Consider the following 72089-nt stretch of genomic DNA (forward strand, 5'->3'; position numbering starts at 1 on the left):
CAGAATATCAAACGGAGTCCAAACGGAATGAAACCTTCGGGAACGTGATTTTCTCACCGAACGTGATCCAGGAGACTTGGACCCTACGCCAAGCATCAGAGAGGCGGTCACGAGGGTGGCGGCGCCCCCCTGCCTCGTGGGCCCCTCAAAGCTCCACCGACGTACTTCTTCCTCCTATATATACATACGTACCCCCAAACGAACAGATACGGAGCCAAAAACCTAATTCCACCGCCGCAACTTTCTGTATCCACGAGATCCCATCTTGGGGCCTGTTCCGGAGCTCCGCCGGAGGGGGCCGTCATCATGGAGGGCTTCTACATCATCATAGCCTCTCCGATGAAGTGTGAGTAGTTTACCTCAGACCTTCGGGTCCATAGTTAGTAGCTAGATGGCTTCTTCTCTCTTTTTGGATCTCAACACAAAGTTCTCCCCCTCTCTCGTGGAGATCTATTCGATGTAATCTTGTTTTTGCGGTGTGTTTGTTGAGACCGATGAATTGTGGGTTTATGATCAAGTCTATCTATGAATAATATTTGAATCTTCTCTGAATTCTTTTATGTATGATTGGTTATCTTTGCAAGTCTCTTTGAATTATCAGTTTGGTTTGGCCTACTAGATTGGTTTTTCTTGCCATGGGAGAAGTGCTTAGCTTTGGGTTCGATCTTGCGGTGTCCTTTCCCAGTGACAGAAGAGGCAGCAAGGCACGTATTGCATCGTTGCCATCAAGGATAACAAGATGGGGATTATTTCATATTGCATGAATTATCTCTCTACATCATGTCATCTTGCTTAAGGCGTTACTCTGTTTTTAACTTAATACTCTAGATGCATGCTGGATAGCGGTCGATGAGTGGATTAATACTAGTAGATGCAGAATCGTTTTGGTCTACTTGTCACGGACGTGATGCCTATATACATGATGATGCCTAGATATTCTCATAACTATGCTCAATTCTGCCAATTTCTCAACAGTAATTTGTTCACCCACCGTAGAATACTTATGCTCTTGAGAGAAGCCACTAGTGAAACCTATGGCCCCCGGGTCTATTCTCATCATATCAATCTCCATCACTTTAATCTTGCTTTGCTTTTTTACTTTGCCTTTTACTTTTCACTTTGCATCTCTATACCAAAAATACCAAAAATACTATCTATCAGATCTCACTCTCGTAACTGACCGTGAAGGGATTGACAACCCCTAATCGCGTTGGTTGCGAGTAGCTATCGTGTTGTGCAGATACGAGGGACTTGAGCATGGCCTCCTACTGGATTGATACCTTGGTTCTCAAAAACTGAGGGAAATACTTACGCTACTCCGCTGCATCATCCTCTCCTCTTCGGGGAAAACCAACGCAAGCTCAAGAGGTAGCAAGAAGAATTTCTGGCGCCGTTGCCGGGGAGTCTACGCAAAAGTCAACATACCAAGTACCCATCACAATCCCTATCTCTCGCATTACATTAGTTGCCATTTGCCTCTCGTTTTCCTCTCCCCCACTTCACCCTTGCCGTTTTATTCGCCCTCTCCTTCTCCTTCTCCTTCTCCTTCTCTTTTTCCGTTTACCTTTTTCTCGCTTGCCTTTTGTTTGCTCGTGTGTTGGATTGCTTGTTTGTCGCGATGGCTCAAGATACTACCAAATTGTGTGACTTCACCAATACCAATAATAATGATTTCCTTAGCACTCCGATTGCTCCTCTTGCCAATACTAAATCTTGTGAAATCAATACTGCTTTGTTGAATCTTGTTATGAAAGATCAATTCGCCGACCTTCCTAGTGAAGATGCCGCTACTCATCTGAATAGCTTCATTGATTTATGTGATATGCAAAAGAAAAAAGATGTCGATAATGATGTTGTTAAATTGAAGCTATTTCCTTTTTCGCTTAGAGATCGTGCTAAAGCTTGGTTTTCGTCTTTGCCTAAAAATAGTATTGATTCTTGGAACAAGTGCAAAGATGCTTTTATCTCTAAGTATTTTCCTCCCGCTAAGATCATCTCTCTTAGAAACGACATTATGAATTTTAAGCAACTTGATCATGAACATGTTGCACAAGCTTGGGAGAGAATGAAATTAATGATACGTAATTGCCCTACTCATGGTTTGAATTTGTGGATGATTATACAAAATTTTTATGCCGAATTGAATTTTGCTTCTAGAAATCTTTTAGATTCGGCTGCGGGAGGCACTTTTATGGAAATCACTTTAGGATATGCTACTAAACTCCTAGATAATATTATGGTTAATTATTCTCAATGGCATACTGAAAGATCTTCTAATAAAAAAGTGCATGCGATAGAAGAAATCAATGTTTTGAGTGGAAAGATGGATGAACTTATGAAATTATTTGCTACTAAGAGTGTTTCTTCTGATCCTAATGATATGCCTTTGTCTACGTTGATTGAGAATAACAATGAATCTATGGATGTGAATTTTGTTGGTAGGAATAATTTTGGTAACAACGCGTATAGAGGGAATTTTAATCCTAGGCCATATCCTAGTAATCCTTCTAATAATTATGGAAATTCCTACAACAACTCTTATGGAAATTATAATAAGATGCCCTCTGAATTTGAGAATAGTGTTAAAGAGTTTATGAATTCACAAAAGAATTTTAATGCTTTGCTTGAAGAGAAATTGCTTAAAGTTGATGATTTGGCTAGGAACGTTGATAGAATTTCTCTTGAGGTTGATTCTTTAAAGCTTAGATCTATTCCTCCTAAGAATGATATCAATGAGTCTCTCAAAGCCATGAGAATTTCCATTGATGAGTGCAAGGAAAGAACCGCTAGGATGCGTGCTTCCAAAGATGCCTTTATTAAAGCGTGCTCTTCCAATTCCTATGAAAATCAAGATGAAGATCTAGAAGTTATTGTTGTAACCCCTATCAAATATTTCCTTTCCAATATGAATCTTGATGAAACTGAATATGATCTTCCTTTACCTAGAAGGTGTTCCAAAAATTCGGAGTATTTAGATCTTTATGATGAAATTGATGAAAGTGGGATTGAAAGAAATAAAAATCTAGATGTTGCTAAACCCACTATATTGGATTTCAAGGAATTTAATTATGAAAGTTGCTCTTTAATTGATTGTATTTCCTTGTTGCAATCCGTGCTAAATTCTCCACATACTTATAGTCAAAAGAAAGCCTTTACCGAACATATTGTTGATGCCTTGATGCAATCTTATGAAGAAAAACTTGAGTTGAAAGTTTCTATCCCTAGAAAAATATATGATGAGTGGGAACCAACTATTAAAATTAAAATTAAAGATCATGAGTTTTATGCTTTGTGTGATTTGGGTGCTAGTGTTTCCACTATCCCAAAAACTTTGTGTGATTTGCTAGATTTCCGTGATTTTGATGATTGCTCTCTAAACTTGCATCTTGCGGATTCCACTATTAAGAAACCTATGGGAAGAATTAATGATGTTCTTATTGTTGCAAATAGGAATTATGCGCCCGTAGATTTCATTGTTCTTGATATAGATTGCAATCCTTCTTTCCCTATTATTCTTGGTAGACCTTTCCTTAGAACGGTGGGTTCGATTATTGATATGAAGGAAGGGAATATTAGATTTCAATTTCCATTAAAAAAGGGCATGGAACACTTTCCTAGAAAGAAAATAAAATTTCCCTATGAAACTATCATGAGAGCCACTTATGGATTGCCTACCAAAGATGGCAATACCTAGATCTAACCTCGCTTTTATGCCTAGCTAGGGGCGTTAAACGATAGCGCTTGTTGGGAGGCAACCCAATTTTATTTTTAGTTTTTTGTGTTTTTCTTCTGTTAGGGAATAAATAACCCATCTACCTTCTGTTTAGATGTGGTTTTGTGTTTTAATTAGTGTTTGTGCCAAGTTAGACCTATTGGATCTTCTTGGATGATAGTTATTTGATCTTGCTGTAATTTCCAGAAACTTTGCGTTCAGTGCCCGAATTATTAAAACTCATCAGAACGTGATAAAATACTGATTCCAATTGCTGCTGATCAATAAACAAATTGTCTAGGTCTTCCAATTTTGGTAGATTTTTTTGAGTTCCAGAAGTTTGCGTTAGTTACAGATTACTACAGACTATTCTGTTTTTGACAGATTCTGTTTTTCGTGTGTTGTTTGCTTATTTTGATGAATCTATGGCTAGTAAAATAGTTTATAATCCATAGAGAAGTTGGAATACAGTAGGTTTAACACCAATATAAAAAAAGAATGAGTTCATTACAGTACCTTGAAGTGGTCTTTTGTTTTCTTTCTCTAATGGAGCTCACAAGATTTCTATTGAGTTTTGTGTTGTGAAGTTTTCAAGTTTTGGGTGAATTCTTTTGATGGATTATGGAACAAGGAGTGGCAAAGAGCCTAAGCTTGGGGATGCCCATGGCACCCCCAAGATAATCCAAGGACACCAAAAAGTCTAAGCTTGGGGATGCCCCGGAAGGCATCCCCTCTTTCGTCTACTTCCATCGGTAATTTACTTTGAGTTATATTTTTATTCACCAACATGATATGTGTTCTGCTTGGAGAGTCTTGTATTATTTGTGTATTTGTTTGTTAGTGTGCCACAATCATCCTTGCTGTACACACCTTTTGAGAGAGCCATACATGAATTAAAATTTGATAGAATACTCTATGTGCTTCACTTATATCTTTTGAGCTATGTAGTTTTACTCTATGTGCTTCACTTATATATTTTGAGCTATGTAGTTTTGCTCTATGTGCTTCACTTATATCTTTTGAGTGTTATAATTTTTCTTTATGTGGTTCACTTAGATCTTTTAGAGCACGGTGGTGGATTCGTTTTATAGAAACTATTGATCTCTCACGCTTCACTTCAATTATTTTGAGAGTCTCTAAATAGCATGGTCCGGATGGGTTCAATCGGCATGCCATCGCGCGCGATTTCTATGATCTCAAACCTTTCATCCGAGCACAACTTTTTCTTCGGGCCTCGTCTCTTCACCGAAGTTGTGCTCGATCCGGAGGGCTAGAAAAAAGAAGACGAGAGTTCATTAATATATGTGTACATACCAAAAACAATTAATGCATCAATTAGCTAGCTATAGTCAGCACATGCTTAATTAATATATATACCTGGCCGGACTCCGTTCGGTTACCAGAGCCGTCATCACAGTGTCCTTCTTGCACCAGCATTGGGTCACCAGAGCTATCATGATTATGTCCTTCCTCCTCCATTGTTCGATCACCGTAGTCGGCTTCTTCACCCTCTCCTTCTAGACCATCGGTGTCGTTGAGAAACGACAAGACGGCCACACTTCCGTGTGCGATTATGTCCCCCAACATCACTTCTGTTGCTTCGTCTCGGGGGTCCATAGTTTCTGCAAAGTTTTACAACATGGCAATTATTATTCAAACATGACAGATGGATATATTAGTGGCAAACGTAGAACTAGCTAGCTAATCATATTAATTAGTGGCCTCTACGCTGCTTCTCTAGGGTTTGGGGTGCCCTCGATCGGCACCGCTTCAAGTGTTTGGGGTGGCCTTGACAACGCTTCAAGGGTATGTGGTGGCCTCGACGACAACGCTCTTTTAACTTGGTAAATTTGGGTGGCCTCGAGAGAGTTTGTCGGGTAGGGGCGCGGCGGGAGGGGGTAGGAGACCGACATCGTTTTTTCTATGGTTTGGGTGTCCTCGACAGTTTTGGTCGAGCGAGAGGGCCGGGGGGTGCTCCCGTGGTATAAGTTATGACAGTCGAGAGGGGGTATATATATCGACCACCCATCATGTCAAAGTTATTTTGGAACGGAGTTACCGATAAAAATTAAGAAGAGGAAGTAGAAAATAAAAAAAGAGGAGAAGAAGAAAAAAAGGAGAAGAAGAAGGAATAGAGGAGAAGAAGAAAAAATACACTCTATTTTTCTTCTTCTCCTCTATTCCTTCTTCTTCTCCTCTTTTTTTTTCTTCTTCTTCCTCTTCTTAGTTCATTCCTTCTTCCTTTCTTCCTAGGTAGATATATAAAACTTTTCTAAAAAAATGTTATCGGGGAGGGGGTATATCGACCTCCCCTCATGTTGAAATTATCAGGGAGGGGGTATATCGACCCCCACCCCCTCATCATGCATATATAGCTACCACATACATATATACATTGAAAAAATTACATATATGCAACAAAAACATTAATACGAATATGAACAAAAAAAATACATATATGAACAAAAACATGCTGTGAACAAAAAAATTAATGTAATAAATCTAATAAGAAATTAATCTAATAAAAACATACTCTGAACTTACATATAGCCACATACATACAAATATAAATTTTATATATATGAACAAAAAATTAATCTAATACAAAATAAAAACAGACCCGAACCGACGCGGCGGCTCACAGCGGGGGCGTCTGGCGATGGCGACGGCGGGGGAGGCGAGGGCGCCAGCGCACGGGGGCGGGCCGTAGGAAGGGGCTCAGGCGCGGGGCAGGGGCCGGCGCGGCCACGGCGTGGTCGGGGGCAGAGGCGGCGCGGCGACGACGTCGGAGGCAGGGGCGGCGCGGCGACGATGACGGCGACGGCGTCAGGCACGAACTGATGGTGAAATTGTGAAATTTTCACAAGTCCATTTTATATACCCAGAGCATTGGTACCGGTTCGTGGCACCAACCGGGACCAATGCCACCTTTAGTCCCGGTTGGTGCCACCAACCGTGACCAAAGGTCAGTTTTTGGCAGCCCAAAGGGCGGGAAGCGGCGGCCTTTGGTCCCGGTTGGTGTCATCAACTGAGACTAAAGGGGGGGCATTGGTACCGGTTGGTGTCACGAACCAGTACCAATGCACCCCTTTAGTCCCGGTTGGTGGCACCAACCGGGACCAAAGGCCTTGTGCTACTGCGCCCACGTCGAAAGTTTAGTCCCACCTCGCTAGTTGAGAGGGGCACGCAATGGTTTATAAGCCCCAGTGCCGCACCCCTCTCGAGCTCCTCTCCATTGCAGGCTTACGGGCCTAATTGTCACTGCTATGCCTGATGGGCCTACTGGGCCTTCTGCGGGCCTGAATCCTGGCCCATCGATGGGTTTCTAGTCGTATTCAGGCCGTGGTGGCCCAGTAAGTGGCATATTTTTTATTTTTTGGCTGTTTTTTGTTTTCTTTTTTGTTTTATTTATTTTGTTTTGTTTCTACTTACAACAAAAAACTTATTTATTTTATTTTGTTTCTAATTACTTATTTATTTTACTTTATGATAATTCTTTTTGCTATTAAAGTTTCTAACAAAAAAAGTTCTTTATGAAAGTTCTTTTTTCTTTTAATGATTTTGAACAGAAAATACTTTGATAATTTTAGTTGGATCTATTTTATATAATTTTAGTTTCGATAATACTAGAGGTTGCTTATAATGTTTTGAACAGAAAATACTTTGATAATTTTAGTTTCATAAATGCTATTTATGTTATTAAAGTTTATTTTATTTTGTTTCTACTTATATATTTTATTCAAGTTAATATTATTTTGTTTCTAATTACTTATTTATTTAATTTGTTATTTTTCATGCATTTACTGATTATTTTGAGCTATAAGACTCTAAAATTGAAAAGCATTTCAAATGAACTCTGAAAAGATTGACAGTTGGCATGGTATCATCATTTCATCCACATAGTATGTGCAAGAAAGTTGAGAGGGTTACGGCAAAAATTGGATGCACTTCGTGTACAAAACGGACAATCTCTTTCGAAGTATCAAGATTTCATACGGAACTCGTCTGTTACAATGGGATTTCATTTTTTTAAACTTATTTGAACTCCTGACTTTTTGTGTGTTCAAAATGCACCATTCAAAGCCACATCATCAATTTTCAACCCTTTCTGACTTCATTTGTTATTTTTCATGCATTTACTAATTATTTTGAGCTATAAGACCCTAAAATTGAAAAGCATTTCAAATTGACTTTGAAAAGGTTAAAAGTTGGCATGGTATCATCATTTCATCCACATAGCATGTGCAAGAATGTTGAGAGGGTTATGGCAAAAACTGGATGCACTTCATGTACAAAATGGACAATCTCTTTTGAAGTATCGGGATTTCATACGGAAACTCGTCTGTTACAAAGGGATTTCATTTTTAAAACTTATTTGAACTCCTGACATTTTGTGTGTTCAAAATGCACCATTCAAAGCCACATCATCAATTTTCAACCCTTTCTGACGTCATTTGTTATTGTTCATGCATTTACTGACTATTTTGAACTATAAGACGCCAAAATTGAAAAGCATTTCAAATTAACTCTGAAAAGGTTGAAAGTTAGCATGCTATCATCATTTCATCCACATAGCATGCGCAAGAAAGTTGAGAGGGTTACGGCAAAAAGTGGATGCACTTCGTGTACAAAACGGACAATCTGTTTTGAAGTATCAAGATTTCATACGGAAACTCGTCTGTTACAAAGGGATTTCATTTTTTAAAACTTATTTGAACTCCAGAGTTTTTCTGTGTTCAAAATGCACCATTCAAAGCCACAAAGCCACATCATCAATTTTCAACCCTTTCTGACTTCATTTGTTATTTTTCATGCATTTACTGATTATTTTGAGCTATAAGACCCTGAAATTGAAAAGCATTTCAAATGAACTCTTAAAAAGTTGAAAGTTGGCATGGTATCATCATTTGACACACATAGCATGTGCAAGAAAGTAGAGAGGTTTACGGCAAAAAATGGATGCACTTCGTGTACAAAACGGACAATCTCTTTCGAAGTATCAGGGTTTCATACGAAAACTCGTCTGTTACAAAGGGATTTCATTTTTTTGAACTTATTTGAACTCCAGAGTTTTTCTGTGTTCAAAATGCACCATTCAAAGCCACATCATCAATTTTGAACCCTTTCCGACTTTATTTGTTATTTTTCATGCATTTACTGATTATTTTGAGCTATAAGACCCTGAAATTGAATAGTATTTCAAATGAATTCTGAAAAGGTTGAAAGTTTGCATGGTATCATCATTTGACCCACATAGCATGTGCAAGAAAGTAGAGAGGGTTACGGCAAAAACTAGATGCACTTCGTATACAAAACGGACAATCTCTTTCGAAGTATCATGCTTCATACGGAAACTCGTCTGTTACAAAGGGATTTCATTTTCTTTGAACTTATTTGAACTCCAGAGTTTTTCTATGTTCAAAATGCACCATTCAAAGCCACATCATCAATTTTCAACCCTTTTGGATTTCATTTGTTATTTTTCATGCATTTACTGATTATTTTGAGCTATAAGACCCTGAAATTGAAAAGCATTTCAAATGTACTCTGAAAAGGTTGAAAGTTGGCATGGTATCATCATTTGACCCACATAGCATGTGCAAGAAAGTAGAGGGGGTTACGGCAAAAACTGGATGTACTTCGTGTACAAAACGGACAATCTCTTTCGAAGTAGATAAGTGACCAAATTAATAGAAGTTCATCATCTCATTCAAACCAAAGTACATACATAGTTCTCATTGAACAACATATAGCTCTCCAGAGCATCTAATTAAACCATACATTGAAATTATGTAAAACATTTCAATGCAACAACAAATGCGGTCATAATCGCAACCAATATAACAATTGATCCAACTGCATAATGATACCAAGCCTCGGTATGAATGGCATATTTTCTAATCTCTCTAATCTTCAACCGCATTGCATCCATCTTGATCTTTTGATCATCGACGACATCCACAACATGCAACTCCAATATCATCTTCTCCTCATTTTTTATTTTTTCCTTCAAGTAATTGTTTTCTTCTTCAACTAAATTTAACCTCTTGACAATAGGGTTGGTTGGAATTTCCGGTTCAACCACCTCCTAGATAAATAAAATCTATGTCACGTTGGTCGGCATAATTGTCATAAACAATAAATGAACCAAATAGTTATAAAAAGATAATATATACCACATCCGAATCATAGACAGGACAAGGGCCGACGGGGGCGGATACCAAAAGCATCGCACTATATAATAACAAGGAATAATAAAAGTAAGAAAATTAGACAAGTATCTATCTGAAGTAAGAACTTTTTTTCTTTCAGAAAGAAGATAAGAACAAGAGGCTCACCATGGTGGTGCCGGCGATGAGATACGCGCAGGCGATTGATGGCGGTGAAGACGGGGACGAGACGTGACGGACCGCTAAATCTAGACAAATCTCGGGGAAAATGGAGCTCGGAGGTCGAGTTTCAAGAGGAGAAAGATTAACTAGTGTGGCTCAGACATTTCATCGAACACCTCATGCGCATAGGAGGTGAGCTAGAGCACCCAAATGCCCTCCCCTCGCCGGCCAGAAAAAACAGAGCACGGTGGAGTGCTCTGCTGCGGCGATGGGGTATATATAGGCAACTCATTTGTCCCAGTTCGTGGCTGGAACCGGGACTAAAGCTCCACCTTCTGTCCCGGTTCAAGCCACGAACCGGGACCAATGGCTGTGGGCCAGGAGCGAGGCCCATTGGTCCCGGTTCGTGCCTAGAACCAGGACAAATGGGTCGAAACGAACCGGGACCAATGCCCACAAGGCCCCGGCCGGCCCCCTGGGCTCACAAACCGGGACTAATGCACCCCATGGGTCCCGGTTCGTGCAGAACCGGGACTAATGGGCTGGCCAGGCCCGAACGAAAGCCCTGTTTTCTACTAGTGCATTGATGCAGCCATGTGATCGGAGGGAGGGAGGGGGCGCTAACTGACATGACCTCTCGACAACCGCCGCTTCAATGTGGACGTAGGTTCATGAGGAACCAACTCCGGCCGCTACGCCGCATTGACGCGATTATGCCCAAGGTGCGCGGTCACTTTCTTCACTACCTCGGCAGCGGCAGGGCCGACGTCATGACGACACAGGAGTACGTCGACCAGGAGCTGGGCCGGCATCATAGCCGCAACGCCACGCGCCGGTCCAAGTTTGCAATTCCGATGCCGCGTCGGGCCACGATGACTGAGGAGGAGCCGCTGGCCAGCCTGGCATGGCCTACGAGGTTACTGTCAAGTATAAGATACATTAATGTTTTATTTGTAGGTTTTTAGTATTCCGGACGACATATCGTCTGGTTTTATATACAAATTATCCTAATTTCAATGAAATTCGCCATGTTTATATCAAAAATCATCCGGTTTGATCAAAATTCGGCCGGTTGGTTCGAGCTGTTGTGAAAATTTATGCGGCTACGGTTGGATGGCTGCCTCCCAATCCGTGTCCATTTTTTTGCAACATAGATGACGTTGCGGAAGGACTTTTGCAACATAAATGTTGTTGCACAAATTATAGAAAGAACGAGAGCTTGGGTGGAATGCGGGAGGCAACTGCGCTCGAGGGATCCAGATCCAGATCTTGCAACATAAGAGTTGTTGCGGTAGGAAAACTACAACAAGGGTGATAATGGTGCAAGATGATATACATCGCAAAAAAAATAAGTACTACTGATTTTGAATGGTGCCCGTATGTGCCATTGTGACTCGAATAATATGCTTGCCGATGTGATTCAGGCGTCGGAGTACCAAAGTACCAATTTTGGTACTATATGAGTAGTGAACCTTGGGGATAAGCAAAATAACAGAAACAAGTACCCACAAAGTAATATAGTTTGTAAACATTCAGATAATCTCCCAATATACTTGTAGAACATCACCTCCCAAACATACTATATTCTTTTCATAATTTTCAGAAACTTTAAAGGGTGAATTGCATGGTAGATCCTTGAACTATTTCGGAGGTGTCATATTCAGCCTCGGACTATGAAAAGTGTCATATATGTCCTGATACTGCAATATGTGTGTCATCCAGGTCCTAAAATTATTTTAGCAGTACCACGTAGGTCTATTTCAGAGGTGCCACGTATGTACATATTTATTGCATTTTGAGAACCTTTGAGGACCTGGCTAACACTTTTCATAGTTTGAGGACCTATGTGACATCTCTGGAATATTTTGTGGACCTGCTATGCATGTCAGTCAACTTTAAAGCATAGTTTTTGTTTGGTTTCTCCGGATCTGCCGAATATTAATTTCCTCGTGCCTCACCTAACAAGATGGTGTAATCTCTATATAAAATATAAATTGTATCTATTATGATTTATGAATTTCTATAAACAGTAGGAGATGCCGCAATGATGATGGGAAATCAAACGGTGCCTATAGTTTTTCGCTTTCGTGGACAAACATGATGCTTTGTTAGTGCTTTTAATAATAATAGATGGAATACATGGAAGAAGGCCTTAATAGTTCGGAACCCAATCGATCTTCAAATTTTTGGTCAAACAAAGAAAAGGTTGGAAAACAATATGATACAAGTGCAAGTATAATCAAAGAATTCATACTATCATTAAAGGGTGTAGGCAAAAGTAAAGAACATTGAAACAGGAGAAACATGGGTAGCATAAGGGGAATCACGAGCTTATTCTCAATTCTAAAGGGTCGACAAATTTGGAATCACTGGTCTGCTTAGCTGCCCTAGTGAACTAGCACACAAGCTCCTTGTGATCTTGCTTGAACATCTCCTTCTGTCAATTCCTCACCTAAGCGTTGGAACTCACCGCTGTACTTGTGTCTGATGGCATCCCAAATGCAACATATGTCTTAACGATCAGATGGGCTAGGTGTCAGCGTTGGAGGGCCATGTGCCAGTGGTGGAGGCCTTGGTGTTGGCGGTGGTAATGGAGGACTAAGAGTCTTAGAGATAGGTGGTGGAGGACTTGGTAGCTTCATCATTGGGGGTGGAGGACTTGCTAGTAACGGGGTGGGCGACATGGTAATTGGTGAGGATGATGGTGACAGTGGATGATTAATAGTTATCAGGCTTGATACTATCTATGTGGACGACGGGGGTTGCTAGCTATTATGGCGGTGGGGGCTTTGATATTATCTGGGTAGGAAGCGAGGGCCATGATAGTATTTGGGTGGGTGGAGGGCTTGATATTATCTAGATGGGCGGTGGAGGCTTTGATAGTATATGGGTGAGTGGCGGGCTTGATACTATCTGAGTGGGTGGCGGAGGCTTAGATAGTATCTCCGTGGGTGGGGGGTTTGAAATTATCTGGAAGGGTGGAGGAGGCTTTGATAGTATCTGAGTGGGTGGTGGGCTAGATATTATCTGGGTGGGCGGCGGAGGCTTTGATAGTATCTCAGTTGGCTGGGGGTTTGAAATTATCTGGATGGGCGGAGGAGGCTTTGATAGTATCTGGCTAGGCGGTGGGTTTGATATTATCTGGGTGGACGGTGGAGGGTTTGATAGTATCTCAATGGGTGGCGGGTTAGAAATTATCTGGATGGGTGGAGGAGGTTTTGATAGTATTTGGGTGGGCGGTGGGCTTGATACTATCTTGGTGGACGGGGGGGTTGAAATTATCAGGATGGATGGCAGAGGCTTTGATAGTATTTGGGACGGGGTGGGCGGAGGGGGGCTTGATAGTGTCGGGGTAGGCGTCGGCGGGAACAGAGGAGGAGGTGTCGGGTTCGGATACCCAGACCCTACTTCACACATAGGCACCACGAAGCCGAGCAGCGCAAGCACTACGGCGAGGTTGGCCATCATCGCCATGGCTTGTGCCTTGTGGGTCTGTGTAAGACGCTAGGTACTCACGATGGACATATATAGCCTCTGCCTGCCTACTGTTAGCTCCAAGACGAGAGATACAAATGCCAGCGGATCCACCGAAACGCTGGTTGCACTACAGCTCAAGCAGTTGACATCCCTTGGCAGTCCAAAGTGAGACAAAGTCTCTGTTTGACACCACGTTCAGCATTAATTGTCACACTGACCACCGATCATTGGCTAACGGCGACGACGCCCGGAACAAAGAATTACCCACTAGTACCTACTTCTTTCGTCCGGAAAAACTTGTCCCAAGTTTGTGCCTCAAATAAATGTATTTAGCACTAACTTGATGCCAGATACATTTATTTAAAAGACAAGCTTTTTCGTACAGAGGGAGTACTAGTAACGACGCGAGAGATGTTCTAGTCGAATGATTTTCTTGCATATGAATGCACTAACTATATGTGTTGACATTTGGCACTATGAATGATTTTTCTTTCTGCAGGGAAGTCTAGAGTATTTTAGACCTTCCCTAGTATCATGTCAGTGGAATCATCTTTGGGCCCCATTTATTAGCAGATCAAAATAATGCCCATCGCACCATTGGCTAACATAGAAGTTGATCAACAGTTCAACACACGAATTATTTTGTTTACACACAAAGCGTGTGTACAGAAAAACGAGAGCAAACGACTACCAGCCTGCCAAAAGAGCCATGGTTCTCTTCATCAGGCTACAGACCGCAACGCATACTGAATCGGCGACCCTGAAGCGACCTTCCCAGATTAATTTCTCCTCTGCAAGGCAGACCAAGAACTCAGCACATGTGAACATCACAGAAATAACAGCAGTAGGTTTAGCACGGTACATATATTACTCAAGCAAGTAACGCTGCAACTCCAACAAAAACCCTGGCCCCCCCTAAAATGAAAATTTAACACCCAGGCCTCATCATCTTACAGGGTAATTCATCCAACATCTAGAGCAACAGCAACAATCTTCCAAACATATCTAGGCACAACAAATTATATAAAAACAATATAACCAATGGCTTCTTTCCACCAGTAAAAGAGGCACTTCTCATCAACCTTCCAACTTCTCTTGTCCAAATACAAAGAGTAAAGTTCCGAGGCGGCGATGACTTAGCTAAACAATGGGTATCTACATTGGACTCACGAGCTTCACAAATAGAATCCGTCTCGTAGAAATCCTTACTAATATCACACACTTTTGTTATAGGCATAATGTGAACTCCATAGTTTGGCCCTCTGAATGGGTTTGGCAACCTCGATGCAGTGTAAGACTCCCTCTGTGCATGCCATTGTTTTCTGCGGCGTCATATCCCTGATGTGCTCAAGATAAATAGATAGAGACAATAACACTGTAAGGGGAAGGGCTGTCCATATTGGTTATTAGTATGTATCCACCTTTTCTTCCCTCCGCACCACCGAATTGTTGAGGGAAATTCCAGCTCCCGCTCATTGCAGGAGTGAAGGAAGCGCCACACACTACCCAAGCCTTTCTACGCAATCCCAATCAGAAAATTAATTAGATTGCAATCTGCCTCAGCAGTTTGTATGGGGTTCTATTAATAAGGGAGGTGATGGACTCCATTCTTTCCCTAAATATCCTTTTCATTAGATGTTGCTGTCATCAATTACAGAATAAGCAAACCATACCCAAGACTAATTTGATAAACATTACTGTCAACTATTTGAAAAAGACTGTAAGCGGGATATCCATTCATACACAACTTCAAATACATTTGTTGCTAAAAAGCCCCTTGAGTATTTTGATTAACAAATATAAAATAGCAGAACTAATCCATTAACAAGAGTCACAGGGGAGCAAATGTACCTTGAGAACTTCCAGGCAGTTCTTATAGACATTGTACTGCATCAACAAATGCTTGGAAGGACCCAAGCCAGTGGCACAAAATCCTTCCGTACTGCTTGCCCTGGGTAGTCAGCAATAATTTCATGCAAAGATCTATCAACCAAAGAATACTCGCTCCAGTTCCCAAGGCTTCCAGTAAAGTACAAGCAGTCTCTTCGAACTCCCGGATGATCTGGAGCAAGGCAACCAGCGAACTCATGCATACTAAAGAACAAGCTGCAACCACCAAGGCTATGTGTCCTCGCCCATGTTAGAATAAATCCAAGGCGTTCCGTCGATCTATCGAGGACCAAGCAATCACACGAGCACGATATCGAGATTTGTTAATGAGGTTCACCATCATGACTATATCCCCGGGGCCTGACTACGGTTGCTCTTTCCCGTGACACCGTCACAATACCGCACCCTGGCCGCCCGGGCGCCGGCACACGCCATCGGCTCCCCCGCGTGTCTATGCTATTATGTTGGCATAGGTTACATCGTGTGTCTATCCCCGCTATATATGAGAGGCCTAGGATACAAGTGTCCTATTATGACACGACTCTATATCTTATCTAAACACAATACTACTCACAGTCCAACTGTAACCTACCTTGTACACAATATTCGACACAACTCTAACAAACTTCACCTTGGCGAATATACTCCACCACCTTGGATTCGTCCATGCGTCAAACTTCCATGTACATTGGACTTGAGATACACCATGAGCACCGTTGCTACTCCCAGACTCCATGTGACTCCACCTGCAACTGTAGTCCCTTCTAGTCTTCTTCACAGTCAATACTTGAGCAAAATTAAGTTCCTCATTACTCTATGTTGTACTCCCAACTTTCGGAGAATCCGTTCAACGCCACCACACACCGATTATTAACCTGCGTGAAAGTGAACAACTCACATATTGAACGTCACATATAAGAGTTACCTGAACTCAACATCACCACTCTTTCTTGACCGCTTGTTGAAACTTGAAGGAATTGCACCGTCACTACAAGAAATATGTCAACTTGTGACCACCACTATTGGTCACTGAATGGTCACAAATTTCCATTTATGACCTTTTTGTGACCAAAAACATAAGGTCAAAAGCTGGCCGTCGTAAACTGACTATAGCGACCTTTCTTCTGGAATGGTCGTAGACGTTTATGACCAAAATATTCCTACTGTGGCATTTTGGTCACTAGCAACCTCCCCAGGCCACGTAGGCATCCAACGTGGCAAGCTGATGTGGCACAAGATTCAGCTCGGTCCAATTCAGTTTTCTACATGGGCCTAGCCCAACAATTCGACCTTTTATTATTATTATTTTTCCTACAAATTCTGTTGGGCTACATGGGCCAAGCCCAATATTTCAGCCTTTTTATCTCTGGGCTTTGGCCTTTTACAGTCTATTGATTATATATTTTTGGAAAATATATTATGGAGCTGGTCCCACTAGTCATGTTAATCTCATTTATTGATCCCACACATAAGAAATTTACAAACTAGTCATATTATTTCACAAGTGGGTTGCACTGGTCAGGTTGCCATCTCACACACTATCAAATCACATTCATAATCAAATATTCCAAACAAATAAGAGAACATGTGAAATTCGTCAAATAACACTAGATTAGTGTCTTACAATTTCAGTACACTATTACAACCCAGGTATACCAGCTATTACAATATTACAATATTACAGTCAAATAGAGCTGACAACTCTTTGCTGAGTAGCACTTCACGGCTTCGCGCTTTTATTCACGTCTTCGCACTTCCAACTTTCTTAGGCCTGGAGCTCCTGTAAAAGAGGAACCAAGTAAAGAAGTTACACGCAGCTGCTCCTTACACACAGCTATATTTGCTAGAGATCAGCTATCAACTCTTGATATTTATCCAGCGGGCATTGGTATGTGTAGGAACTGATGGAAGAGTGTACCTGGATGTATAGCATGAGAAGGGAGAGCTGGAGTGCCCACCTGAACTGCAGCTTGCCGTAAACCATGTAGGCAAGCACCACCCGACACTTGCACATGTCGAAAAGGAGACCATGTCGTCCAGAACACTCATGTGCACCTGCATCAGCCAGAGGCACCGAAATTGAGAACGAAACCAAAATTTACACTAGACAGAAAATTAAAATATAAGTGTGGCATCGCATAGCTAAAGAAACCATATAATGTACCATAACATTTGCAAAAATGGAGCTGGTTCTCTCTAGGATTACTAGTCAGCTCACACTTTAAACATAACATTTGTTCATCTTATATAACAAAAAAACTTAGAAATGTCGATCGACTGCTCCAAAAATGCAATATGTAAACCCAGCTGGAATTGATAACTACAAGCTACAACAGCTCAAAGTGGCAGTAGCTAAAACGCAAGCATTGTTCTCACAACCAACCAATACTTCATTAACAGGTCACACATCAAAATCTGTGTTTAGAATAACTGTTGAAGATGGGTTCAGCTTCGATGCCTAGAATAACTACTCACGGTGAAATATGGACATGTATAGCAGCTACTAGTATGCAAAGGTTATCATGGTGCTACTGGCAGGCACTTCCACTGTTTAATTCTCCGCTGATCATATCAGGTTGCAAAATCTGTATAGTATTAGGTATAGACTAAGCAATACTGCATAGGCCTTTTCTTACTGGTGTTCGGTTTATAAAAAAGTTGGCCAACAACATCTATACAGTATTAGCATCTGTTGCTAGATTCTGGCAATCTTACCAGCATCGAAACATAGGCACGACACACAGATCAAATCAGGGCGAGGCAGACATTCTACCCAACGAGGACAGCAGCCTATCCCACTACCAACTACCATCTCAAAGCGCTCGGGCAAACATCAGCTCACCTGATGAGTAAGGCCCTCTAGATGTCCCTTTGGGGGAGCTTGATCGCTCTGCTCTTCAGCAGCAACATCAGGCTCCGGATTCGTGGCACCTGCGGAAGTACTGCACACCCCAGTCTGCAAGAGATTTGAAAAATCATCAGACAAACACATGAAGAACCAGCAGCCTCCAGCGGGATACTGAAGAAAATTCAGTTAAAAGTTCAAACTCTGTCAGCTATTACTGAAATTCCTCCCCAAAATGAGAGAGGAGATGGGGTTACCAAGTACAAACCAACATTCTTGTTTTATTAATTTAATCTACTAAATGTCGGTAAAATTACTGAGAAACTAACAGCGGCTCCAGTGCAGATAGGATACAAAGTTTCAGATGTGTTTTGCAGTTATATTACATACAGACTGAAGAAATTGACAGAGCACAGTGCAGATAGGAGATGATGTTGTACATGCTACCAATTGTTTACCTATTTTGGGTGTTCGTGTTGTGCCCAACAGAGTGGGGATCCTCTGCTACAGGCTGGTGGCGGGCAATGGGGATCCTTTGTTGTAGATGATGAGGAGACACCTCGGGCTTGCAATAAGAATAATATAGGATGATAATAATATAGGATGCTTCGCTTGCAATAAGTAAATGCATCATGAAGGTCGCAGATCCGCATACAGAATGAAGTTATGTAGGATCAGCAAGCTACTGGGAAATATAATCCCAACAAGCAAGCAAACCCGCGTGACTTATTTTTCTATTTAATAAAGGCACTCAGAATTGTGTTTATGTATGCAGCGTGCTTTCAAGATCACACTCTGAATCTCTACTGTGATATCAATGAGAAATGGCCATTTGTGCTAATTATCTTATCATGAATGCAAATCTACATTTCCACCACGAACCCACAATGATTCTGGCTTCTCATAATGGAAGGGGATCATAAAGAAGAGATTGGAGGGCTCATAGGTGGATGAGTGCAAGATGCTGCAGGAGAGAATGCCTGCAACTAAGCAAATTGACATTGAAAATTAACACTAGAAACCTTGAGACGGAGACGGACTAGAAACCTTGAGCAGCACCTTCTAGCCCCAAACCGAACTCCTAATAATCACTAGAAACCTTGAGTAGCACATTCTTGCAGGTATACGTACCGGATATGGAGACGGAGACGGGCTCCTGGGAGAGCACACACCGTATCTGCTCCAGCGAGTAGGGGTGCTCCAGGTCCTTGATGTCCTGCACCGTATCTGCAAATGCCCAAATCAGTTCCCCGTCAGTCAGTGAAGCCAAGAAAATCAATGGAGTAAAAAACCAAAGAAGGAAACCGAGGGATCCGGGCGCTTCCATTACCGAAAACGTCGAGCGCGTCGAGCGCCGCGTGCGCGGGGTGGACGGCGTGCTCCGGCCGCTCGTGCACGAGGCGGGGCCGTCGGCGAGGAGCCAGCGGAGGTGGCGGTGGAGGTGCGGCGCCGAGGGTGTTGCGAGCGCGGCGGCCCTGCAGCGGAAGGCGCCGAGTGAGGCATCAGGGACGGGGTGGGTCGGCGGGCGGAGGAAGAGCGGCGCGGGGTCTGCGTCCTATGGGAGGCGAGGAGGAGTGGGTGGTGGCACGCGGGCGCGGACGGTGGCCTCGGCTGAATCGGGGGTCGCGCTTGGCGACTTGAGGACGCGCGCGCCCGATCTGGCCCGATGAGAGGAAGGAGCGGAAGGATGGGGTCACCGTGGTGAGCTCGGCGCCACCGAAGGGCGGGATCGGGCGCCGTAGGTGGTGGTGGTGGCGGCGGCGAGGAGTGGTGCAGGGGAGAGGAGCTCGCGTTGGTGGGTAGGGTTTGGTGGAGAGAGGAAGATACGAGTGGTGCGCCGCCGCTAGGGACGAGGGGAATGAGATGGAGGAAGGGGGATCTGAGCTAGGGTTTGGGCTGCGGCTGGGGTATCTCTTTTCCATTTTTTTATTTTTTCTGTAGATAAATGGATGGATGGATGTGGGATGGAGAGATGGATGGATGGATGGGCGCCATGTCATCGATCCGTGGGAAGAGTTCCGATTGGTTCGGAAAACCAATGATTTAAATAGTTTCCAAGTACTAAAAAATAGAGGGATTTTGTGAAGTAGCTATCAAAAATATTTTGCAAAAGGGCACCCCACAAATTTTCACTAGAATTAGAACACATTTTATGGATAAGTACCAATTTGTATGCATTTCTGATCTTTCTAGTAATTTTTAATCATTTTTCGAGTGCCCAAAAGGAGGTTTTTTTGTGAAGAACTTACCAAATAATTGTTGCAAAATTGGACCAAATCACTTTTCTAAAATACTAGGCCATATTTAATGCACAATTGACCAAATGGTTGGGTCTAAAAAGTTTTGATCCACCTCTCGTGAAAAAGACAATTTTTTGCCGATTCACGTGGAAGCGGGTCAAATTTGAACTGTAGCTGCCTTATACTTTGCTCTTTATTTTTTCCAAAAATCATTTCTAGGTACACAAGTATCTATTTAATCGGAGAAACACTAAACAAATTCCAATATTCAACCACTAGCTAGGAACGGTCATTCCCGCCGTTTTGACCGCATTTTGAAACGGGCATAAAAAATTCAAAAAAAATAAAAAAATTAGGAAACCTTCGCATTGTGTCATTATATGTGGCCAAGTTCCAAGGAAAAATTATAAACTTGTAATACGGCAATTATTTTAAAAAGTGTTCTCAGAAACGAGCTATCACGTGTGGAGATCAATGGCTTTCAAGCCAGATGATCAATCTTATGGCCACATTCATGGCATAGTTTGTTCAAATGATCTCATATTGTGCACAAGGGTGCATATTGGAATGGCAAACAATGTTGCCTAAGGAAGTTTTCATTTTCGTTGGACGAAAAAACCATTTTCCATTTTTCGAGTGCCCGAAAGGAGGTTTTTTTGTGAAGGAACTACCAAATAATTGTTGCAAAATTGGACCAAATCACTTTTATAAAATACTAGGCCATATTTAATGCAGAATTGACAAAATGGTTGGGTGTAAAAATTTTTGATCCACCTCTCGTGAAAAAGACGAATTTCCACCGATTTAGTTGGAAGCGGGTTAAATTTGAACTGCAGCTGCCTCATAGTTTGCTATTTATTTTTTCCAAAAATCATTTCTAGTTACATAAGGACCTATTTAATCATAAATACATGGTTTGGTGGCGATACGTCGAGGTTTGGACGGTGGCCGAGGGCCCCAACTCTAGAGCGCGTAAACTCGCATGCCCGTCACGTGGTCACCGCGTGACCGTAATGTTTCCATGTGTTCTGGGCGGCCTAGGCATGTCTAGTGGGTTGGGCACTCCCCAGGTTGGTGCTAGGAAGAAAATTACAACATAAGATTCTCACGAGGAGACCGATCGATGCTCAAACATGAATTAGCAGCCAAGTGTTTGATTAGCGGTACGGGAAATGCACATGGCCAATGGGCGTGAGTTTTGGCTGAGGATGATCATCTACTAAGGAGAATGTCTTCACAAATTTTGAGCTCAAAAGGAGGATCCTAGGTGGTACTTGCTTTGCAAAGTACCACGCTGGACAAAAATATGAATGTTGAAGCTGGGCTCAAAATAATGAATGGAGTGAGCTGAAATTTTGTGAAGGATGGTTATTTGGGCATAGGAAAGCATTGTAGAAAATTGATATCATTTGGACATGCCAAAGTAATACTTCCTTCACAATTCTCTTCTATGGACAGAAACTTGGGAAAACTAGTGAGAGAGATTGGATGAATGAAATGAGCTCAAAATTGATGTAGGTAAGTTACTTAGGTATGGTCATGCGCTGGTAAATTTTCAGATCATTTGGGTAAGCCTAGCTAGTACTTACTTCACAAAGCTTCTCTCGAGATAGAAACTTTGGAAATTTCCCGAGAAAGATTTACTAGGAAAATTGAGCTGAATATTATCATGTGGCAATGATTTGGGTATGGAAGAGTGCCCGAAAAGTTATTACCCTAGGAGGGGTCTATATAACACTTGCTTTGCAACGTGCCAATTTGGCCATAAAATATAAATTGAACCTGGGCTCACATAGATGATTTGACTAAGCTACAATTTGGAGGAGGGTGATAATTTGGGCATATGAAGGGACTGTATAAATTTCATGTCATTTAGAGATATAAAAAAGGTACTTCCTTCACAATGCTTCTAGGTGGACAAAAACTTTGGAAATTTGCCGAGGAAGATTTGCTAGGCAAATGGGGCTGAATTTTGTCATGCGGTAATGATTTGGATAGGAAAGAGTGCCCAAAAATTCCGAGGGTAATCAAGAATATAAAAATAGCACTTCCTTCATAAAGTGTTGTTGTGAACAGAATAGGAAAATGAATATTGTTGAATTAGTTTTGAACTAGGCAAGGAAGGATTTTTACATATTTGATGAAGATATGCCCCAAAGAATTTATGAGATTTTTTTGGGAATTTTGGGAATGATAGAAATATAGGTTGCTTCACAACCTAGGGCAAAAACTGCCACATGGACATGACACATAGGTAAAACTGATGAGATGGCGCCTAGTCATCACAACCCACCACAATCTACAAGGCTATGACCATCTATATTGGTCATTAACAACTAGAAATAAGGCAGCGGACTAGCACTGTTTGCTTTGTGACCATTTCGTGTAAGGAAATTACGACCTTTCTGACCAAAATGGTCGCAATGGTTTAGGGTTTGGAGCCCCCTGAACAGCTTTTGACCAATTGGTCTAAAATGGTCATAAATTTATGACCAATTCTTCGAGGGTCACTGACAGAAGGTCATAAGTTGACATATTTCTTGTAGTGCGTCGCCCTGTGTCACCCTGAGTCAAATTCACAGTTGTCTCACCCTTCTTCCCGGATAGTCTCTGACATGTCCCACAGCTATAGCACTCCGCCTCCTTCTGTACTCGTCATCACACTTTGCCATGTGCACTCAACACCACAGAATATACGGCCATGTACTCTCTCAGCTTTTGACAATTTCAGACTTTCCACCGCTTTCTCAGATTCTCCATGGTCAACTCATGTCCATCAACTAGCACCGATGGACCCAGTCACCAACTTTAATCTGGTACTCGTCAACGCTGCTTCAGCACCCCTGCACGCTTTGTCTGACCATATGTCTCACCATTAGTGCCTTGGTCTGTCGCTGTGTCCCGTGCTTACCACACGCCTCGCCGCTATCACCGCGTCGAGCCTCTGTTGTCCTGGTCGAGTCTTCCAGGTAGCTAGCCCTCACTGCCTCAACTCCCACTGCAGAGAACCACCGATCATCATCGATCGATGCCGAGTATCACGTCTCCATCAGACCACCGGTACCCAGTCCAATCCACGTGTCTCTCGCTATGCCGCCGAAATAGGCTTCGACTCTCCGAATTCTTACGCCGTAGCCCCTCCATCAGCACAGAGTGAAGTCCTCCAGACTCCAGCTCCACCTTCAACATGACTCCATGGTGGTTGTACGTGCCACCCCCGCGCCCCGTCGACTCCAAGTTCTCATGTGCACCGTCTTGGATCAACCCCGCGCCATAGTCTTGTCGAAGCCGCACAAGCCCTCAGGCATGCACCACGTGTTTCCATGCCCCAGAAGTTGGCCACCATCAGCATCACGCTCCTACGTCGTCGTCGCTGAAATCACATCCATCTTCTGCTTTGACCAACATCCATGCCAGTCCATCAGACAATCCAGTCCGACCCAGCCGAAATTATCCGACTACAACCATGCTCCACCCTACGTCGTGTCCGCCTCGCACATCTGTGCATTGCCTTGACGCTCTGTGTTTGCATGATCCTGTCACGACGCGCTCCAGACTTCTCCAAGCCTCATACGCACGTCGCCATCCTCGACTCCCGTTTGATTGCTGTACCGAACAACAATGCTGCTGCCGTGACATCACCTCCTTAGCATACAAGAAAAGAGCCTCAAAAACAGTCCCTGTAGTCTCCGTGCACGTGTAGGAACCACTCAACAATTAACTAGCTCAGCTCCACACCCGTAACACAACTTCTTTGACTAGTTTTCTAGTTCTATTCTTCTCCACACTTGAGATCAACATGGTACCAAACGAATCCTGTACCAATACACCGCAACACCTCTCCAGGAAATCGATTCTTTTTCCTTAACAAATCTCTCTACGTACATGACCTCCACGTCCCAACACAGCTCCGTCTCCCTGCTACAATTCCAGCCTTTTCTGAATCTGCCAAGAACAGCCGTGATCGCTACCTGCCGTGCCACTAGCAGCAGCCTGCTCCGCGCACGAGACGCCCACGCCTAGGCTTTGCTGCCTGCCTAGACTGCAGCCACCTCGCCAGTCTCCTGGCCGCTGGCCACCCAGCGCCAACGCGCACATACGCGCTTAATCCCGCGTTGGCAGTACGCCTGCCCATGCGTACGCGCCGCAATACACCGCCAGCGCGGCCGCTCGCCCAGACTGGATCGATCCGATCTGGTGGGGTCCTGCTGCTGCACGCCATCCTGATCTCGTTGAGAACTTCGCGATCCTGCCGTCGCCGTACGCTAGGTCGGCTGCTACTCCTTCCGACTGCTTCTCACCCGACGATCTCCGAAGCCAAGGTCCTCCCGAAATCATGCGAACCCGCACGTTCACCACAACCATCCGCCGGTCTTCGTCGCTTCCTCTAGATCAACGATCCGCAGGCTTCTCGTAACCTTGCTCATGATACCACTTGTTAGAATAAATTCAAAGCGTTCCGTCGATCTACCGAGGACCAAGCAATCACACGAGCACAACACCGAGATTTGTTAACGAGGTTCACCATCATGGCTACATCCCCGGGGCCTGACTACGGGCGCTCCTCCCCATGACACCGTCACAATACCGCACCCCGGCCGCCCGGGCGCCGGCACACGCCACCGGCTCCCCCGCGTGCCTGTGCTATTATGTTGGCATAGGTTACATCGTGTGTTTACCCCCGCTATATATGAGAGGTCTAGGATACAAGTGTCCTATTAGGACACGACTCCATATCCTATCTAAACACAATACTACTTACAGTCCAACTGTAACCTTCCTTTCCCCGGATTCCCACTTTAAAACACGATACAACCTGGTTTTGATAATTAGCATTAGCTCACCCTGACACTCTACGAGCCAGGCCACCAAACTTTTTGGAACTGTCTGTGGGCTAAGTTCATCGCCAAGAAACGACAATACCACAGAATTCTTGTCAAGCTCGACAACAGCAAGACGATAATTTGGATAAATCAACGTGTAGAGGGTGCCTTTCACGAACATCAGACTGTAAACGTGGCAGCCTTCGTCGAACCGCGCCACTTGCCACTAAGCATCCCCAATGCGGCAGTAGTAGATGTCCTGGTGCCATGGTGTGAAGGCAAGGATTAGGTCGTCCGAGAAGAGAACACCTCCAACCCATAACGGGAGATCGGGCAGGCGGGCTCGCTCACCTGTGAGGAGGTGGCGGATGCGGATCTCGGGGTGGCTGGCGTTGGCGCTCATGCCTTGTATGGCGACGCGGCAGCCGAAGGAGAGGAAGCAGGTGAGGCTGAGGTCTTGGGGGGTGAAGAGACGGCTGAAGCAGGTGGGGCTGCGGCAGATCAATCATAGTTATCCATTTCTTAGTGGAATCTTCATAGTTATCCATTTCTTAGTGGAATCTTCATAGCGCTTTATTCCCATAACGCACAGTCTGGGCAGATCAATGAACCAAACTTTTTTTCCGGATATATAGTCACTCATCACACCGAACTTCGTTTCGTTTCATTTCATTTCACATAAGCTGATACACACACAAGAGTCATTCATTTACACACAAACGTGTTCAGCAAAGCCAAAGCAAACAAAGCGAGAGAAACTACCAGCCAACCAAAAGAGCCACAATTCTCTTCATCATCATGCTACAGACCACAATCTAAAATCATCGCTTGTTAATCCTAAGGGTAGTAGGTATACTCATTCTTTTAGGTAATCTATTGTCCTGCCTATTTATTCAATATTTAGTCAAGCGCCATTGCGCCAACTGCCACTTTGAATCCGTGCATTCGCTTCACAGTTAAAATTCTCTTCTGCAGCGCAGATGATTAAGAAAGAACGTGTGACTTCAAGGAAAAAACTACAGCAAGCATTATTCCAAGAATCCGAGCTGAAACTAAACACCCACATGAATCCTCGTCGCACAGGGGTAACTCATTCACATCCTAGCAACCAACAGCAATACTTCAAACATACCGTCACACATGGCACTGAAAAAAAGGGTAACCAATGGATTCCTTCCGGTAGCAATCCAATCTCCAAACACAACGATCAAACTTTTAAGATAGCAGCGACGTAGCTAAACTATGGGCATCATCATTGGACTCGGGACCTTCAACAAACAAAAGTCATCTCCCGCTTTGGCTCCTGAAAGGATTTGCCAACCTGAAGACAGCCTGAGGCTTCTATTACTTGACTTGCTCCAGCATACTTGTCCAAATAAAACAGCATCTACCACTCGCGTCAAAGCACCCTGAAAACTCCTCATCATGACAACTAACACAAGACTTTTTCAAGGTAGATAAGAGGCCAGGGCATTCCAACGGGAGTAGGCATACTCATCCTTATCATAAGCATTTGGTCCCACCGTTTTTGACAGAACCTCACCCGAGGGCAGGGTGTTCTTACGATTTCATTAAGAAGAAGGGAGATGGCCGGCCCAGTTTATACGAAAAATTAGGCCGAACACCACAAAAACTACATGATTGATTAGAGGACAACATTGCCAAAACCCCAGCGATGATTACAGATAACCTAACCAAAACTAGACACCACCACCATCGCAAACAAACGACCGAGAGCCAAAAAACTAGGGTACAGATGAAGATGTTCTTTTGTGACATCTCCAAGAAAATGACACATGTAGGCGTCAACGTCACTGGCACCAACCCCCACCAGGATCAAGCTTTCGCCCGGAGCGCTGCACAACACCACCCTACCGAACCTGTGGGAAGGGATCTGGCCATGCCAATAGCCGCCAATACGTAGGAGCAATCAACAAAGATCTAGTATCGGGGTGAACTCTTCGATGACGCCTCCATGGAGGAAAAAGACGACCATGGTCGCCTTCGTCACCGGTAGTTACCCCCGCCGGACGAGTTAATCTCAAAAACCCACCACATTGAAGACTATGTTATCAGAAAACAAGAGTTTACATTTTTTTTTGATAGAAAACATCATGCCTAGCGTAATCTTTTGGCAAATAACACTGATCGGCGGACTAGACTCGTCTAAGCATGTTTATGACAGATGTGTCCAAATTTGTGCATACGTGGCGTAACGGCTCGGCCGAGACATCGTTAGACGGGACATGGGGCCCACCTATGAGTGGGATCTTCTAATTCTCCTTTCTTTCACTGAAAAGTCCTCTTACTTTCTCAATCCCCTTCCTCATGGTGGAAGGCACATGCGCTGCCACCCATGCCCGATCCGGACCGCCACCAACGGGCCTGACTGCACCGTCACTGCCGGTAAAGCCAGCGTTCCCTATAACTCCTTCCCCCTCCCTTTAGTCCTGCCTCCACCCGGATCGGCCACAGGACGCAGCCGCCATGGATGCCGCCGCCACACTACCGAGGCCTCGTTGCCCCGCCGATGGCCTGCCGCTGGGATACTCGCTCGCCATGCCATTTGCCACCACGAATCCGAGCTCGTTGTTGAGGAAACGTGGCCTATGAGCTGCATGCAGTCGGCCGACCTAGCAGGTCATGTTGGCCGCATTCCAGCTGCGACCCCAAGCCCTCATGGCTTGCTGTGCTGCAGGCACCTTCCTCCTAGACCCGAATAGCGTGCCTCCTTGCTGGCGATGAGACCCATGGGCATCGTACTACTGCTCTGCTCTCTTGTGCTTGGGCATGCCAAATCTGTGTACTTGATTGGTTTTTGGTTTTGACTAATGGGCGTCCCTGTAAAAATATAGGGACTGGTTTGCAAATATAGACAAATCCCCCGCCTAAGGGCCTGTTTGGTTTCAATAAGTCACCCGACTTATAAGTCGGGTGACTTAAAACTAGTGACTTATAAGTCACGCCTGTTTGGTTGTCACCTAACTTATAAGTCACCTGACACACCTTTCCACATCAATCAACATCATGCAGGTGGTGGGACCCACGCAAAAGGGAGTGACTTATAAGTTTTAAGTTGGGGTGGAGCAACTTATGACTTATAAGTTGGGGTGGTGACTTAAAACTAGTGACTTATAAGTCACGCCTGTTTGGTTGTCACCTAACTTATAAGTCACCTGACACACCTTTCCACATCAATCAACATCATGCAGGTGGTGGGACCCACGCAAAAGGGAGTGACTTATAAGTTTTAAGTTGGGGTGGAGCAACTTATGACTTATAAGTTGGGGTGGTGACTTAAAACTAGTGACTTATAAGTCACGCCTGTTTGGTTGTCACCTAACTTATAAGTCACCTGACACACCTTTCCACATCAATCAACATCATGCAGGTGGTGGGACCCACGCAAAAGGGGGTGACTTATAAGTTTTAAGTTGGGGTGGAGCAACTTATGACTTATAAGTTGGGGTGACTTATAAGTCGGGTCTATTTGGCAAAATAAGTCACTTTTTTCACTTTTCGACTTATAAGTTGGTGACTTATTTGGAACCAAACAGACCCTAACATCGTCTCGGCCAAATAGTTACGCCACATCAGCAAGAGCAAAACTCGACTGTCATAAACGTGCTTAAACAAGTCTAATCTCATGGGAACTTGCAATTAACTCCCCGTCGGCCAAAGCTTTCACCAAGAGTGCGTGATCCCTCCACCTCGATGAGACACTTGGGATGAGTTTACCAAGTAGGCACACGCCGCCAGCCGAAGTACCCACTGCTAAGCCCAACCTCCACGGCCCAAAAATCGCATCGTAGCAAACCCTAGCAGCCAATGGCGGATCTGAAAGGGGTTCAGATCCATGGCATCAAGTGAACCTCCAAGCAACACCACGGCTGCCACACCGCCGGAGGAAGAGTACACCCTTCCCCGCCACAGCCAGGGAGCGCCATCTCGGCCGCTGCACGCATACCCAACCGAATGCCGGGCGTCGTCGCCACCTCCGCCTCAGGCCACCGCGCGTGGGTGCCGCGTCGAGCGTAGCCTCCTAGCCAATGCGCGACCACCAACAACACTACTCCACAACCGCTTGGGACCTAAACACGCCAGATTTGGCTTGTCCTCGCACCGCCTACCCCATCTGTTGGTGACCGATGTGCTACCAGAGCAGCCATGCAGCCGTGCTCCATCCGCACCACGCGCCAAGCAGTCCATATGCCCCATAAGCCACCGCTGCATCACCACAAAGCCACGATCACAATGCCGCTGACAAGTGCCACCTCGCAATGAAGCCACGATCACTATGCCACCAGCAGGTACCCCTCACCCAATGGGCATGCGGGCGCCCTCCTCTGTCGCGGCGCGCGGGGGGGGGGGGGGGGGGGGGGGGGGGGCGGTGGGGGTGGCACTACTAGGAAAAGGCCTCTAATGGCGCATCAGTTTTGCCTACTAATGGCGCATCACTGGTGCGCCATTAGTATCACGCCACTAGTATTTATTACTAATGGCGCATCACTGGTGCGCCATTAATATCTGGTATACTAATGGCGCATCACCCAGTGCGTCATTAGTATATAATACCATGCGCCATTAGTATGCCTCTCAGGGGGCCATATTTAACCATGTGCTTTGGCATACTAATGGCGCAGTGTTGGGTGATGCGCCATTAGTGTGATTATAACAGTGCGCCATTAGTGTCTTGTGTGGTGCGTCACTAGTATGAATATTAGGGATTTTTTTTCATTTATGATATTTTCACAGGTTAAAAAATATTAGAGATAACATACAACACAGATCTGCTTAGCTTACATACAGGGGGCCATATGTAATGATGTTAACTGCGTCCACCAGATCATATCCAACACACAAGTTTCATCATATATACATACATAGCCAACACATAGTTCCATCGTTACATATTACAAAAGTTTCACAATGTTCATTCAACACCGTTATCCATCAATTCACAAAAGTTTCACATTGATACAAAATAAAAACACAAATGGAAAAGAAGCACTCCATCCATGCAAGCTTCCGTGAATTAAATCGAATCTGCAAAATGATAAACAAGAAGTTAGAAGAAGAAGAAGAAGAAGAAGAAGAAGAAGAGGAAGAGAAGAAGAAGAAGAAGAAGACTAGAAGAAGAATAAGAAGAATAGGAAGAAGACTATAAGCTTATTATGTAAACTTGATCATTTTGTGCTAACATAAGTAATTTTAGAGCTAACATATAGGAAACTAAGCATATAAGCTCTAAGTTAGCATATTAGAGCCAACTTAGGTAAAATGAAGCTAACCTATGTCATTTTGGATAAGAAGAAGAATAAGAAGAAGACTATAAGCTTATTATGTAAACTTGATCATTTTGTACTAACATAAGTAATTTTGGAGCTAACCTATAGGAAACTAAGCATATAAGCTCTAAGTTAGCATATTAGAGCCAACTTAGGTAAAATGAAGCTAACCTATGTCATTTTGGATAAGAAGAAGAATAAGAAGAAGACTATAAGCTTATTATGTAAACTTGATCATTGTGTGCTAACATAAGTAATTTTGGAGCTAACCTATAGGAAACTAAGCATATAAGCTCTAAGTTAGTATATTAGAGCCAACATAGGTAAAATGAAGCTAACCTATGTCATTTTGGATAAGAAGAAGACTATAAGCTTATTATTTAAACTTGATCATTTTGTGCTAACATAAGTAATTTTGGAGCTAACGATGGTCGGAGATAAAACCCAGCAAACTAGCAAAGTTACTGACGTGTTTACAGAAATTGTTTTCTGTAAAAGATGATCATCATCTTTATAAGTCTTTCTCAATGTGATCACAAGTAATTCAGAGGCATCACAAGTAATTCCCTGTCCATTTGTCCCTCCTCAACTAGATACTAGAGTAGCACTGTTGATGCCCTATTATTGCTGAACTTTATGATAGTATATACAACAACTTATCCTAAATGTGGCTAGAACTGCAGATTTACAAATTAAAGGACACAAACTTAAGCAAGCTTCCCGAACAATACCCTGACAGAAAACATAGGACAAGCAATGAATTTCTATCACCAGTAAGAACAAGGGGATGATTTTAGCAAGTTAAGTGTAGCTCTAGCACCCTGTGCATGAAATGTATCATGTATCAAACCATCAATTAACTGCTGAACCTAATTGGCTACTACTCCCTAATGCACTCCAGGCTGTCAAAGTATAGCACATGAGCAACGATATTAAACCTAGTAGCACTACTGAACCTAATTGAACCTAGGCAATACTCCAACTGAATGATGGACCATGCATGTTCTATCTCACTACTAAACCCCAAGAGAAAAATTCAGTAACAAATGGAGTAACAGATTAACAAATTACAATACACAAGAACTAAACTTTGGTTAACTGAATGCATTAGCTACTAAGTTGTCCAGATTAACAAACTACAGTGCACAAATCGCATGTCATCATCAGTAACAAAATTCAGATTAACAGATTACTTCCATATGTCAATTTTAGAAGAAAATGAACGAATTACTAGCATTGCATCTCTACTGAACTGAACATGTGGCAAATGACAAATGATGTCTGATGTTGAACAAATGGCATGAAAGACATTGTCTGTCTAAACCTAGGAACACAGTCATTACTGTCTGTCTATCTAAACCTAATTGAACCTAGGCATTACTGTCTGTCTAAACCTAGTGCACAAACTTAATTGAACCTAATTGAACCTATGAACAAACGGCACTACTGAACCTAATTGAACCTAGGCATTACTGTCTGTCGAGGGGAGGGAGGGATGGAATGGGGAGGAAGGGTGGAGAGGGAGGAAGGAGGAGAGGTACCAGGGCGGGCGCGGCCAGTCGCCGGAGGGGTCGTCGGCGGCGGCGGCGGTGGCGTCGAAGGGATGGCTCGAGGGTGTCCGAGCTCGTCCGGGTCCTCGTAGTCGAAGAGGAAGACGGCGAGGGGCCGACGCGGGGAGGCTGTCGGCGACGGCGAGGTCGCGGAGGCGTCGGCGATGGCGGAGCTGCAGTGGTGGGGGGCGCTTGGGCGGCGGCGTCGTGGGTCGGGGCAGCGCGGGGGGGGGGGGGAAACTGGACTGGATCTGGCGAGAGGGAAGGACGAAGGGGTCGGGCGAGTTGGAGCTAGGGGGAAGATTACTAATGGCGCACCCCCGAGCGGTGCGCCATTAGAATGTTTTTTTTTTTTATTAGAATGTTTTTATTATTTTTATACTAATGGCGCATGTGCGCATTACTAGTTTAAACTAGTAATGGCGCACTATGCAACGGTGCGCCATTAGTAGTTTTGCAAAAAAGTAAAAAAAAATACAGTAGTGGCGCACTCTATGGCTGGTGCGCCATTAGTAGTTCTAACTACTAATGGCGCACTCTGCCCGGATGCGCCATTAGTATGTTTGAAAAAATGAAAAAAAACATTTTGTTACTAGTGGCGCACCGTGTGCCTGGTGCGCCATTAGTGTCTTCCACACTAATGGCGCACCAACAGATGGTGCGCCATTAGTATATAGTAATGGCGCACCACATGTCTGGTGCGCCATTAGTGTCAATTCCATCTATAGCCCTTTTCCTAGTAGTGTAGGTAGAGGGATGGCGCTCTTCCATGCTTGAAATTTTTCATACTGATCCTTCTTTTGTCTATCCTTGGTGTCGCGCAAGATCAGGTTCCACACTTTATCACTGTTACGAAGAGAGAAGATCTAGGTTATAAAGGAAACTAGACTAGAATTATAAGCCTAAGTCATTTTTTGGTTAATTAGGGCAGTAAACGGTAGTGAAACGCGATAATCAGAAAAATTGACATTACTAGACTTGAGATCAGATGTGAGCTCAGACATCAGTAGTGCCAAATGGCTCCAAAATCGGTATATATTCTAACTTATTTTGTATGAGTCAATGAATAGGTATTATCACTTTTATGAAACTTCAAACAGAAATCTATATTAGTTGCTTAAAAATTCAGTTTGATACGTGTGTTGCTAGTTCAGCAGCTTACTAGTATGTTAGGGAAATTAAGATTGTATCAGTAGAAACTTATATGAATTCAACAATATGATTTTTTTTGCATATAACTTATATTTTGCTAGTAAGATGGTTAAAATTTGACCCAAACTACGAGTGAACTAATAAAACCAAACGGAGGGACTAAGTATATTAACTAACAACCCTTGTACAAGCTTTGAGGCGAAAATATAGAGCAAGCACTTTTAGTCACTCTATTTTTTTTGCGGGTCACATTTATCCATTCACCTTTTATTGGATAGCTTAGGCCCAACCTATAAGAGTAGTTGTATGATAACTTCTTGGTTGTTGACATGGATATTTTTATCAAGAAGATTATATACAACCTGATATTTGCCCATTAACATGGTATCTCCTATGGATGTTCTGTCTCAAACATTTTTTTGTATTTTTATCTTACAATGAAAATCTTGTAAATCATACATAAAGAGGGAAAGTCCACATATTTTTTATTTAGTCTGAAATAAAATCAGTTTATTAACTAAAACATAATTAAACTTCAAAAGGAATACATACATTTTCGATGTACCAATGATCATGCTAAAAACTAAACCACCATCTATGTGTGGTATATAAACCTCCTTGGTCATCAGCTCCACTTGCATATAAATTTTTAAATATGCTTTTCAATTTAACTAAATGGTACAAGAGCACCCAGGAGCACAAAATCCACTAATTGTTTTTTCTATGTATTTTTGCTCGATTCCAATTAACTATTCTGAACGAACGTGCCAAATAAAGTTACTAAAGATGATGAAGTTGAACTGCTATGGTAGGTGGACCATCTAATAATTGTACAGAATCAAGTCGTAAATGTAAGGCATGCCCGTTCCACGTTGCAGCACCTATATAACGAGCACTAATGGAGCAGCTAGTATACATGAGACATGATGTTTTCCAATGAGTAGACGATGTCCTGTGAGGGTGAATCAGTTAGCAACAAGGCCAGTTCATGGGCCATATAGGAATGAGATGAATCGGGACCAGTTCTGCAAGAATGACTGGCAAGTTCAGCATTCAATTTCCAGCGAGATCATGCTCAGGGCATTTGGTGCACATAGCACAGTTTTGATAACTGAGAATACTTTAAGTGCTATTGGAGTAGTTGTATTAGTTTTTTTAGCACACACGGAAAATAGTTAAATGGGTGTGGAGGCTTGGGTCTGGATGGGGCACTGATAGTCTGAGTGCCTGGCTGGCCTGTGTATTGGCCGAGAAGGCAACCAATTATTGCCTACCAGTTACCTTCAAGACCAGAGATACAATCGTACAAGTAATATTAAATATTAATAATTTCAGGCTAAAAAATATTAACCCACTACTGATAATGGGAGAGAAGTTCTACTCAACTAATTTTCTTGCTGATGAATTTCCTCACAGCAACCCTGAGTAACTTCTTAGGGAGTATCTTAGACCTTATCTTATTATCCTTTTCGTCGTGGAATCTTCATAGCGCTTTAGTTAGATAATTAATGCACAATCTGGGGCTGCTCAATGAACGAAACTTTTTTTCCAGATATATAGGAGCCTATCCCCACCAACTTCGTTTTGTTTAATTTCATTTCACAGAAGCTAATAAAACACATGAGAGTCGTTCGTTTACAAAACAAAAGTATGCAGCAAATCTAACTACCAGACAGTGAAAAGAGCAACAATTCTCTTCATCACCATGCTAGTACAGACCCCGAAGTAAGATCACTTGTTTAAGATTTCTGTTGCACACCGCCGCCAACAGCAACTTTGAGCCTTTCCGTTTGCTTCTGAGGTAAAAGTTTCTCTTCTGCAACACATACCAAGAAGAAAGAACATGTGACTTCAAGGAAATAACAACAGTAGGTACAGCAGGGTAAATATATATTACTGCACCAATCATTGTTCCTAGAATCCAAAATGGCGCTGCAGCTCCAGCAGAAACTAAACACCATGGGACATGTAACCTCGTTGTGCATGGTAACTCATCCACATCCTAGCCACCAAACTATAACTAATAGTTTTTTCAGGCAGCAATCCAAGCTCCAAACATAGTGGCCAAAGTTCTATGACAGCAAGGACATTGCTGCAATCTTAATGTTATATGGGCATCATCATTGGTATCGCGGCATTCAAAAACAACAGTCATCTCGCGCTTCAATCTTAACGCAAACTCCATGGTTTAGCCCTTGAAAGGATTTGACAACCTCAAGACAGCCTGGGGCCACTTATCCTCCTAGAACCTAAACTTTGATAAATAATTCACGGCAAAGGCTCCATAGCGGAAGAAATGTTTCTTCGTAGCCATTAGACCAGCCTAAAAGTGTGAGTCCACATGCATCCAATAACTAGAGATACTGCTTTTGAGCCCACATATATTCTTCTTAGGAGGGTTTGCCATACACCATCTTCCGTAAGTAGCTTAAACAACCATTTTCCGAGTAGGCCAGTATTTTTAACCTCGAGGTCATGAATACCCAGTCGTCCTTGATCTTTGGGGCGGCAAACTACACTCCATTTAGTCGGTCAATATTTCTTCTTTTTGTTATCTCCTTGTCAGTAGAATCTTGATCGGAAATAATCCAATCTATGTAAAACTCCTTTAGGCAATTGAAAGACGGAAATAATATACATTTCCATATTAGTTAGCATTGAGTTTATGAGGACCAATCTTCCACCCAGAGATAGCAGTTTACGTTTCTAACTACATAACCTTTTTTTAGTGTCTCCTCGACATGTTTCCATTCAGCATTAGTGAGACGTCGATAATGTATCAATATCCCTAAGTAGCTAATCGAAAACTGGCCTAGCCCGCAGCCGAACAAATCAGCGTACAGGTGGGCCTCATCTGTTGCCTCGCCAAAATAATACTATTCACGCTTATGGAAGTTTATCTTAAGACTCGACAAATGCTCGAAGGCTGACAAATTAATTTCAGATTTCATGCTTTATCAAAGTAATGATCCATAAAGAGAATCGTATCGTTGGCGTATTGAGGGATAGCATGTCCACCATTTACAAGGTGACTAACTACCCCCTCAATTTGGCCATCAACCTTTGCACGCTCAATCATGGCAGCTAGCATATAATCTACTATATTAAATAGGATGGATGATAACAAGTCACCTTGTCTCAATCCTTTTTTCATTTGGAAGTAGTAGCCAACCGTCATCATTGACTTTAATGGATACACTCCCTCCAGAAATGAATCTATGGATTAGACCACGCCACTCTGCAGAGAAGCTTTCATTTCGAGAGTATTGGATAAAAGACTAATTGACTTTATCATACGCTTTTTCGAAGTCAATTTTGAGAATTATCCCATTCAACTTTTTCTGATGTAGTTCGTAGACTGCTTCATGAAGGATTACAGCACCATCTAAGATGTTTCTACCCTGCATGAACGCAGTTTGGGAGGGACGAACCACAATGTTAGCCACCGAGTTTAGCCCAATCATCACAACTTTCTTGAAAATTTTAAAACTAACATTAAGGAGAAAAATAGGTATATATTGCTGTATCCTTACATCCTCATTAACCTTAGGTAATAAAATTATCTCACCAAAATTTAGGCGGAACAATTGTAGTTGTCCAGCATGGAGATGGCTAAACAATTCTAGAAGGTCCCGTTTGATAACCTAAGAAGTTCTGATAAAACCCTCACTGACGTCTCCATTGCTCATCCGCCTCACTGATGCATCTGCAGCCGAGTGCGGGTTGCGTCGCGTAGGGATGGCGGCCTACCTTGATTGTTTCTTTCCACTTAATCTTATCATGTCACGACCAATTATACGGATATGAGGAGTGAGAGAAAGTGTGTTTGTGCATCGATGAGGACGCAAACCTGTTATGGATTCCATGGCTGCCAAAATTCGTCACAGTGTAGCAACAACTCCCAACCAAGCAACTCAATGGATGGTGCTTCACCGAGGACGGCGACCCAGTGATCACAAATTAGTGTTCGAAGTAGAATTTGAGAGCGATCGAGAGAGAAGCAAATGAATCGAACTGTGTACTTTATTCCATTGACAATCAACTATTTATACAAGGTGAAACGTTGCCTCTACAAACCGACATAGGAGGCAGCGTTTCAGGAGCAACCGTCGGGGACGGTTATACAATCGTGGGAGCGTCATGACGGTTGCCAAATCAACCGCACACAACATTACATAGGGAGGATTACATAATTAATTAAGGAAACTAATTAAATCCTAACACTCCCCCTAATCCTTCCTTGTACTTGCGATTGAACATCCTTGGAATAGTCTCCTCCAAAAACCCTGTGAGAAAAATATGAGGAGTAGTGTAGGATATGTTGGTAAAACTCCTTCAAACCCTGTGGGAAAATAAGGAGAAAATGATCCAACATATAATGATTATTGCCTCTGTTAACTCGATATGAAGTATATCCATAGAATTTAGAGGGCAATAAATATGTCGTGTATACTTCCCTAAAAACCCCGGTGGGGAAAACAGAAAGTATGACATATGATCTTATGTTGATATTACCTCATTAAAAACCTTTATGAGAACCTGTAAAGTAAACTCATGAAGGGAAAAAGAGTATAATATGATGCATTGAACAGGAACAATTCAGGAAGATACCCCCCCTGATTCTTGCAAAATTTGAAGTCGTCACCTACCAATTCCATGAACACATTTCTGGAACATAGAAGTTGGTAGAGACCCGATGAACAAATCAATCACATGATTGGACTTGCAAGATATGCAATATAGTGATATTGCTTATTATGTAACCTCTTTGCATCCGGGCAACACAAGAAACATTATCATTGAGATAATGGTTGGTGGATGTAGCCATGAGGTCTGTTTCGAAGACTCTTCATGAGAGGGCTACCACACCTAGTAGGAATACTAAGCTTGTCTACGATCTGACATTGTGGGGATCTGATCGATGTATCCAATGATATCGGTGTTCACATTTCTGTGAAACTGAAAAACCAGGACAAGATGTTTCATGCCTTGGAGATATGGAAAGATATTCTTGAGTACCAACCAATTGTGTTTGGTGGATCCAATGGCATTATGAAACATTGAGTCCCAATATCTCATTTCCATCATCTCTTGGTCTAAATAGATCTTTCTCTACGTCTAGAGAATGAACTACCATGAGAGTTATCGATGGATAAGATTTGTCCACAATGAATTTCTCCAATATATATATTATGGATATAGACAACATAGTATACCATAATGTATGAATGAAGGTGCTCAGTTTGTAGTAACGAGCGGTATTTTGGTTTACCCAAATCCTTCATTTTAAACTCCGTCATTTAGATGATAACATGTGTCATCATTGCAGACTCACAAACATGGATAATCATCATTGTAGGAGTAATCCTTGTGTATAAGGATCTCACTACATCAGTTGTACTGACAACAATAAGTCGTATGGTGACTTACTGTTTTTACACAATGTATGTTGCATTTTGTATTTCGATTCAGAATTGAGATTCCATCGGGAATCAATCCTATATGTCTGAATCTAGTGATCCACATGGATATGTAATCACTACATCTATCAACTGCAGAGATAGATGATTTTGTACTGCCAATGATATAAGTTATCGGAAAGAGATTCCACCTCTGGAGAATAGTTAGGTATCTGCGTGAACCCTTATGCTACAATACTTGCTCTTTGTTTCATCACCTCGTTGTTCTCAATTCCGTTTCCAGAAGAAAACTGGTGTAGGTATTGCTTATGAATACCTTCCCATTATTGAGCAAGATCATTTCTACCTAGATTATACCCATTGCTTGAGTTCAGTCCGAGTGTTGTTCACACTTTGCCATGGCCATGGTCTTTGGATCTGAATCATTTGAAAGGTTTTGCAATCTAGTTGAGAAATGTATGTCGACAATTGTAGACTTTTGGTTATATGTTTCTCCAAAATCTATATGTCAATATAGAGTTGATGGAAATATCGTTACCCATGGTGACTGCTCGCGATTTCCCAATGCGGCTGAGTCGAGTATTCCGATGACCCGGTCATTGTGTGCACTATGACCTGGGTTTGTGGAGGTTTCCCATCCACTGGGTGTATACTACCCATTAGGTGTCTGCCAACGTGAAGTTGACTTGCATTTACTGATTCACAGGCCTTGGTATCCTTTCTTGCGAGAAGCTGAATCCTGATGTACTTCTGCCATACATCTCCCCCTGTTGCTTTGAACGGGGAGTGGAGTGGATTTTGTTGGTACCTCCACTCTTTCAGGCGTACTTTTGCAGGATTGTAGGATTGTGTAAGACCTTTATAGTCAGTAAATGAATCTGGCAGGTTATTTGCAATGTATTGCAAATCTTCTGAACGCATGGTTCAGATCTTTGAGTACGTGGATCTGAGGCAGAAATGTGTTGAACATTCCACTAATTTCCTAGCATTCTTTATGGTACTTGAATTCTCCCCCTAATGCCTGGAAATGTTCCTCATTGAATCAGCATAATGGCCTTGAATAACTCCCCATGTGAGGGGCGTGAGGTATTGACGGTAATACAGTTATTCCTCACATAGATCCCAACTATATGTTGAGGAGCCAATGATGTATGCTGGGTGGTGATATCGGTATGCAACCGAATTACCGCAGATAGGAAATACTTGATAGATTTCCACGTATCAAAGACAGAGGGGAATAATATTATGCAGTTTGGTCATGAGCGTGTAAAACTACATGACTCCAACGTAAAGTTGGTAAGTTGCAATTTCAAAGTAAAGATCATGCAATGAGCTCAATTCTTTGGATGGGATTCTACCAAACCATTTTGAGTCTAGACATTAGGACAAATTGCTAAACTTCAATCTAGGGCCATAGAGAAGGCATTCAAGGAGAATTCTCCAATGTTATCCATTCGATTTGCTTGAAATCGATGTCAGGATAATGAGCCAATGGTTTTGTGTGAATAAAGCACACACTTAAGACCATCATGTAGATATGTCTTTGAGAACCATGGAATACCTGAATAGTCTACTCAATGGTTTGGGAAGAGTCACTTACCTCGACTTGATGCATTCAAGGAGTCTGAGTGGTTCAGCGTAGACTTTAAGGTGTGCGAGCCTTAAAATTAGCTTCCCTGTGTCACTTGTAGTGCACATAAAATCCAAATGGTGTTAGAATTTAGCATCATAGTAATCATAAACTATTGGAATTGCTGATAGTTTCGGTTTCAACCCAATGTCTCGATGACCAAGGTGAGTATGCCAAGTTTTTCATGTACAAGACATTTTGGAAAACTATCTTGGGTGCAACATGTGCTACGGGTTTTGTAGTATGTGTAGTACAATCCAGATGATACATAGAGAATGCGCTTGCCATATTTGTTGCATATGTAAAGAGAATGTATTTCTCTTTCTTGTCAGCATAAGTTTCGCTATGGAAACCATTTTGACGAATATCTCTATAGCTTAGGGTACGAGTTAAACTTGGGAAGCAATGAAGCATCCCAACGTTACTCGAGTACTCACAGGGATAGGAAATATGACTCGAGTTGAGCCAACAAATACCTCATCGCATCTAGCGATTTTAAAATATCTCGTTTCTCTCAATGAGAGTGGAAACACCGGACTTCCCTGAGTATAGAGTTTGTGGTGCATATGTCCACAAGGCACATATCATTTTACATCAGATTGATTCCCGTAGAAATCTATATATAGACATGAAGATTCTCAATATAAAAATCACTGTCAAATATATAGAATACATACAAATATATTTTTATCAAAGTGCTGATACAGTATATTGTGATATACAATATATGATGACAACAATACTTATGTTGTTGTCACAACATCGTAAATGGACATTAATTATATTGACCACTCAGGAGATTGAAAGACTATTCATAGTCTCCAAACATGTCGGTTGAGGCATATCAACCATCACATTCTCCGTGCCCATAGGGTCTCGTCACAGCTGGTGATGTTGGATTGAAGGTTGAAGTAAGATTCAAACCTTTGCCCTTGAGATTCATTGTATCCCAGGAATCCCTGATACAGAATAACCAGATGCTGAGATCTGAATCTAATGCCTTATGATATATAAGACACAATTTTTCTGTTAGTGTTGTTATCCTGACCAGAGGTGAATCCAGGATTGCACACATTATCCCGCGAGACACAAGAGCAATCAAGATGTCCATGGTCCAGATAGGGCGGTGGTTGCCATTGAGGGCGAATGCCTCAAACTCTATAGCCATATGTTACCTCTATGGGTAAACCAAAGATAATTAATTTACAGTCAGTAAATTAAAGACCATCATGGTTAGTGTTGTAATGAACTTTGCAAAATCAAAGGAAATTTCAAGAAGTTGGCTTGAAACCTTAGTGTGGATCTCAAATTGTTAAGTATGGCATGTTGTAGATAATCTCCAAAAGAAATTTTGGAGTAGATCTAGCCGTATTAGCGGAGTATAAAATACTCACACTTCGAATGCCTTATGTCATAACTTAATTAAAATGCATGGGAGAGCACATTGGCAATCATAATGTCAAAATGACAAAATGTATGCGTAAACAGTAGGTGTAGATAAATCTACACTCTACCTCATGATCCCATTGAGGAAATCACTTTGAATTTTGCATTGTAAATTTGCAAGAGATTTAAAATCTCAATTGCAAACGGTGAATGTAATAAATCTCAACATGTGCACACACGGAAATATATTACATCACACATTTTCAGTGATACACATAGTACTGAAAGACTTGTACTGTAATCAACAGTGTCTACAACGGGAAGTAAATTACTGCTAGAACTACTGTTAACATACTAATAAGCTGAACTAGTACTGACGAAGCAATAAAGTAAGTTGCTAGTTAAATAGACATGAAAGTCTGCTGGTGTGCCGCATGCACATGGCACGTATGCAGTCTGTCCGGTGAGTCAATGAGATAAGGAGAGAGAGGAAACAAGTAGTCTCTCGATCCCCAAATCCTCCACCGAAACAGCGGAGACCACCATGCGACTTCCTCTAGTACCACTAAAGCAGAGCTCACCAACGGCGAGCAGTGTTCCGGCCGCCCTCTTCCTCGTCGGGGATCCACCAGGGAGCAGGGTCTCTGGGGCGACGCCGTTGGAGGCGCTGTTCGCGAGCCCGGCGGCCAGGCTCCAGGTGCCAGCGCGGTGGCCGCGGCTGCTCATTGGCGATTCTGCTGGCGGGCTGGCTAGCGGGAGGCTGATGGCCAAAAGGCGGCGGCGAGCGCCTGCGAGCGGTGAAGGAGGTGGCGTGTCCGGAGTTGGGGACGGCAGGCGGAGCACATCGGCATCGGCGCGCGGCGAAGACGGAGGCGCGGCCAGGGCGCTCGTCATGCTCCTCACGCCGGAGCCGAAGGTGTACATGGAGGTGTCGGTCGGCGTGGATACGTGGGCGAGGGCGTCGCCTTCAATCTCAACAACCGCAGGGGTCTGAGGCAGAAGGCGCGGCGCCATGGCGTTGGCGTCGGCGACCGCGGCGCTGGTCGAGCCAAAACCGAAAACGGATGTGGGCGACTGCCCAACAGCGTCCACGCCGGCGGTGGAGCCGTGCTCGTGCAAGGGGCAGATAACCCACCCATGCGCAGAGCACCAAAACGCCGGTGGTGGCGCGGCCTGTGCCGGGCCGGCGTACCGTGGCTGCGCGCACGGTAGCCTCCGGTGCCGTGGCGGCGGCCAATGAAGTGGCCTAGCCGGTACCGCCGACCGCCGAAACGCTGGCGTTCACCAAAACCGTGCCGGTGGTGGTGTGCTACGAAGCGGCGGCGACGGTCGTCGTTCCGCAGCAGGCGGCGAAGGAACATCGGTAGGCGAGGCATCTCACCTTTTCCTTGTTCGTTCCTTCTCAGTTCCTCTCCTCTGTCGCTCTCGGCAGAGGCAATGCTGATAACGTGTTCGAAGTAGAATTTGAGAGCGATCGGAGAGAAGCAAATGAATCGAACTGTGTACTTTATTCCATTGACAATCAACTATTTATACAAGGTGAAACGTCGCCTCTACAAACCGACATATGAGGCAGCGTTTCGGGAGCAACCGTCGGGGACGGTTATACAATCGTGGGAGCATCCTGACGGTTGCCAAATCAACCGCACACAACATTACATAGGGAGGATTACATAATTAATTAAGGAAACTAATTAAATCCTAACAATTAGCACCTTGGGTACTGAAAAGCTAATTAACTAATAGGGCGGGACACGTCGTTTGACCGGATAAATGAGGATGTCAGTGTTGGTCTGCGTTTGATGTGCCTTTCTGGGGGGAAGTACCCCAGGTCTTCAATCTTGGAGCATTCAAAATTATAGGCCACTACTCTTTTAGAGGGTGTATGGAAGAAGACGACCTCTTCGTTAGGATGAAATCCAAGCAGAGAAATAGCATATCTAAAGGGGGTATATCCACTATCTTGTGGTTCATAGTAGTCAAAACTCCAATCAAATTCCTCAACATCCATGCGGTAGGCATGCCATCTTGATCATCGTAGACATTACCATATTGAAAGGTCCAGGGCCTATTATCATTCTTCCATGGAAAGTCTGCCAATAGAGGTTTAAGGTTGATGTCACGCTTCAACATCCACTTTGCTTGACAACATGATTTTTCAAGAAACCAAACCTGGAGCCCGTAGCCATCATATCCGTAATGTAACCCATCAAATCCATACAGCAAGCTACAATAAACTCCTTTCTCAGATTTTCCTATATAAAAGTTAGGAATTGGGATCAGTTCTATAAGAATGTCTGGCAAGTATGGGATTGAAATTCCAGCGAGATCAATCTTCCTAGAGGAATGGTTCAGTTTCGAACAAGCATTTCGTGTACATAGCCTAGTTTTGCTATCTTAGAAGAAATGAAGAATTACATTGGAAATAGCTAATAGGTGTAAAGGCTTGGGGACTGACTAGACCGAGTTTCTATTTCGAAAAGGGGATGATCCCAGCCTCTGCATCACATGATAACACAACCATTTTATTAAATGTAGATAAAGTTCAAGTCATCGATTATTAGCCAGTAATACAAATTAAAATAAAACATGACCACAACCGGTCGGACCCAGACAGGCATAGCTCATCCACATAATCTACGAGCAGCTCACCAATCAAACTAGTTGAGTAAACCCCGCGCAACTGTTTGCAGCTGGCTATACCCAGAGGCTATAAGTGTCCGCGTGTTCACATGATGGAGTGATGACCATATATGGATGGAAGTCATAGGTCTACAGATAACCTGGAAGTAATTATGAGTAGATGATTTGTTAAAAACTCAGTCATTTCAACAATTCCATATTTCCCAGGGAATGAAACGAACTCCCACATGGATATGTCCCTTCAACATATGATGAATACCACTCAACTAGTTTCCAAATAAATTTGGGATACTCATTGGCACTGCTAAATTGTAAGTAACATGAATCGTGTGTTAGATCAAGATAGTAAATGGACATGACGGAAGTAAATGATGAAGTATCTCCTTCTAATCACAAAACAACATTTTTGCTACCATGACGATTACGTTTAGTCTGACTGGTTTTAGACTAGTCTGCAAAGCATCATTGAGCTGTGTAGTGGTTGAGAAGATGGCTAATGGACAAGAAAAACAATCATACAAGGAATATTAATACTCCCACCGATCCATACTAACGATCGATGATTTAGTAAAAAAAAGTTGTATTAAATCAGCGACAATTAATATGGATCACAAGAAGGAGTATTGTTAATTTCAGGAAAAAAATCTACCAACAAGTAATCACGCGAGAGAAATTCTACTAATGAATGCACTACCCTAACCGCAATTTTGTTTAACTTAGGGGACAAGTGCACATATCACTCTTCTGTAAAAAATTAAAAAGGGAACAATATAGAGTATCTTAGAGCATCTCTAGCAGATCCCGTAAATCGGGCCCCTCCGCTATAATAACCGCCTGTTTGCGGGCTCCATCCCGTATACCCATCCAGAATAGATCCTCCAAGTCCGGCCTTCCCGGAAATATTTTTGGGGCCCCGCATCGGCGAGCTCAATTTCTCTATATGTGCGGGACTTCACCTTCCTTTTGCAGTATCATCTATCCTTGGCGGGAGGGGAATTTCAGCGCCAACCGCTACCCTCGCAGCCGGTGCCACGACCTTCCGAGCTCGATTCCGGCCAAATAGAGAAGCGGCCGCATCTCGACGCCGCCGGTGCCCGCCCACAGTCTTGAAGCTCGATCCCCTCCACCGGTTCACCCCCACAATTGCTCAGCTGGAAGCCCGGGTGCGGGCGCGCACTAGTAGATCGGCCGTGGGCGCGCAGCAGCGGCAGGTCAGGTGAGGGCGAGGGCGTGGGCGCACAACAGCAGGGTGGACGAGCAGCGGCGGCGGCGGCTGCTCCAGCCGCGGCCGAGCAGACGGCGGCCGGCGGAGGGCGTGGGTGCGCAGCGGAGGAGGCTCCGGCACGCAGCAGCAGCAGCTCCACGCGCGTGCATGCAAGAGTAGCTAGAGCTTGGCGACGCGCGGGCACGCACGAGCAGCAGCAGCTCGAGGGTCGAGGCGGTCGGATCATGCAGCCTTGCATTGGAGCGGTATCGACCGAATTGTAATCTAGATTTTGTTTTTAAGGTGTTTTGTGCTATTTTCTAGGGATCCTATTGTGAATGTAACTACTGACAAATGGGCTCTATGTCTGACATTAAAGATTTTTACGGCATCTATTCTACGAAAGCACATGCCATACTGTGAAAACGTGTAAAAATTATTTTGTGGGATCCTCTAAATGATTTTTGCGGGATGAGTGTTTACATGATCTGCGAGAGATGCTCTTAGGACTTCCCTTAGTTTCATTTCTTAGTGCAATCTCCATAGCGCTTTATTCCAATAACGCACAATCTTGGGTAGCTCAACAAAACAAACAATTTCTTTTCCAGATATATAGTCGCTCGTCGCACCCAAGGTCCTTTCGTTTCAGTTCATTTCAGAGAAGATGATAAACACATGAGGGTCGTCATTCGTTTACACACAAAAATGTGCAGCAAAGCGAAAGCAAACTAAGCAACCCGTTCGACAAGAAGGTGCCGCTGCTCCTCCTCGACAGCAACCCGGTCGACAAAGTGCCGCTGCTCCTCCACAAGGGTCTCGCCGTCGCCGAGTCGCTCGTCGGGGCGGGCGGATGGGGGCTAGACGTCGGCACCCGTTGAGGTGTCAGGTTCGGATATCCATACCCTGCTTCACATGTAGGCGCCACGTAGCCGAGAAACGCAAGCACAAGAGCGAACTTGGCCATCATTGCCATGGGCTATGCCTGGTTGGTCTGTGTAAGACGCTGGGTGCTCACCATGGCCATTTATAGCCTACTGTCAGCTCCAAGACGAGAGATACAGAGATGCACCGAACGCTGGTTGCGCTACAGCTAAAGCAGTTGGTATCCCTCTGCAGTCCAAAGCAAGACAAAGTCTCTACTTGACACAACGTTCAGCATTAATTGAGATGGTAGCCATCGATCATTAGCTAACGACGATGACACTGGAATATATAAGATAGAAGCTGATCAACACACAAGATTTATTTGTTTACACACGCAACGTGAGTGTACAGAAAAATAAGAGCAAACGACTACGAGCCCACCAAACGAGCCATGGTTCTCTTCGCCACGAGTATTTAACAAAAAACTACCATAATTCGTCAAGGGAAACGCTACGCGTCAGCCGGTGGATCTTTTTAGAAGATCCGCCGCCTCGCGAGCCGTCTGATCTAGGCTGCTCACCATGCGATCGCTCTTTACAACAAGAGTATTGGCTATTGCAACGAGACCTTTGTTTCAGAAACATGTCTGTGACTATTGCAACAAGAGCTTTGTTTCAAAAACACGTTGGTGATTATTGAAACAAGAGCTTTGTTTCAGAAACATATCAACGACTATTGCAACAAGAGTTTTGTTTCAGAAACATTGGTGACGTTGCAAATCTCTTCGTGCATGATCCCTCTTTGCAGCAAGAGCCTTGTTTTAGAAACACTGTTGACTATTGCAACAAGACCTATGTTTCAGAGACATTGATGGTGTTGCAAAAGCATCTACGAACGGTGCTTAACTCCCGCGGATAACGATAGCCTGCCACCGGCCCGTAAACACGCCACACAGGGCTGGGAGGGATCCATCAACGAGGGCTCCCCCAACATCGACAGCGCCGACGAAGAGGCCGTGCGCTGCGCCGCAAGACCAGGAGAGCTCGCGCCCGAAGCTTTTGCGCCGTCCGGTGTGAGCGGCAGCGGCGCCTAGCTTCCAGTTCCCCGTCCACTCTGCACCCACTAGTAGAAAAAGGGTCAAACGTGAAGCACATTAGTGCCGGTTTGTATTTGAGCCGGCACTAATGTATACATTAGTGCCGGTTCCAACAGCTAGCCGGGCCACTTTCATTAGTACCGGTTCGTGGACGACCTTTAGCACCGGTTCGTGCCACGAACCGGTACTAATGAGAGTGGTGGCAGGATGTTGTCAGACTGGGGCCCCTCCAGCCCCTTTAGTACCGGTTCGTGTCACGAACCGGTACTAATGGTCGTCCTATAAAACCCTTCGCCCACCAGCACTCTGTTCTTCCCCTTTCCCCTCTCCCTCTCCTCTGTTTTTCCCTTCTTCCTCTCGAGTTCATCACAAAATTTGCCCAAAATTTGTCAAGATTTGAAGGCCCTCATCCATTCAAATGATCACAAAGGTTAGCAACTTTGTCCTTTCATCTCTCATTGCTAGATTAGCTCTTGCATTGGTTCATATAGTGATTAATTTGTGAGTTTAATAATTTGGGAGGATATATATATGTGCTAGTATTTGATTTATATGCAATTTGAGGTCAAAAATAACACTTAGTTTGCATATGTAGGTGTGGTTTACTTAGTGCCTTCTAAATCTCCATCGTAGCCACCGTCGATCGCCCGCACCGTCCCGTCGCCGGCACCACCTTGTGGTGAGCCTCTTGTTCATGAAATTTTATATAAAAATTGATGTTTGTGTGATTTGGATATATAGTTACTCATATAATTATCTTACCCGTACGTTGTTTGTTATACATATAGTGCCATGGTTTTGATATCCGTCCCCGTCGGCCCTAGTCCTTGTTATGATTCGGATGTGGTATGCATATTCTCTTTTAAAACTAGTTGCATTTCGTGTTTATGACAAATTATGCCCATCAAGTTGACATAGAAATTTTTTCTAGGAGGTATGTGAACCGGAAATTCCAACTGACCCTATTGCCGAGAGGTTAAATTTAGTTGAAAGAGAAAACGAGTACTTGAAAGAAAAATTGAAAAGAATTGAGGGGGAGAAGATGGAATTGGAGTTGCATGTTGCCGATGTCGTCGATGATCACAAGATCAAGATGGAGAAAATGCGCTTGAAGATTAGAAAGATTAGAAAAATATGCCATCGATAGTGAGGCTTGGTATCATTATGCTGTTGGATCCATTGTTACCTTAGTTGCGATCTTGATCGTATTTGTTGTTGCATTTAAATGCTTTAGCTAGAGAGTTATTTGTTTGTTGCATTTAAGTGTTGTATGAACTTTATGTATGAACTTGTATTAATTTGGTCTATTCGGTGTTGTGTAATGAAGATGAGCCGGCAATGGATGTACGATGACCGATGCTCTCCCCAGTTCGTTGAGGGCGTGCATACTTTTCTGCTTGCGGCTGAGGCAAACAAGCGGGCGGATGGTTTTATGCCTTGTCCATGTGCTCGCTGTAAGAATGGTCACAATTACTCTACGTCAAGAACCATTCACGTCCACCTGTTTAAGTCCGGTTTCATGCCCCACTATAATGTTTGGACCAAGCACGGAGAAAGAGGGGTTATGATGGAAGACAATGAAGAAGAAGAGGACGACGACAGCTATCCTGGCCATGGGTTCCCTGAATACGATGATACAACAATGGGGGAAGAAGCTGAGCCGGTAATGCGGGAAGAAGCTGAGCCGGCAATGCGGAAGAAGCTGAAGAAGAGGCATCAGATGAGCCCGTTGATGATCTAGGTCGGGCCATTGCAGATGCAAAGAGAAACTGCGCAAGTGATTTGGAGAAGAAGAAGTTGCAGCGCATGTTAGAGGATCACAAAAAATTGTTGTACCCGAATTGCGTAGGTGACAAGAAAAAGCTGGGCACCACACTGGAATTGCTGCAATGGAAGGCAGAGAATGGTGTATCTGACAAGGGATTTGGAAAGTTGCTGGTAATGATAAAGGATATGCTTCCAAAGGACAACGAATTGCCCGAGAGTACGTACGAAGCAAAGAAGGTTGTCTGCCCTCTAGGGTTAGAGGTGCAGAAGATACATGCATGCCCTAATGATTGCATCCTCTACCGCGGTGAGTACGAGGATTTGAACGCTTGCCCGGTATGTGGTGCATTGCGCTATAAGATCTGCCGCGATGACCCTGGTGATGTCGAGGGCCGGCGCCCCAGGAAGAAGATTCCTGCCAAGGTGATGTGGTATGCTCCTATAATACCACGGTTGAAACGTTTGTTCCAAAACAAAGAGCATGCCAAGGCGATGCGATGGCACAGAGAAGACCGTAAGAAAGACGGAAAGTTGAGAGTACCCGCTGACGGGTCGCAGTGGAGAAAAATCGAAAGAAAGTACGGGAAGGAGTTTGCAGATGACGCAAGGAGCGTATGGTTTGGTCTAAGCGCAGATGGCATTAATCCTTTTGGGGAGCAGAGCAGCAACCATAGCACCTGGCCTGTGACTCTATGTTTGTATAACCTTCCTCCTTGGTTGTGCATGAAGCGGAAGTTCATTATGATGCCAGTGCTCATCCAAGGCCCTAAGCAACCCGGCAACGACATTGATGTGTACCTAAGGCCATTAGTTGAAGAACTCTTACAACTGTGGAATGGAACAAGTGTACGTGCGTGGGATGAGCACATAGTGGAAGAATTTGACCTAAAGGCGTTGCTGTTCGTGACCATCAATGATTGGCCTGCTCTCAGTAACCTTTCAGGACAGACAAATAAGGGATACCGCGCATGCACGCACTGTTTGGACGATACCGACAGTATATATTTGGCTAATTGTAAGAAGAATGTGTACTTGGGACATCGTCGATTTCTTCTGAGCAGGCATCCCGTAAGAAAGAAATGAAAGCATTTCAAAGGTGAGTCGGATCACTGGACGAAGCCTCGCCACCGTACTGGTGCTGATGTACATGATATGGTCAAGGATTTGAAGGTGGTCTTTGGAAAGGGTCCTGGTGGACAACCTGTTCTGAATGACGCCGACGGACGCGCACCCATGTGGAAGAAGAAATCTATATTTTGGGACCTGCCCTATTGGAAAGACCTCGAGGTCCGCTCCGCAATCGACGTGATGCACGTGACGAAGAATCTTTGTGACCCTTGCTTGGCTTCTTGGGCGTGTATGGGAAGACAAAAGATACACCCTGAGGCACGGGAGGACCAGCAACGTATGCACGGAAAAGACAGGCATACATCAGTCATGCAAGCTATGCTCTTACCAAAGAAGAGAAGGAAATCTTCTTTGAATGCCTGCTCAGTATTAAGGTACCGTCTGGCTTCTCATCGAATATAAAGGGAATAATAAACATGGCAGAGAAAAAGTTTCAGAACCTAAAGTCTCATGACTGCCACGTGATTATGACGCAACTGCTTCCGGTTGCATTGAGGGGGCTTCTACCGGAAAACGTTCGATTAGCCATTGTGAAGCTATGTGCATTTCTCAATGCAATCTCTCAGAAGGTAATCGATCCAGAAATCATACCAAGGTTACAGAATGATTTGGTGCAATGTCTTGTCAGTTTCGAGTTGGTGTTCCCACCATCCTTCTTCAACATCATGACGCACGTCCTAGTTCACCTATGCGAAGAGATTAACGTTTTGGGTCCTGTATTTCTACACAATATGTTCCCCTTTGAGAGGTTCATGGGAGTCTTAAAGAAATATGTTCATAACCGTGCTAGGCCAGAAGGAAGCATCTCCAAGGGCCATCAAAATGAGGAGGTCATTGAGTTTTGTATTGACTTTATTCCTGACCTTAAGCCGATTGGTGTTCCTGAATCACGGCATTGTTGGGGAACGTAGTAATTTCAAAAAATTTCCTACGCACACGCAAGATCATGGTGATGCATAGCAACGAGAGGGGAGAGTGTTGCCTACGTACCAACGCAGACCGACTGCGGAAGCGATCACACAATGTAGAGGAAGTAGTCGTACGTCTTCTTCCCGATCTGACCGATCCAAGCACCGTTACTCCGGCACCTCCGAGTTCTTAGCACACGTACAGCTCGATGACGATCCCCGGGCTCCGATCCAGCAAAGCGTCGGGGAAGAGTTCCGTCAGCACGACGGCGTGGTGACGATCTTGATGTTCTACCGACGCAGGGCTTCGCCTAAGCACTACAACGATATGATCGAGGTGGTGGCAGGGGGCACCGCACACGGCTAAGGAACGATCTCAATGATCAACTTGTGTGTCTAGAGGTGCCCCTGCCACCGTATATAAAGGATCCAAGGGGGAGGGCTGGCCGGCCAAGGAGGAGGGCGCAGGAGAGTCCTACTCCCTCTGGGAGTAGGATTCCCCCTCCCCCAATCCTAGTTGGAATAGGATTCCTCGGGGGGGAGAGAGAGAGGGGGGCCGGCCACCTCTCCTAGTCCTAATAGGACTAGGGGAGGGGGTAGGTGCGCAGCCCCCTTGGGATGCCCCTTTCTCCTTTCCACTAAAGCCCACCAAGGCCCATTTAGCTCCCGGGGGGTTCCGGTAACCTCCCGGTACTCCGGTAAAATCCCGATTTCACCCGGAACACTTCCGATATCCAAACATAGGCTTCCAATATATCAATCTTTATGTCTCGACCATTTCGAGACTCCTCGTCATGTCCGTGATCACATCCAGGACTCCGAACAACCTTCGGTACATCAAAATGCATAAACTCATAATAACTGTCATCGTAACGTTAAGCGTGCGGACCCTACAGTTCGAGAACAATGTAGACATGACTGAGACACATCTCTGGTCAATAACCAATAGCGGGACCTGGATGCCCATATTGGTTCCTACATATTCTACGAAGATCTTTATCGGTCAGACCGCATAACAACATACGTTGTTCCCTTTGTCATCGGTATGTTACTTGCCCGAGATTCGATCGTCGGTATCCAATACCTAGTTCAATCTCGTTACTGGCAAGTCTCTTTACTCGTTCCGTAATACAACATCCCGCAACTAACTCATTAGTTGCAATGCTTGCAAGGCTTAAGTGATGTGCATTACCGAGAGGGCCCAGAGATACCTCTCCGACAATCGGAGTGACAAATCCTAATCTCGAAATACGCCAACCCAACATGTACCTTTGGAGACACCTGTAATGCTCCTTTATAATCACCCATTTACGTTGTGATGTTTGGTAGCATCCAAAGTGTTCCTCCGGCAAACAGGAGTTGCATAATCTCATAGTCATAGGAACATGTATAAGTCATGAAGAAAGCAATAGCAACATACTAAACGATCGGGTGCTAAGCTAATGAAATGGGTCATGTCAATCAGATCATTCATCTAATGATGTGACCTCGTTAATCAAATAACAACACTTTGTTCATGGTTAGGAAACATAACCATCTTTGATTAACGAGCTAGTCTAGTAGAGGCATACTAGTGACACTCTGTTTGTCTATGTATTCACACATGTATTATGTTTCCGGTTAATACAATTCTAGCATGAATAATAAACATTTATCATGATATAAGGAAATAAATAATAACTTTATTATTGCCTCTAGGGCATATTTCCTTCAGTCTCCCACTTGCACTAGAGTCAATAATCTAGTTCACATCGCCATGTGATTTAACAGCAATAGTTCACATCACCATGTGATTAACACCCATAGTTCACATCGTCATGTGACCAACACTCAAAGGGTTTACTAGAGTCAGCAATCTAGTTCACATATCTATGTGATTAACACCCAAAGAGTACTAAGGTGTGATCATGTTTTTCTTGTGAGATAATTTTAGTCAATGGGTCTGTGACATTCAGATCCGTAAGTATTTTGCAAGTTCTATGTCTACAATGCTCTACACGGAGCTACTCTAGCTAATTGCTCCCACTTTCAATATATATCCAGATTGAGACTTAGAATCATCTGGATCAGTGTCAAAAACTTGCATCGACGTAACCCTTTACGACGAACCTTTTTGTCACGTCCATAATCGAGAAACATATCCTTATTTCACTAAGGATAATTCTGACCGCTGTCCAGTGATCTACTCCTAGATCACTATTGTACTCCCTTGCCAAATCAGTGTAGGGTATACAATAGATCCGGTACACAGCATGACATACTTTGTAGAACCTATGGCTGAGGCATAGGGAATGACTTTCATTCTCTTTCTATCTTCTGCCGTGGTCGGGCTTTGAGTCTTACTCAATTTCACACCTTGTAACACAGGCAAGAACTCTTTCTTTGACTGCTCCATTTTGAACTACTTCAAAATCTTGTCAAGGTTTGTACTTATTGAAAAAAACTTATCAAGCGTCTTGATCTATCTCTATAGATCTTGATGCTCAATATGTAAGCAGCTTCACCGAAGTCTTTCATTGAAAAACTCTTATTCAAGTATCCCTTTATGCTATCCAGAAATTCTATGTCATTTCCAATCAGTAATATGTCATCCACATATAATATCAGAAATGCTACAGAGCTCCCACTCACTTTCTTGTAAATACAGGCTTCTCTGAAAGTCTGTATAAAACCAAATGCTTTGATCACACTATCAAAGCGTTTATTCCAACTCCGAGAGGCTTGCACCAGTCCATAAATGGATCGCTGGAGCTTGCACACTTTGTTAGCTCCCTTTGGATCGACAAAACCTTCCGGTTGCATCATATACAACTCTTCTTCCAGAAATCCATTCAGGAATGCAGTTTTGACATCCATCTGCCAAATTTCATAATCATAAAATGCGGCAATTGCTAACATGATTCGGACAGACTTAAGCATCGCTACGGGTGAGAAGGTCTCATCGTAGTCAACCCCTTGAACTTGTCGAAAACCCTTTGCGACAAGTCAAGCTTTGTAGACAGTAATGTTACCGTCAGTGTCAGTCTTCTTCTTGAAGATCCATTTAATCTCAATGGCTTGCCGAACATTGGGCAAGTCAACCGAAGTCCAAACTTTGTTCTCATACATGGATCATATCTCAGATTTCATGGGCTCAAACCATTTCGCGGAATCTGGGCTCATCATCGCTTCCTCATAGTTCGTAGGTTCGTCATGGTCAAGTAACATGACCTCCAGAACAGGATTACCGTACCACTCTGGTGCGGATCTCACTCTGGTTTACCTACGAGATTCGGTAGTAACTTGATCTGAAGTTACATGATCATCATCATTAGCTTCCTCACTAATTGGTGTAGTAGTCACAGGAACAGATTTCTGTGATGAACTACTTTCCAATAAGGGAGCAGGTACAGTTACCTCATCAAGTTCTCTACTTTCCTCCCACTCACTTCTTTCGAGAGAAACTCCTTCTCTAGAAAGTATCCATTCTCAGCAATGAATGTCTTGCCTTTGGATCTGTGATAGAAGGTGTACCCAACTGTCTCCTTTGGGTATCCTATGAAGACATATTTCTCCGATTTTGAGTTTGAGCTTATCGAGATGAAACTTTTTCACATAAGCATCGCAACTCCAAACTTTAAGAAACGACAACTTTGGTTTCTTGCCAAACCACAGTTCATAAGGCGTCGTCTCAACGGATTTTGATGGTGCCCTATATAACGTGAATGCAGCTGTCTCTAATGCATAACCCCAAAACGATAGTGGTAGATCGGTAAGATACATCATAGATTGCACTATATCCAATAAAGTACGGTTATGACGATTGGACACACCATTATGCTGTGGTGTTCCAGGTGGCATGAGTTTGTGAAACTATTCCACAATGTTTTAATTGAAGACCAAACTCGTAACTCAAATATTTGTTTCCGTGATCAGATCGTAGAAACCTTATTTTCTTGTCACGATGATTTTCCACTTCACCCTGAAATTATTTGAACTTTTCAAATGTTTCAGACTTATGTTTCATCAAGTAGATATACTCATATCTGCTCAAATCATCTGTGAAGGTCAGAAAATAACGATACTTGCCGTGAGCCTTAACACTCATCGGACCACATACATCAGTATGTATTATTTCCAATAAGTTAGTTGCTCGCTCCGGAGAACAGAGTCTTAGTCATCTTGCCCATGAGGCATGGTTCGCAAGCATCAAGTGATTCATAATCAAGTGATTCCAGAATCCCATCAGCATGGAGTTTCTTCATGCGCTTTACACCAATATGACCTAAACGGCAGTGCCACAAATAAATTGCACTATCATTATTAACTTTGCATCTTTTGGTTCAATATTATGATTATGTGTATCACTATGATCGAGATCCAATGAACTATTTTCATTGGGTGTGTAACCATATAAGGTTTTATTCATGTAAACAGAGCAACAATTTATTCTCTTACTTAAATGAATAACCGTATTACAATAAACATGATCAAATCATATTCATGATCAACGCAAACACCAAATAACACTTATTTAGGTTCAACACTAATCCCGAAATTATAGGGAGTGTGCGATGATGATCATATCAATGTTGGAACTACTTCCAACACACATCGTCACTTCACCCTTAACTAGTCTCTGTTTATTCTGCAACTCCCGTTTCGAGTTACTAATCTTAGCAACTGAACCAGTATCAAATGTCGAGGGGTTGCTATAAACACTAGTAAAGTACACATCAATAACACGTATATCCAATATACCTTTGTTTACCTTGCCATCCTTCTTATCCGCCAAATACTTGGGGCAGTTCCACTTCCAGTGACCAGTCCCTTTGCAGTAGAAGCACTTAGTCTCAGGCTTAGGATCAGGCTTGGGCTTCTTCACTTGAGCAGCAACTTGCTTGCCGTTCTTCTTGAAGTTCCCTTTCTTCCCTTTGCCCTTTTCTTGAAACTAGTGGTCTTGTCAACCATCAACACTTGATGTTTTTTCTTGATTTCTACCTTCGTTGATTTCAGCATCACGAAGAGCTTGGGAGTTGTTTCCGTTATCCCTTGCATATTATAGTTCATCACGAAGTTCTACTAACTTGGTGATGGTGGCTAGAGAATTCTGTCAATCACTATCTTATCTGGAAGATTAACTCCCACTTGATTCAAGCGATTGTAGTACCCAGACAATCTGAGCACATGCTCACTAGTTGAGCGATTCTCCTCCATCTTTTAGCTATAGAACTTGTTGGAGACTTCATATCTCTCAACTCGGGTATTTGCTTGAAATATTAACTTCAACTCCTGGAACATCTCATATGCTCCATGATGTTCAAAACGTCGTTGAAGTCCCGATTCTAAGCCATTGAGCATGGTGCACTTAAACTATCAAGTAGTCATCATATTGAGCTAGCCAAACGTTCATAACGTCTGCATCTGCTCCTGCAATAGGTCTGTCACCTAGCGGTGCATCAAGGACATAATTCTTCTGTGCAGCAATGAGGATAAACCTCAGATCACGGATCCAATCCGCATCATTGCTACTAACATTTTCAACACAATTTTCTCTAGGAACATATCAAAATAAACATATGACAGCAACAACGCGAGCTATTGATCTACAACATAGATATGCTAATACTACCAGGACTAAGTTCATGATAAATTAAAGTTCAAATAATCATATTACTTAAGAACTCCCACTTAGATAGACATCCCTCTAATCCTCTAAGTGATCACGTGATCCAAATCAACTAAACCATAACCGATCATCACGTGAGATGGAGTAGTTTTCAATGGTGAACATCGTTATGTTGATCATATCTACTATATGATTCACGCTCGACCTTTCGGTCTCCTTGTTCCGAGGCCATATCTGCATATGCTAGGCTCGTCAAGTATAACCCGAGTATTCTGCTTGTGCAAAACTGGCTTGCACCCGTTGTAGATGGACGTAGAGCTTATCACACCCGATCATCACGTGGTGTCTGGGCACGACAAACTTTGGCAACGGTGCATACTCAGGGAGAACACTTCTTGATAATTTAGTGAGAGATCATCTTATAATGCTACCGTCAATCAAAGCGAAAAATAAGATGTATAAAAGATAAACATCATATGCAATCAAAATATGTGACATGATATGGCCATCATCATCTTGCTTCTTTGATCTCCATCTCCAAAGTACTGTCATGATCTATATCGTCACCGGCATGACACCATGATCTCCATCATCTTGATCTATATCAATGTGTCGTCGCGTGGTCGTCTCGCCAACAATTGCTCTTGCAACTATTGCTATCGCATAGCGATAAAGTAAAGCAATTATTGGACGCTTGCATCTCATGCAATAGAGAGACAACCATATGGATTTTGCCAGTTGCTGATAACTTCAACAAAACATGATCATCTCATACAACAACTTATATCTCATCACGTCTTGACCATATCACATCACAACATGCCCTGCAAAAACAAGTTAGACGTCCTCTACTTTGTTGTTGCAAGTTTTACGTGGCTGCTACGGGCTTAAGCAAGAACCAATATCACCTACGCATTAAAACCACAACGATAGTTTGTCAAATAGACTCCATTTTAACCTTCGCAAGGACCGGGCGTAGCCACACTCGGTTCAACTAAAGTTGGAGAAACAGTCACCCGCAAGTCACCTTTGTGCAAAGCACGTCGGGGAAACCGGTCTCGCGTAAGTGTACGCGTAATGTCGGTCCGGGCCGCTTCATCCAACAATACCACCGAACCAAAGTATGACATACTGGTAGGCAGTATGACTTATATCGCCCACAACTCACTTGTGTTCTACTCGTGCATATAACATCAAACCATAAAACCTAGGCTCTGATGCCACTATTGGGGAACGTAGTAATTTAAAAAAAATTCTTACGCACACGCAAGATCATGGTGATGCATAGCAACGAGAGGGGAGAGTGTTGCCTACGTACCAACGCAGACCGACTGCGGAAGCGATCACACAACGTAGAGGAAGTAGTCGTACGTCTTCTTCCCGATCCGACCGATCCAAGCACCGTTACTCCGGCACCTCCGAGTTCTTAGCACACGTACAGCTCGATGACGATCCCCGGGCTCCGATCCAGCAAAGCATCGGGGAAGAGTTCCGTCAGCACGACGGCGTGGTGACGATCTTGATGTTCTACCGACGCAGGGCTTCGCCTAAGCACTACAACGATATGATCGAGGTGGAATATGGTGGCAGGGGGCACCGCACACGGCTAAGGAACGATCTCAATGATCAACTTGTGAGTCTAGAGGTGCCCCCTGCCACCGTATATAAAGGATCCAAGGGGGAGGGCTGGCCGGCCAAGGAGGAGGGCGCAGGAGAGTCCTACTCCCTCTGGGAGTAGGATTCCCCCTCCCCCAATCCTAGTTGGAATAGGATTCCTCGGGGGGGAGAGAGAGAGGGGGGCCGGCCACCTCTCCTAGTCCTAATAGGACTAGGGGAGGGGGTAGGTGCGCAGCCCCCTTGGGATGCCCCTTTCTCCTTTCCACTAAAGCCCACCAAGGCCCATTTAGCTCCCGGGGGGTTCCGGTAACCTCCCGGTACTCCGGTAAAATCCCGATTTCACCCGGAACACTTCCGATATCCAAACATAGGCTTCCAATATATCAATCTTTATGTCTCGACCATTTCGAGACTCCTCGTCATGTCCGTGATCACATCCGGGACTCCGAACAACCTTCGGTACATCAAAATGCATAAACTCATAATAACTGTCATCGTAACGTTAAGCGTGCGGACCCTACGGTTAGAGAACAATGTACACATGACTAAGACACATCTCTGGTCAATAACCAATAGCGGGACCTGGATGCCCATATTGGTTCCTACATATTCTACGAAGATCTTTATCGGTCAGACTGCATAACAACATACGTTGTTCCCTTTGTCATCGGTATGTTACTTGCCCGAGATTCGATCGTCGGTATCCAATACCTAGTTCAATCTCGTTACCGGCAAGTCTCTTTACTCGTTCCGTAATACAACATCCCGCAACTAACTCATTAGTTGCAATGCTTGCAAGGCTTAAGTGATGTGCATTACCGAGAGGGCCCAGAGATACCTCTCCGACAATCGAAGTGACAAATCCTAATCTCGAAATACGCCAACCCAACATGTACCTTTGGAGACACCTGTAATGCTCCTTTATAATCACCCATTTACGTTGTGACGTTTGGTAGCATCCAAAGTGTTCCTCCGGCAAACGGGAGTTGCATAATCTCATAGTCATAGGAACATGTATAAGTCATGAAGAAAGCAATAGCAACATACTAAACGATCGGGTGCTAAGCTAATGGAATGGGTCATGTCAATCAGATCATTCATCTAATGATGTGACCTCGTTAATCAAATAACAACACTTTGTTCATGGTTAGGAAACATAACCATCTTTGATTAACGAGCTAGTCTAGTAGAGGCATACTAGTGACACTCTGTTTGTCTATGTATTCACACATGTATTATGTTTCCGGTTAATACAATTCTAGCATGAATAATAAACATTTATCATGATATAAGGAAATAAATAATAACTTTATTATTGCCTCTAGGGCATATTTCCTTCAGGCATAAGGGCAGACTGGATGGAAAAGGCACGCTAGGAGGGGAACAAATAATATGTATGGACGGACATTCTCTCACTGAAGCACACTACACAGTTCTACAGAATTCCGCCTTGGTGGCTCCGTATATGGATGAACACAAGAATTTGCTACGCTCCAAACACCCGGAGCGGTCTGATGACTGGATTACACATGAACAAACCAGGAGTTTCGCCAGCTGGTTGCAAGCACGTACCATGCATGACACCTCTATTGAAGATGACCTGTACTTGTTGTCCCAGTTACCATCTTCGAATATAATGACTTTCAAAGGGTACGAGATAAATGGTAATACATTTTACACGATCGCCCAAGATAAGAAGAGCACCAACCAAAACAGTGGTGTCCGCTTTGATGCAGAAACCAAGACGGGAAAGGAAACATATTATGGTTATATACAGGACATATGGGAACTTGACTATCGACGTGGTTTGAAGGTCCCTTTGTTTCGGTGCAAATGGGTCAATATGACACGAGGCGGGGTAACGGAAGACCCGTAGTACGGAATGACAACAGCGGATCTCAACAATCTTGCGTATGCAGACGAACCATTCGTCCTAGCCAATGATGTGGCACAGGTTTTCTATGTGAAGGACATGTCTACCAAGCCAAGAAAAAGAAAAGATAAGGAAGCGAATGCATCGTACGATGAGCCAAAGCGGCACATAGTTCTTTCTGGGAAGAGAAACATCGTGGGAGTGGATGAAAAGACAGACAAGTCAGAAGATTATGAAAAGTCTGATGAAATTGCTCCATTCACAGTGAATATTGACCCGAGCATCCCGTTAAATGATGAAGATTTTCCATGGCTACAATGCAAAGGGACACACGCGAAGAAAAAGTTTCACACCCAAAGATCTGGGATGTGATCGGCTTAACTATCATCACTTTCTTCTGTGTTTCACACCCAGGAGGGAATCTCTGTAATAGTTAGGGTAGCTAGTTATGTGTTTTGGCATTTGAAACGCGAAGAAATTTTATGTGCAAGCAAATTCTTTCATGCATTTACTGATTTTTTCAGCTAAATGACCCTGAAATTGAAAAGCATTTGAAATGAACTCAGAAAAGGATGAAAGTTGGCATGGTATCATAATTTCACCCACATAGCATGTGCAAAAAAGTAGAGAGGGTTACCGCAAAAACTGGATGCACTTCGTGTACAAAATGGACAATCTGTTTCGAAGTATCAGGGTTTCGGACGAAAACTCATCCGTTACAAAGGCATTTCATTTTTTAAATAACTTAAGCATTACCAAATTGAATATAATGATAAAACACACTAATATTAAACATAAGAACAAAGAATCACTGGAAAATGTATTTTTAAGTTAAGTTATTCACAAACTAGTGATTCACACAAATTTCAAATAATTCAAAATTTAAACTATTCAAATTTAAAAACTACCGGCACTAACTGAAAGTTTCTAAAAACTATCAAAAATATTCACAAAGAAACTCTAAATGCACCAAAAAACAACTAAAAATAAATAAAACAAAATAAATAAAGCAGAAAAGAAAAAACTAAATGAAAAAAGCCCACCTACCGGGCCACAGCGGCCTGCATACGACTAGAAACCCAACCTGTTGTTGGGCCAGGATGCAGGCCCGCAAGCCCAATAGGCCCCACAGGGCAGAGTAGCAGAGGTAGGCCCAGAAGGCCTGCTTTAGAGAGGAGCTCGAGACAGCAGCGGCGGCGGGGCTTATAAGCAGGTGCGAGTGCCCCTCGGCTAGCGAGGTGGGACTAAACTTCTGCGCCCCTCGCCTGGCAGCGCACACCCTTTAGTACCGGGTCGTGGCACCAACCGGTACTAAAGGGGGGGCCTTTAGTACCGGTTGGAGCCACCACCCGGTACTAAAGGGGGTCGCTTCCCGCCGCTTGGGCTAGCCAAAATAGACCTTTAGTACCGGTTGGTGGCTCCAACCGGTACTAAAGGTGGGTTCTATATATACAACACTTCGAAAAATTTCATTCTCCCCCTCTGTTTCTTCCCGATCGATCGACACCGCCCCCGTCCTACGCCGCCCCCGTCGCGCGCCGTTGCCGTCGCCGCCCTCATCCCCGTCGCCGCCCCTGTCCCCGTCGCCGCCCCCTTCGCCGTCGCCACCCTCGTCTCCGTCACTGCCCCGGGCCGTCCCCGTCCCCCGTCGCGCGGTCCCCGCGTAGCCGCCCCGTCACGCCCCGGGCCGTCGCCTCGCCGTCGCCGCGCGCGCTGTGAGCACCTCCCCCGGCCCCTCTCCTCCCTCCAATCAATCGTAGCGCACACCGGCGCCGGCGCCGGCGCCGACCGTAGCGCACACACACACTACATGCACACACACACACACACACACTACACACACACACTAGACGCGCACACACACACAATTTTTCTGTTTTTAGCTTTTAGTTTTTTCTGTTTTTCTGTTTTTCATACAAAGTTTTAGATGAATTAATTAGATTAGATTAGATTAATGTCAAATAGTATGTAGAAATGTTAGTTATATAGAAATGTTAGAAATTTAGAAAATGTTAGTTTTAGCTAGCTAGATGAATTAGATTAATTTCAAATTGTTAGACGATGATCGATGTTTTTTTAGTTTCTTATATTTTTAGTTATAAAATTTAGAATTTGCATATATGAAATCATCACAATCCATCATTTAAAAAATGTTACTTTACTTTTGCGGCATATAGTATTTTGTTGTCGACGATGCCCGGCCCGCATCCTCGTCGTCGACACGTCCGCGACGACGTCCTGCTTCAGAGGACCCATGTCCGAGACTGGGCTCCGCCGGGCTGGCACTGGGAGGTGCTACCTTCAGGGGCGCGACGCTTGGTGAGGAACCCGGCCCCGGGTCCCGTCGTCGACCCTCATCTCCTTTGGTGGCATTCGCGTGGGCCACTTTCGGTGCGGAGGGAGCCGGCCCCGCCGGAGGTGGTACGTCGCCGTGTCAGGGAGGAGGACGAGCACGTCCATCGCTACATGGCTGCTATGGACGTCAGGTTCTCCAATACCTGACAGGTTCTTTGGGGAGATCACCCGAGCTATGATCCAGTGATGGTTCCTTCTCTTTGGGTGTCCACCGCCCGCACCTCAGGAACCGCGAGTGGCCTAGATTACTCTGTAGTATTCGATCTTTATTAGCTTGCTAGCTAGCTAGCTAGTGATGTATTCAATATTATATCTATTATTCGAGATGATGTATTCGAGACTATATATATATCTATTATTCAAGACGATGTATTGAGATTATATCTATTATTCGAGACGACGTATTCGAGATTAAATCTATTATTCGAGACGATGTATTCGAGATTATATTTATTATTCAAGATGATGTATTCGAGATTATATCTATTATTCGAGATTATACTAAATTGTTTTATATTTCTTTTGGCATAGTTAAATAAAAGCTATGACGGACAATACCGACAGAGAGAGAGAACAGACCATGTTCGATATCATACGCGGGCCAGATGATGATCAGAATGAAGAAGATTTTGACGGCTCCGAATTTCTAAACAACACCGGAGAGGGTGATATGATATTCGATCGCGACGACCGAGAAGATGAAGTCATGAACTACGATGAAGAACATGTTGATCCTGAAACAACAAACACCGGCGAGGTATATATATTTATATAAGCAGGAATCTGGTGATCATCGCATGTTTTAAATGAGTTGGAGATATATTAACAAATCGATCTTTCTTCTTTCAGCCATCCGGATCGAGCAAATCTTCAGGCACAAGGACGAAACGAGGCCTGAACAAAAAGTTGAAGGAGGGCGTAAAGTACAATATCGAGGCATTCAAACCTAATGGCGAACCATTAGCGCCTAAGAAGATTGCAGACAAGTTCGTTCGTCAGTGCGGAGTTCTTGTGAAGGACCAACTCCCGATCTCCCTTCAAGAATGGAGAAAGCCAGCAAAGCCACGTCCAGATGTTACTTTTGTCGACGAGAATCAAAAAAAACTGCTTTGGGATACTCTCATGGAACATTTCACCCTACCAGATAATATCACAGAAGTAGATGTGCGGAAAGTCAAGGACGCTGCTTTTAGGAAGATGGCGGTTGCATTCAAGAACCACAAGAGAATGACGTGGGAGAAGTACGTCAAGGGAGGAAGGAACACTCCAGTATTCGAGGGGATACTAGAGAATCAAAGTGCTCATTGGGACGATTTCGTGAAATTCAAGGATTCAGAATTAGCTAAGGAACGGTCAAGAATAAACAAGAAGAATGCCGAAAAAAAGGATAAGTTCCATAAGCTGGGGCCAGGTGGCTACGCGGTGGCAATGCCTAAGTGGGATAAGTCTGAGAAAGAGATGGAGGATGCAAGTGTCACTCCGGTTACTAAGAGCTGGCCCCCCAGGTGCAGGACTTGGTTCTATGCGCATGGGGGGAGTTGGACCCGAAGACAGGCAATGTTTCGATGAAGGCATGTCTGAACGGAGCCGACGATGCGCTACTTGTTGCAATAGAAGAGGCTCGATCGGGGGTGTTCCAGCCTAACAGAGAGAACGACGAGCTTACGCGTGCCCTGGGAAATCCTGAACACCCGGGAAGAACACGAGGCAAGGGCGCTCTTCCGTGGTATGAGGGGTTTTCGGACTGGAACGCCGACTACAGAACCCGTGCGAGAAAGAAGATTGCGGAGGATAAGAAGAGGAAGATGGAGGAGGAGCAGAGGAAGCGGGACTATGAACGCCTTCAAGGCCTAGAAGCAAGTCAAGCGGAATTGGCAGCTAAATTCCAGCAACAGCAGGAGCAGATCGACTCACTTAGCCAGCAAAGGGGGTCTCAGCAGCTGCAGCAGCTAGCGGATGATCCAGCATTGGATACCACCGCCCCATCCATGCCGAGAAGCAGCGTGGGTTCCACCCCGGGCGACGCAGTAGTGCTGGATAGATACCCCGTGGATGACATCACGGAGAACACTAACTGCGAGCTACACTTCAAAATGAAGAACATATCCATGAAGGTGGCGGACGCCGTTGCTTTTTCAAATTCCCCCGAGGCAACCTTCCATTGCAACCCGATTCCAGCGGGCTATGCTCGTGTCTTGGTTGATGAGGTGGTGGACCCATATTCGGAGCTACAGCTTGACATTCCTGGAGGTGACGACGAGCACACATTGGGAGAGGCCATACATCGTGTCATCCTATGGAGAAAGGATTGCATCATCTTTCGAAGGCCACAGACACCGCGTCACCCGACTCCTCGTCGAAGTCCGCCACCGAGTCAGCAGACTCCCGCTCCTCCAAGTCCACCAACGCATGAGGCCACTCCTCCTCCAAGTCCGGCAAAGTGTCAGGCCACTCCTCCTCCAAGTCCGACACAGCGTCAGACGTCCACTCCTCCTCCAAGTCCAGCACAACCTCAGGCCACTGCAAGTCCGGCACAGCTTCAGGCCAGTCCTCCTCGTCCAACTCAGCCCCGTCAGCCGTCTCCGCCGCCTCAGCAATCGCAGAAGAGACACCCCGCAGCTATGGTGCGTAGCGGTACGAGTCGAGGTCATAGTACAGGAAGTACAGGCGGAGGCAAGCGATATAAATATGGTCCAAACCTCAGTACTCCTCTTCCTGTGAGGGCTTACGACAGGACCGAGGAGCAAACCAATGCCATAGTGCAGGCAGAACTCGACGCCCATTTTGGACCGAAACCGCCACCGCCGCCAAGGGAGAAAGTGCCTGTGGAAGTAGTTGATCACTTCATTCGTATGGCTCAAGCACCAGCTCCTAAGCCTGTTGACACAGACTATGAGCGCCACATCAGGAAGTTACATCGACGACGTCTACAGAAGGACGCGAGCTCGAGCTCGAGCAAACAACAAGCACCCGTTGAAAAATGCGGGAAAACCGTTGCCCAGCTGGGAAAACAGGCGGCGCAATCGATCCCCCCGCTTGTTGTGCCGCCAACAACACGTGACAGTACGCGCGCCCAATATTATTGTGGCCAAACAGTTTACGTTCCCGACGTGGGTGATGTGGTAATAACCCAGGAGCATATAATGCAGGCTGAAGAACTGAAGATCACTGTTGGACAACTCCTCGAGATCGAGGACATGCCTGGGATTACAGAGGAGGAAATAAAATGGAAATATGTCCGGGGCGAACCTTTGGTCAAGCCAGAAGATGTCAACAAGCTCCCAACGAGGATGTATGAATTGCATCAATGGTACATGGACATTACCAAGAGATCCAATCGAGAGTCCCTCATGGTGGATGTCAAGAAGGATGATTACTACCATGAGAAAGTTGTGGCCGTTGAGTATTCTGAACTGTTTCAGTTATACAATCAAGACGCACTCGACAAATCTATCGTCAGTTGCTATTGTCTGTAAGTGATTTCTTTCTGTAATTTAAGTCTCAAGCTAGCTGTAGTGATCCTTTTGATCAATCATTACCTGTAATTATCCTCACTATATTCTTTTCTGTGGTATTATGCAGGATGAAGATGTATGAAATGAGAAAAGGTGGACGCTATGGCATTGGGTTCATTGACCCAAACACTGTTAATGAATACACATGGAAAATGAGCAAGTATTATGAAAAGCAGGTAGAGGACAGCATGCTAGAGTTCTTGAAGCGCCTCAAATACAATGAAGATATACTACTTCCTTACAACTTCCAGTGAGTCACACTTTCTTTTACTACAAATTCTCTGTTTTTGCCTACTAGCTAGCTAGCTACATGTTTTTCTTACATATGCCCGCTTAATTAAGACATGCAAACGTGTGTGCATGCAGATTTCACTGAATCTTGTGTATCATTAAAGTTGACGCCAGAACAGTTGAAATACTGGACTCGCTACTCAAAGCAAATAGTGACTACAATATCTTGTATAGGATAGTCAACAGGTAATTTCAATCATTATTAACTATATATCTCGGCCTATTTAGTTCGTCATTTCATGATATAAACCATTTAATAACCCCTTCATTCATTTTCTTTGTCGGCGGGCAGGGCTTGGGCAAGGTTCATCAGCGTCACGGAAGGCGAATGGAAACCACAGCTGAAATGGTTTCGATCCAAGGTAAGTAATTAAGTAGTACTAGCTAGCTAGCTAGCTGCCATCTCTTTAATTAATTATCATGCTTGATTAATTATTATCTGATCAAATTAAATTCCATTCTCGTAATAAAGGCCCTGAAGCAGGCACAGGGTACTGATGTGTGTGCATTCTGCGTTTGCGAGAACATTCGCATGATGGCATCCGAAAGGAGCAGATCTCAAAGACAGGAATGGGTACGGTTGTCAGAACACTATTCACAATTTTTACACCATTATCGATATCTAGTCACACAACTAATACACATGCATATTGATCTCCTTCTTAACAGTTCAAAGAGGTGCGGGACAAGCTCCTACCAACGGAGCGCGTCGAACCACTTCAAGAGGAAATAGCGGGATTTTTGCTCGACCAGGTCATAAATCCGAAGGGAGAATACTATTACCCGCTACCGCCCCCATGAACCACTTCCAATTGTCATCGTGCTCCGAAGGCACCAATTAGGCTAATGCCACTGGCTTCGAAGGCAACATGCATGCATATGTAGGAGAAATTGTATATAGCTATACATGTGTGTATGTGTGAATTAATATGGTTTGTGAGACATTGATGATATATATATATATATGATTGGTTCTACTAGAAATTCTATATATATATATATATATATATATGCATAACATGTACAATGTGTAGTACCGTAAAATACCAGCAAACGAAAAAGAATTAAAATGGAAAACACAAAATTAAATGAAAAAGAAATCATAAAACCAAAAAACCCCCAAACATTTTAGTACCGGTTGGTGTTACCAACCGGTACTAAAGGGCTCCCGGCCCCCGGAGCTGGCTCGTGCCACGTGGTTCCCCTTTAGCACTGGTTCGTGCTGAACCGGTACTAAGGGGGGGGGGGCTTTAGTGCCGAACCTTTAGTGCCGGTTCCTGAACCGGCACTAAAGGGCCTTACGAACCGGTGCTATTACCCGGTTCTGCACTAGTGACCATGAGAGAAGAGATGAGAGAGAATAGAGTAGGGAAGAACCGTTGGGCGTTGGTTTAGAAATCGGGGGAAGGTGGAGACATGCATCAGGTCCACATGGACACGTGTTGCACAGTGAAGGAGGCGGACGCAAAGTTTCTTTTCAGCCGGTTGACGCTGAGCGTTTTCCATTCGTCAAACCGTGCCCACAAACTACCATTTTACAAATTTATTCCGAAAACTACCACTTCCTTATTAATTTTTCCCTAAAAACTACCATATCTGTAAATCAACCGATTCCTCCATTTTAAACACGCTTAGGTCCACTTTACAAATGCAATCAGGTCCCTACAATTTTTTTAACAGCAATTGGGTCTATGTAATATAAAATAAAAAGCAAACAGGTCCGCCGGCGAGCTCATCAGCGGCGGCGGCAAGCAACAGCGGTGGCGGAAGCAAGCAGCAGCTGCGGACGGCAAGCGGGAGCCATGGCAGCAGCAAGCGGCAGCCGCGCATAGCTAGCTAGCTCTGGCTGGCCGCAGTGCGTGCGTGAGCTAGCTAGCTAGCTAGCTCTGGCTGCGTCCCGTCGTGACCTAGCGGCTTCGGCCGGCGGTGGTAAGCGCGTGAGCTAGCTAGCTCACGACGGACGCTCCGGCTGGCTGCGCTAATCAGGTAGTATAATTTTTGGCTAATCAGTCATTAAATTGATGTGTTAGTTTTTAGTTAAAGATTAAAGAAAAATTGGTAGTTTTTGATATAAATTTGTAAAGTGGTAGCTTATGGAACGGTTTAATGAATTGTGATTGTTTTTTGTTAAATACTCCACACTACAGACCGCAAAGCATACTAAGGGCATATACAATGGTTCTAACTTAAGAGTGTCATATAGGATAAATGATGAAGTGGAGGAGAGAGAAATCAAAGAGAAGGCTTGTCTTATCTTATTTAAAAGAAGACAAAAGATGATCTCTTAGCACAATTTGTCTCACCATATTTTTTAGAAACAACTAATTATTAAAGATAAGGCTAAAAGATGACCTATTGTAGACATATTTTTTGTCATCTCTAATTTACATGCAAAACTTAAGATAAGACTATCTTATCAACCATTGTACATGCCCTAATGGGGCTCCCCACATCCATCACTACTTGTCACTACTTGTTCACTCTGTCGCCGCTGCCGACAACAACTGGGCCCCGAAGCACCGTTTGCTTCCCAGGTCAATTTCTCTTCTGCAAGGCAAACCAATAAGACAGCACATGTGAACGTCATAGAAATAACAGCATTAGATTTAACTTAGTACAGATTACTAAAGCACGCAACGCTGCAACTCCATCATAAGCAAAACATCTCCCTTGGCACCTAAAAATTTAATACCCACGCCTCATCATCTTACAGGGTAATTTATCCAACATCCAGAACCACGACAACAATCCTCCAAACATACCTAGGCACAGCACACTGAAAAAATAATGTGACCATTGGATTCTTTGCAGCAACAAAAGCGACATTTCTCATAAACCTTCCAACATCTCTTATCCAAATACAACGACCAAAGTTCTGAGGCAGCTACAGCTTGGCTAAACAATGGGTATCTACATTGGAGACATGACCTTCACAAATAAAATCTCTACCTAGTATCACACACTTTTGTTAGTCTTAATGTGAACTCCATAGTTTCCCCCCTGAATGGATTTGGCAACCTCGATACAGTGTAAGACTACCTCTGTGCATGCCATTGCTTTCAGGGGCGTCCGATCCATGATGCAATCAAACTAAATAGATATAGACAATAGCAAGGGGAAGGGCTGTGCATATTGATTATTAGTTTGTACCGCCCTTGTGTTCCCTCCGCACGACCTGGCCTAGGAAGGAAATTCTAGCTTCCGCTCATTGCAGGAGTGAACGAAGCGACACACACTACCAAGGCCTTTCTACGCAATCCCAACAAGACATTTAGTTAGATTGCAATCTCCCTCTACAGCATGTGTGGATTCTTTTAAGGGAAGTGATGGTCTACATTCATTCCCTAAATATCCATTTCATTATTGCTGTCATCAATTAGAGAATAAGCAAACCATGCCCCAAAACTAATTTGATGAACATTACTGTCAAATATTTGAAAAAGTCTGTAAGCGGGACGTCCATTCATACACAACTTCATATACAGTTGTTGCTAAAGAATAACCTGAATATTTTGATTAACAAACATAAAATGCAAAAGTAATCCATTAACAAGTCACAAGTGAGCAGACATGTACCATGAGAACTTCTGGGCAGTTTTTATACGCATTGTACTGCATCAACAAATGCTTGGAAGGATCCAAGCCAGTGGTACACAATCCTCCTGCAGTGCTCGCCCTGGGTAGTCGGCGACAATTTCATACAAAGATCTATCAACCAAAGAATACTCGCTCCAATTCCCAAAGCTTCCAGTAAAGTACAAGCAGTCTCTTCGAACTCCCGGATGATCTGGACCAAGGCAACCAGCAAACTCATGTCTATTAAAGAACAAGCTACAACCACCAAGAGAAAAGCATTTCTCCCAGCCGTTGATTTTGGTTGAAGATCCGATGTCATGCATTGATAATTTAATACTCCTGGTAGTTGGTTACCTTTTTGTCTAACCACATGAAAGCACACTGTTCTGGCTAGGCTCCAACAAACCCTGAAGAAAGCGCCTCGCCGTCGCCGCCGTACCTCCTACCAGAGCTGATTGCATTGATCGCGAGCCGGCTGACGACCCTGGAGGACTTCTTCGCCCTTGTTGCCGCCTGCCGCGCCTACCGGGCTCACCTCCTGATGTCATCGTCCAACCTCGCCTCGCAGGGTCCGCTCCTCCTCGTCCACAACAAGACCTCTGCCTCGGAAGCGCTCTTCCACGTCTCCCTCCGCCGCATCCTCTGCTTCCGCCTCCCGTGCAGCCCCATGGCCCATGGACGCCGCAGCTCCACCTGCTTCAGCCGGCTCTTCACCCCCAAAGAAGTCACCCGCACCTGCTTCTACTCCTTCGGCTGTCGTGTCGCCATCAGAAACATCTTTACCACCAGCCGCCCCGAGTTTTGCATCTGCAACCTCCTCACAGGTGAGCGAGCAAGCCTGGCCCATCCCCCGACGACACCCATTGGAGGTGTTCTCTTTTCTGGCGACCTCGTCCTCGCCTTCACGCCATGGTACCGCGACATCTACTACTGCCGCATTGGGGATGCTCAATGGCAAGTGGCTTGGTGCGATGAAGGGTACCACCTTTACAGTCTGATTTTCGTGAAAGGCACCCTCTACGTGTTGATTTATCCAAATTATCGTCTTGCTGTTGTCGAGCTTGCCAACAATTTGGTGGTATTGTCGTTTCTTGGTGATGAACTTAGCGCACAGACAATTCCATATAGTTCGGTAGTCTGGCTCGCAGAGTGTCATGGTGAGCTATTGCTAATTGTCAAAACCAAGTTGTACCGTGTTTTCCAGTGGCAATCCGGAGGAAAGAAGTGGGCGAGGACACATAGCGTTGGTGGTTGTGAGAGATGATTTTCTACCATGCACGGGACCTCCCGTGCATGCATCCACCGCCTTGTTTATTACTATGTGGGACCACTGACATCACCTATAACATTTTCTCTCTCATCTAGCATACATTCACATGTTATTTTACTCACTTAGTTTTATCCAAATAAATAGATGCATATTGTATGTTGAAATAAAAGTTTGATTTGCATTCTGTTTGCATAATTGTGTTTTTTCTGACAAGATCTTTAAAACAAGACCAATATTAAATATATTTTTAGAAAATACCTTTTTACAAGTAAACCACCATGGTTCAAACTTGTTTCATACAATATTAATTCAATGCAAAAATTCAACAATGAGTTATTCAAACAAAACTTTGAACTTTAATAGTGTTTGATAAAGTATTTCATAGTTTTGTGTACTTTTAATAGTGTTTCATTTTGTTTTAAAATTTGATTATTTTTAGAACATGCTGAAACACATTCAAAAGTGGTCTCGTTATAAAGTTCTCCTTGTCATAAACACAAATATGCAAACGGATTATAAATTGTACTTTTGCTTTAAAAGATAATGTAGTTTTAAACTTGGAAATAAAATAACAAAGCATGGGATGGTGGAGCATAGGCCTGCATGTGGTCAGAGAAAGATCTGACAAA

The 72089-nt window shown here is 43.9% G+C and overlaps 1 pseudogene; it reads right to left on the bottom strand.

The window, feature by feature from the left end:
- Positions 1-15413: 15413 nt before the first annotated feature.
- Positions 15414-42759, bottom strand: LOC125531415 (annotated as a pseudogene).
- Between the last annotated feature and the right edge of the window lie 29330 nt (positions 42760-72089).

This window comes from Triticum urartu, unplaced genomic scaffold (assembly GCF_003073215.2).
Source record: "Triticum urartu cultivar G1812 unplaced genomic scaffold, Tu2.1 TuUngrouped_contig_706, whole genome shotgun sequence".
NCBI classification, from domain to species: domain Eukaryota; kingdom Viridiplantae; phylum Streptophyta; class Magnoliopsida; order Poales; family Poaceae; genus Triticum; species Triticum urartu.